Source organism: Hemitrygon akajei, chromosome 5 (assembly GCF_048418815.1).
Source record: "Hemitrygon akajei chromosome 5, sHemAka1.3, whole genome shotgun sequence".
Taxonomy (NCBI): Eukaryota; Metazoa; Chordata; class Chondrichthyes; order Myliobatiformes; family Dasyatidae; genus Hemitrygon; species Hemitrygon akajei.
Genome location: NC_133128.1, coordinates 74,362,578 through 74,434,666, shown reverse-complemented (window position 1 = coordinate 74,434,666; position 72,089 = coordinate 74,362,578).

The following is a 72,089-nucleotide window of genomic DNA, read 5'->3' as shown; positions in this document are numbered from 1 at the left end:
CCCCCATCTGCATTCCCACATCGAACCTCACCTCCCAATTGGGAGTCCGGAGAAAGAAATCTTCCTCTCACTTTTCTGCCCGGGTGGTGTTTTCCACTCAATTCAGGGAGGAGATGTCTCAAAGACCAACAGAGGGGTAGGAACTTGTCCCTCATAGTGCTCTCTCCTCCCCCACTGAACTTAAAGTCAGGATACTGAAAGGGTTAGTGAACAGATATTTTTCCTTCACCTTTCCACGTTTCCTGTCCTGAAGCTGATGACTCTTAGTCACCTGTTTGTCAGAAGCAGGTACTGTTGCCACTTACTTTCTCCAGGTACCGTGGCAACTCATTATTTGCAAAGGTAGACAGCAAAAGCGTCACCGAGCGTTCTAAGACCATGGCATCCGTCTGAGTTCATCATCACTCAACATGCAAGCATCCTGGAAGATGGGAAATGCACTTCAGAGAATCTGAGGTGAGCTGAGGCTGAGGCAAATCAAACAGCAAGCCTAGTGGGCACACACAGAACTCTGATATGAGGTGTCCACATGTAACTCTATTGGTGGAGATAGGTGTTGGATTGTTCATCAGTTGCTGGGCAAACTAGGTCACATCAGCCAACTTGGCATTGTCTCCAAATGTCAACTCAATTCACTAACATGGTAGCAGGGATAACACTGTTCCACTTTGAAAGCAGGTGACATAGGCTAGGCTTATATTCTTGGAGTTTCTTTAGGAGATACAATTCTGACCTGGGTGGTGTCTCATCAGAATACTTTTGATTATTGAAGGATTTGATAGGTTAGATTAAAAACTATGTTCAGAGCAAGGGCTCATAACATGGAAGTTTGGGACAGAGTGTTTAAGGTTGATGCCAGAGGACACTTCTTCACATACAATGCAGCGGAAGTCTAGACGGTGTTGATGGTAGACCAGAAGAATGATTGTTGGCAGTGTTGTTAGGAGGACTATTGGAGGGCTGTAGCTAAGCATCCAGAGAATTAATTAAATGTTAGATTCTGAATCAGAAGCTGCTGGCAGTGTTACAGCCAGACTTATTACAGCCAGTTGTTGCAGCTGCCGTTGTCCAAAGCTGAATAGTTGACAAGCAAATCATCAGGTGGTGAGGCAGCTGCCATTAGAATCACATTGTCTGGGCACCACAAAGTTCAAAGTAAATTTATTACCAAAGTACATATATGTCACTATATACAACTGTGAGATTCATTTTCTTGCAGGGATTCACAGTAAATCCAAGAAACACAATGGAGTTATTGGAAAACAGCACCCTACAGGACGGACAAAGAAACAATTTGCAAAAGACAACTGAACGCACAAATACAAAAGTAAAACAAAGCAATGAATACTGAGAAGATGAGGTGACGAGTCTTTGCAAGTGAGTCCATTGGTTGTGGGAACAGTTCAGTGATGGGGTGAGTGACATTGAGTGAAGTTATCCCCTCTGGTTCAAGAGCCTGATGGCTGAGGGGTAATAACTGTTCCTGAACTTGGTGATATGAGTCCTGAGGCTCCTGAAAAGAGAGCACAGCCTAGGTGGTGGAGGTCCTTGATGATGACTGCTGCTTTCCTGTGACAGCGCTCTGAGAAGATGTGCTCAGTTGTCACGGTGTATGCCAGCAATGTTGGAACCCAAGCGCAGAGGAAAGACAGACTCGAAGTAAAGATGACAAGAGAGTTTATTCATAAGAATTCTAACAGAACATTGGCGGCTCCGTAGAATGACATCACAAGACGTAATGTTCTCAGAACTAGGACCATACAATTAGTGCTAATCAGGCAGCTGCTTAAATAATACAAGAAGCATGGAATTCCTGAGGCTGTCAAAACAAACTTAACAAGTTTAAACCGAAAGCATCAGGAGACCCCATTACAAAGAACAAGTTGTTCAAGAAAAAATCACAAGGAACTCTAAATGATTAACAACTTTCGCAAAACAACAATTAGCCAATTCAGATGCTCTAAAAGCCTCAGAGCCCAACACTGTCTCATTCCCCACAGAAGCCTGAAGGGCTCATTATACTCAATGCTGATGGACTGGACAGTATCCAATACTTTTTGATGGATTTTCTGTTCAAAGGCGGTGGTGTCTCCAAACCAGTCATGATGCAACCATTCAATATACTCTCCACCATACATCTGTAGTGGTTTGTCAAAGATTAAGATGACATTTTAAATCTTCACTAACTTGTAGGGACATAGAGGTACTGTTGTGCTTTCTTCATAATTGGATTTAAGTGCTGGTCCCAGGACACATCCTCTGAAATAATTACACTGAAGAATTTAATGTTGCTGGCTCTCTCCACCGCTGATCCCCCGATGAGCACTGGCTCATGGACCTCTGGGTTCCTCCTTCTGAAGGCAATAATCAGCTCCTCAATCCTGCTGACACTGAGTGAGAGGTTAGTGTTGTGGCGCCACTCAGCCAGATTTTCATTCTCCCTTCTGTATGCTGATTCATCATCACCTTTGATTTGGCCTACCACAGTGGTGTCGACAGCAAATTTAAATATGACCTTAGAGCTGTGCTTAAGCATGCAGTCATAACTGTAAAGCAAGTAAAGCAGAGGGCCAAGCACACAGCTTTGAGGTGCACCTTTGCTGATGGAGATTGCAGAGGAGATGTTGTTTTCAATCTGAACTGACTCAGGCCTGCAGATGAGGAAATTAAGGACCCAGCTGCACAAGCTCCCCTTCCTTTGCTGTATCAGTGTGACCCAACTCCACTCCACTCACCCAGCTGTACCCCACTCCCCAACCTTTCATCTATTGTACTGTTTTGCAGGACCCAGGCACCAAGGATGTAGTTGAGACTTACTAGATACCTGTGAGCAGCAGACAATCTTTTAACCCTTCAGTCTGACACACATTAAAATAAAAGTGGTTTTGTCATCTGGTGTTAAAGAGGCCAGTCACTAGGGCTAGTGCGTGACATTATGCCAATGTATAGATATAATGTAACCTTATTATGATTCATATACATATCATGTATATCATGCCATTTATAGCATCCTTCAACTATTTTTGAAGTGTGTTTGATGCCTTATTTCCAATAGTTCTTGAAATATAAGGACATAAAGATTCATATTTAAGTCTTTATATTTACAGATTGTTGTAAACATGAAAACATAAGAGAACCATATGAAAGTTGACAAATTGACTTCTCTGATTTTTTTCTCAAATGAATTATCAAAAAAATTAGAGTAGATGAAATTAATGATCTAACCTGGCAAAGGGATGTGAGTATATTCACACACAGTATATCCAATTTGCCAACTAGGTACCTGTATCTCTGTTCAGAACAATTTTTACATTAACAAGAAGAGAGCACTGTAAATCCATACTGTTGTGACTTTGAATGAAGTCACCAGAGAGACTCTGAATACAATGATACAGGATCATCACAACAAGCAGACGTTCTCATGGAGATGCCCTCTGTAGAGGTTTGCACACCCAGAAGTACATCATATTTTCATATTACTTCAATATTTTGAGTTGACAATGCTTCCTTTGAATTATGTATCTACAGTGGGAGACAATTCTGAATGTTCAAACACCTCTGTTACAAAGTTATTCACACAAATTGCCTAAAATCTTCTGAAGACAGAGAGCCAGATACCCAACATTATTCAGGGCTATTTCTGAGTAGACAAAAACTATTGTGACCATCTTTGATATGCGAAGTGACAACACCTGTCTAGTCTGACAGTTTACACTCCAGTCACAACTGTGCAAATAAATTAGCCCAAGTTGCCTGCTTTCATGCAGGCCATTTAACACAACCCCATTGTCTTAGTGTTCAGTTGATGCATATACAATTTCTTAGTTTGTGGGCCAGCCTACTCATTTGCAAAGGTGCACGTTTAACTTCAATTTAGAGCTTGCAATTTAAAATTCACATTAAGAACTGAGGACCGGTTCTTGTTTGAATTAATATCTGCTATAATCACATAACTCCAAAGTACTTCCTAACGTAAACATATACACAGGTCAAGAGGCTGGAGTGTACACTTCAAACACTCCCCTCAACCACCTAATCAAGTAGCCTCCAACATGTTAAATCTTATTCTCACTTAAGTTTCAGCATTCATCTTAGTGTCTGCACTCTGTAGTCTCTGATAATTTAGATATTATGCATTTTTTAAGTTTGTTTCCAAACCGACGATACACATTTGTCCACATAATGTTACATTTTCCAGATTGCAGTTCACTCACTAAGCCTATCTAACTCTGTTTATAACATCCTTCTATCCTTCTCATAAATTACTTCTCACCCACAGCAAAAGTGGGAACGTGGAATTCGAATTACAAAACAGAACAACCACAACCTAACTAAATGTGGGAGGAAGCTTGAGGGGCTGAATGACCCATGCATACTCTTATACATGTGTGTTCATGAAATTGCTAAGACTTCTCACCACTTGCATACCATCTATTCACTAAAATATTTATCTCCAGTTGTGAAATAATTGGATCAGCTGCAAGAGAATTGCTTCTCCAAGATGCAAATTGTTGTGAAATATTTGTGTGTGAGTGTGTGTTTGTGTATGTGTATGTGTATGTGTGTGTGTGAATACACCCATGTGTGCACACCTACTCACCAATGATTTGTTTGAGGTGGCTGCACTATTATTACCAGTGTACGTTCAATGTAATCAGAAGACTCCTCCATCACGAGGGATGCAAACAAATGCGACATACAACAATGTTCTTTATTTATAACCTTTCACACCAAAGGAGAAATTTTCAATTCTGTCACAGCTACACATTGTACTATCATGGCATGAGACTGTATTTTTGATTAATGAAGATACAGATTAAATATAAAAATATGATTTTTCAGAAATATAAAAACTTCTTGTCATGGAAACAAGAAATGAGTATTTTTTACTGCCAACTGGAGCCAAAAATATGGCACTGATGGCACATCTTCCATGTTGCTCCTTCACCACTCTGGTTGTACACGGGGCTATCGTGAAATTTGCCCAGATATGAAGTGGTTTAGATAAATCAGTGTCTGAAAAGTGGGGTCGTCCATAACCCGAAAGACACGTAGCATGGTATGGCACAGGAAAATGCCTTTCAGATCGCAATGTCTGTGCTGAACATGATGCAGAATTAAACTTCATGACTGTGTGGCTAGGCATAGCTCAAACACCATCTACAAACTTGCTCACGATACAACCATTGTTGGTAGAATCTTAGGTGGTGACAAGAGGGCGTACAGGAGTGAGATCAGCCAACCAGTGGAATGGTGCCACAGCAACAACCTGGCACTCAATGTCAGTAAGACAAAAGAGTTGATTGTGGACTTCAGGAAGGGTAAGACGAAGGAACACGTATCAATCCTCACAGAGGGATCAGAAGTAGAGAGAGTGAGCAGATTCAACTTCCTGGATGTCAATTCTCTGAGGATCTAACCTGGTCCCAACATACTGATTTTTTTCTCTCTCTCTGCTAGATTATGTATTTCATTGAACCACTGCTGCTAAGTTAACAAATTTCACATCACATGCCAATGATAATAAACCAGATTTTGATTCTGATTCTGATTCTGATAAAAACTACCCCTTACTGTCAATAAAAGTGTATCAGAACTCCAGTTACTAGTGCAATGTACAACCATAGCAGCCAGCTGTGCAGAACAGGGACTCACAGACAGCACCGAGATAATAGAAATATAGAAACATAGAAAACCTACAGCACAATACAGGCGCTTTGGCCCACAAAGCTGTGTCGAACATGTCCTTACCTGAGAAATTACCTCGGGTTACCCATAGCCCTCTATTTTTCTGAGTTCCATGTACCTGTTCAGGAGTCTCTTAAAAGACCCTATCGTATCCATCTCCACCACTGTTGCCGGCAGCCCATACCATGCACCCACCACTCTCTGCGTATAAAACTTACCCCTGATATCTCCTCTGTACCTACTTCCAAGCACCTTAAAACTGCGCCTCTCATGCTAGTCATTTCAGCCCTGGGAAAAAGCCTTTGACTTTCCACACGATCAATGCCTCTCATCATCTTATACACCTCTATCAGGTCACTTCTCATCCTCCACCACTCCAAGGAGAAAAGGATGAGTTCACTCAATCTATTCTTATAAGGCATGCTCCCCAATCCAGGCAACATCCTTGTAAATCTCCTCTGCGCCCTTTCTATGGTTTCCACATCCTTCCTGTAGTGAGGCGACCAGAATTGAGCACAGTACTCTAAGTGGGGTTTGACCAGGGTCCTATATAGAGCAACATTACCCCTCGGCTCTTAAACTCAATCCCATGATTGGTGAAGGCCAATGCACCGTATGCCTTCTTAACCACAAAGTCAACCTGCGCAGCAGCTTTGAGCGTCTTACAGACTCGGACCCCAAGATCCTTCCGATCCTCCACACTGCCAGAAGTCTTACCATCAAATCTATATCCTGCCATAATATTTGACCTACCAAAATGAACCACCTCATACTTATCTAGGTTGAACTCCATTTGCCATTTCTCAGCCCAGTTTTGCATCCTATCAATGTTCCTCTGTAACCTCTAACAGCCCTCCACACTGTACACAACACCTCCAACCTTTGTGTCATCAGCAAATTTACTAACCCATCTCTCCACTTTCTCATCCAGGTCATTTATAAAAATCACAAAAGGTAGGGGATCCCAGAACAGATCCCTGAGGCACACCACTGGTCACCAGCCTCCATGCAGAATATGACCCATCTACAACCACTCTTTCCCTTCTGTGAACAAGCCAGTTCTGGATCCACAAAGCAATGTCCCCTTGGATCCCATGCCTCTTTATTTTCTCAATAAGCCTTGCATGGGGTACCTTATCAAATGCCTTGCTAAAATCCATATACACTACATCTATGGCTCTACCTTTATCAATGTGCTTGGAAACATCCTCAAAAAATTCAGTTAGGCTCGTAAGGCACGACCTGCCTTTGACAAAGCCATGCTGACTATTCCTAATCATATTATGTCTCTCCAAATGTTCACTAATCCTGCCTCTCAGGATCTTTTCCATCAACTTACCAACCACTGAAGTAAGACTCACTGGCCTATAATTTCCTGGGGTATCCTTACTCCCTTTCTTGAATTAGGTAACAACATCCGCAACACTCCAATTCTCCAGAACCTCTTCCATCCTCATTGATGATGCAAAGATCATTGCCAGAGGCTCAGCAATCCCCTCCCTTGCTTCCCACAGTAGCCTGGGGTATATCTCATTTGGCCCCGGTGACTTATCCAACTTGATGCTTTCCAAAAGCTCCAGCACATTCTCTTTCTTAATATCTACATTCTCAAGCTTTTCAGTCCACTGCAAGTCATCCCGACAATCGCCAAGATCCTTTTCCATAGTGAACTCTGAAGCAAAGTATTCTTTAAGTACCTCCTCTGTTTCCTCCGGTTCCATACACACTTTTCATTGTCACACTTGATTTACTTGGTTTACAACAGCCTTTGTGTACCACGGATCTTGTACCCTACCATCCTTTCCATGTCTCAGTGGAACGTACCTACTCAGAACCCCACGCAAATATCCCATGAACATTTGCCACATTTCTTCTATACTTTTCCCTGAGAACATCTGTTTTCAATTTATGCTTCCAAGTTCCTGCCTGATAGCCTCATAGTTCCCCTTACTCCGGTTAAATGTTTCCCTAACTTGTCTGTTCCTGTCCCTCTCCAATGCTATGGTAAAAGAGATAGAATTGTGATCTCTCTCTCTAAGATGCTCTCCCACTGAGAGACTTGTCACCTAACCAGGTTCATTTCCCAATACCAGATCAAGTACAGCCTCTCCTCTTGTAGGCTTATCTACATATTCTGTCACAAAACCTGCCTGAACACACCTAACAAACTCTACCCCATCTAAACCCCTCACTCTAGGGAGATGCCAATCAATATTTAGGAAATTAAAAATTGCCACCAAAATAGCCCTGTTATTATTACTCCTTTCCAGAATCTGTTTCCCTATCTGCTCCTCAATGTCCCTGTCACTATTGGATGGTCTATCAAAAACACCCAGTAGAGGTATTGACCCCTTCCTATTCTTAACTTCCACCCACAGAGACTCCGTAGACAACCCCTCCATGGCTTCCTCCTTTTCTGCAGCCGTGACACTATCTTCAACATTACCTCTTGGCTCCTAAACTCATTCCCATGATTGATGAAGGCCAATGTACCATATGCCTTCTTAACCACAGAATCAACCTGCACCGCAGCTTTGAGTGTCCTATGGACTCGAACCCCAAGGTCCCTCTGATCTTCCACACTGCCAAGAGTCTTAACATTAATACTATATTCTGTCATCATATTTGACCTACCAAAGTGAACCAACTCACACTTATCTGGGTTGAACTCCATCTGCCACTTCTCAGCCCAGTTTTGCATCCTATCAATGTCCCGCTGTAACCTCTGACAGCCCTCCACACCATCCACAACACCTCCAACCTTTGTGTCATCAGAAAATTTACTAACCCATCCCTCCACTTCTTCATCCAGGTCATTTATAAAAATCACAAAAGGTAGGGGGTCCCAGAACAGATCCCTGAGGCACACCACTGGTCACCAGCCTCCATGCAGAATATGACCCGTCTACAACCATTCTTTGCCTTCTGTGGGCAAGCCAGTTCTGGATCCACAAAGCAATTTCCCCTTGAATCCTACACCTCCTTACTTTCTCAATAAGCTTTGCATGGGGTACCTTGTCAAATGCCTTGCTGAAATCCATGTACACTACATCTACTGCTCTACCATCATCAATGTGTTTCATCGCATCCTCAAAAAATTCAATCAGGCTTGTAAGGCACGACCTGCCTTTGACCAAAGACATGCTGACTATTCCTAATCATTTTATGTCTCTCCAAATGTTCATAAATCCTCCCTCTCAGGATCTTCTCCATCAGTTTACCAACCACTGCAGTAAGACATACTGGTCTATAATTTCCTGGGCTATCTCTACTCCTTTTCTTGAATAATGGAACAATATCCGCAACCCTTAAATCCTCCGGACCTCTCCCCTCCCCATTGATGATGCAAAGTTCATCGCCAGAGGATCCGTAATCTCCTCCCTCATCTTCCACAGTATTCTGGGATACATCTCATTCGGCCCCAGTGACTTATCCAAATTGATGTTTTCCAAAAGCTCCTGCACATCCTCTTTGTTAATATCTACATGCTCTAGCTTTTCAATCCGACTTACTGACTTACTTATAATGACTTACTTTCATGATTTGGTTGAGGAGTAAGTATTGGCGAAGTCAAGTTCCACAGGTCGTTGAAATAGTTGCCTTTATGCATCCCTTCCAGAAAGCAGTCAGCTCAAGACAGTATTAATTATTTCTACAGGAGACAACACCTTCATCAGTGCAGCGTTCACCCAGTACTGCAGTGGACATGAGACCTGACGTCATGAATGGTACGATATCCTGCTGCTTTATGACAGAGGGTGAATTATTGGGTGGAATAATTCACATCTAATACCTCTGCTTAGCATTATGGAGTTCTAGTTTGATAATAGTTCTGAAAGAGCTTTACTGATAAAAATTATTACTGAATATGTGGGTAAGCCTATACAGAGTGGACTTCTGTGGGGATCTCCTACTTATCTACAATGAGCTCAGTGGGAAGTCACAAACATTCTGGAAACCTACAGAAGTAGTGATATTATTGTCTTGTCTAGACTGAAAGTGGAAGAGTCCCTGTGGAAATTTATATGCATTCTGATGAGAAGTAAGTCTTAAATTTGTTCAAAAACATTGCTTTCCGTTCCATACAGACTGTTACGTTTATTAGAAAGCACATAAGAACCTGGTTGGCCAATCAGCACGTCGGACATCTGGTGGCATTGCGGACAAGTCTGAAGATAATTGGAGGGACAGGGAGGATCATGGAGGCAGGGAGTCTAGAACAAGTCTCACACAGTCTGGGAGCGTGGGCAAAGAATACCACAGGACGAAGTGTGGAGTAGGTAGGAAGAAGAAAGGTATCGATGGTTTTCTAAAAGGGACAGAATTTGGAAATAAGAGGTGAAAGAAGACTTCAGGGTCCAAGTGCAGGGTTTCCTAAGATTGACTTGCATAATGAGTTGGTAGTAAGGAATCCAAATGCAGTGTTAGCATTCATTTCAAGTGGACAGCACCCAAAGCCAGGACTGAACCCAGGACACTGGAACTGTAAGGCAGCAGCTCTACTCAAATCTAATCAATAAGCTCCAAGACCTGGACCTCAGTACCTCCCTGTACAACTGGATCCTTGACTCACAGCACCCAGTCAGTACGGACTGGCAACAACACTAGAACTAGGGAAGATTCAGGGGAGTAGATTTAGGAAGGAGATGAGGAGGAACGGCTTTTCCCAAAGGGTGGTGAATCTGTGGAATTCCCTGCCCAATGAAGCAGTGGAGGATACCTCAGTAACTATATTTATGACAAGGTCGAATAGATTTCTGCATAGTAGGGGAATTAAGGGATATGGGGAAAAGGCAGATGGATGACTCCTGCTCCTATTTCTTATGTTCTATGTGAATGTTCTAACATCTCCTCCACAATCACTATTAGCACAGGTACACCACAAGGCTGTATGCTTAGACCCCTGAACTACTTGATTTATACCCATGATTGTATAACTACTATAGGTACAGCTCCAATTCCATATTTAAGTTTGTTGATAACACCACTGTTGTCAGCTGAATCAAAGGTGGTGGCGAATCGGCATAGAGAAGGGAGGTAGAAAATCTGGTTGAATGGTGCCACAACACCAACCTTTCACTCTGCTTCAGCAAAAACAACTAGCTGATTATTGACTACAGGATTGAGAAGCTGGAGGTCCGCGAGCCAGTCCTCATTAGGGGATCAATAACATGTCAAAAGGTCCGATCTTGACCTCACATAAGTGCCATCACAGAGTCTTAGCATTGTAGAAAACTACAGCATAGAAACAGGCCCTTTGACCCATCTAGTCCATTCAAACCATTCCAACTGCCTAGTCCTTTCGACCTTCATCCAGACCATTGCCCTTCAAACCCCTCCCATCCATGTAACTATCCAAACTTCTGTTAAACATTGAAATCGGAATTGCATCCACCACTTGTGCAGGTAGCTCATTCTACACTCTCACCACCCTCTGAGTGAAGAAGTTTCCCCTTATGGTCCCCTTAAACAGTTCACCTTTCACCCTTAACCCATGACTTCTAGCTGTAGTCTCACCCAACCACCGTAGAAAAAGCTTACTTGCATTTATCCTATTTAGACCCCCTCATAATTTTGTATACCTCTATCAAATCTCCCCTCAATTGTCTATGTTCTAGAGAATAAAGTTCTAACCTATTCAGTCTTTCCTTGTGACTCATGTCCTCCAGTCCTGGCGACATCCTTATTAAATTTCTGTTCTCTTTCAACCTTATTTCCATCCTTCTCTAGTTGGGTGACCAGAACTGCACACAATACTCCAAATTAAGCCCTACCAACAATTTCAACATAACTTCCCAACTTCTGTACTCAATACCTTGATTATGAAGGCCAATGTGCCAAAAACATTCTTAATGACCCTATCTACCTATGACACCACTTTCAATGAATTATGGGTCTGTATTTCCAATCGCTTTGTTCTACCACACCCCTCAGTGACCCACCGCTCTCTGTGTAAGACCTAACCTGTCTGGTCCTCCCAAAGTGCAACACCTCACACTTGCCTTCATTAAAATCTATTTGCCATTTCTCAGCCCATTCTTCCATCTGGTCCAGATCCCACTGCACACTTTGATAATCTTCCTCACGGTCCACTACACCACCAATCTTGGTATCATCCACAAATTTGCTTTCTGAAGGCACTTAGAAGTTTGCGTAAATTCAGCATGTCACCTAAAAACATTGACAAACTTCTATAGATGCCCATTGGAGAGTGTCCTGACTGGTTGCATCTTGACCTGGAATGGAAATGTTTACAGAAGTGGTGGGCATAGCTCAATCCGTCACAGGTAAAACCCTTCCCATCATTGAGCACAGCTACATGGAGTGCAACCACAAGAAAGCAGTGTCCATCATCAAGGACCCCACCATCCAGGCCATACTCTTCTCTCGCTGCTACCATCGGGCAGAAGGTACAAGAGCCTAAGGTCTCACACTGCCAGGTTCAGGAACAGTTATCACCCTTCAACCATCGGCTCTTGAACCATTGCAGATAACTTCATCTCTACAACTCTGAAATCATTCCACAATCTACAGACTCACTTTCAAGGACTCTACAACTGATGTTCTCAGTATTACTTATTTTTTATTTTACTATTTGTCTTATTTTTGCATATTGGTTGTTTGTCATTCTTTGTTTAAGTATAGTTTGTTTTCATAAATTCTGATGTATTTCTTTATTTTTCTGTAAATGCCTGCAAGAACCAAATCTCAACATAGTATAAGATGCACATACTATACATACTTTGATAATAAATTTACTTTGATTTTAACTTTGACTTTCACTGCTAGCTGCACCACTCCGTTGCTCAGTGTTTAGGTTGTCTCATATTCAAAATTAACGTGGCTGAGTATGAATCATAACTGAATATCAGTCTAACTGCTACTGTAATTGTGGAGATAGAAAAAGAACTGCAATATGAAATGTAGTGAAGGAATGTACTTTTTAACTTTATTCTTTCAAGGAGTCAGGGTATTGCTGGCTACTTCAGCATCACTGCCCATCTCTTCCTCTGAGCAGGATGGTTTACTCTGCTATTTGAAAGGAATGCAATTTTATCAAACGGGTAAACTCCCATCCCTGAAAGACAAATGGTGTAACAGCCCTGTATTTATCAGAGTGCAGTAAGGTTACACAGGATACACAGTGATGTTTGTCCAGCTTCCTCTTGAATGCACTTACTCATATCAAGCCCTCCTTGTGATACGAGTTCCACATCTGCCCCACTCTTGGGACAAAACTTTCCCTATCAGTCGTCATTGCGGACCAAGTTTCAGAATTTCAGTAGCAGGAAGTTAAAATCCCCTGGACACACTGTTCGATTTGAACTCAAGTATTCATATCAAGTTTCCATACCCTTGAATACAACAGCACAGGCAACCTGGGTTCAATTCCCACCGCTGCCTGTAAGGAGTTTGTATGTTCTCTCCGTGACTGCGTGGGTTTCCTCTGGGTGCTCCGGTTTCCTCCCACAGTCCAAAGATTGGTAGGTTAATTGGTCATTGTAAATTATCCAATGATAAGGCTAGGGTTAAATTGGGGGATTGCTGGAAGGACCTATTCTGTGCTGTATCTCAATAAATAAATTTAATCACAATGCCACTGTACCCTCATTAAAGGACTAAAGTGCAGTAAGCAGCATATAAACTCCGAATCCTGAATGTGCACTTGTTTCTTTTAGGAAGCCTCCTTGTGTTTCAGTATCTTTTACTTTACACCATGAACTCTCACCACTGCTGAAAAGTAGGAACACACTGCCCATTTAAGCCAGTTCATTATCCTTTATGTTTCAGAGAGTAATTGTGCCCCGAGGGAAGCAATCATCAGCAGAGTAATTAGAACCACTGAGAATGAAGGAAAAGGAGCTTCTCAGTTCATAGTGAACAAACTCTGACCCCAGCGCGCACGGGGAGGGGGGGATGGTGGGGGTTGGGATGGAGGAAGAGTGTGACTCATACCACTTGCCTCTAACATTGCTGGGATGGGAACAAACGTGGACTAAAGGCCAGCTGGCCTGCATCAACAATTAGTGGAACTTATCCAGATCTAGAGTAAGCCGACGGAAGTATAATTAGATGAGCAAATTCAAGCCAGTTGTTTTCTGGGGAAAGAATCTATCACTTGATTTACACATTGCCTTCCTATTTACACCTCTCCCTCAGACATGCCTTTTATATTTGTTTATCTCCTTCTGAAATAAGGACAGAAAGTGCAGCAGGTCAGGCAGTACATGTGGAAAGAAAAAGAGAATGAATACCTCAGATTGGAGACTTGGATTGTCAAGGCATAGAAGACTGCACCCCATCCCTGGATTACTAACACATAACTTGCGGACACTCTTATATACCAATGAACTCCCAGGATATTATTAAATTTATCTACAATGTAGATACATATGAACAGCAGAAATAGTTTCCTCTCTCCATCCATATTTAGTAACTGTAATTTCTTAGTCTGACATACTTCTGATGCTATTCATTATTGTACTGTAGTCATCACACATAATTTAGGAGGAGACAATGGCGCTTAATGACGACTCCTTTGCTTGCATCTTTGGAAACAGCTCTATTTCCATCTTTAATATCTCTATTTTTCCCTTTCAGGGTTCTTCTGAAGACCTTGACCTGGAGTTACACGCTGACTATGGTTCTTTGTGGGAATGGGACCAGCTCTCAGGGTTTCACGACTGGCCATTATTTGATATGCCAAGGACGTAGCCTAAGAGATTAGCTCACCTTTGGAGATCGGGATCTCGTGGTTTTGGAAACGGGCAGACCGAAGGTCGGTGTCCCAGCAGGAAATCGGTGTGTTGTGGGAGATGGGAGATCTAAGGCTGCCTGCCCAGAGACCCAAGATCTTTGGGCACAGAGCTTGGAAAAAGCGAAGCAACGGACTTTTCACATCGTAAATCAGCGAATCGTTTGTTATGTCTCCCCCTCCCTCTGTGAAATGGAGTCACCTCTTTCTCCCTTATTAGGGAGAGAGGAAGAGCCTGTGGTATGTTGAATACCGGGTGAACGAGTAGTCTTTGGGTTACTGCAAGTCTGTGTCTTTGCTGTTGCTTTGCTCAAGCTTGAGTGCTTGGTAGCGGGTGCCAATGCTCTTTTTTTTGCTGGTGGAGGGAGTGGGGGGATTGTTGCTTTGCTGCTGTTTACGTGTGGGAGGGGGAAGCTGGGGGGGCTGTGGGGTTCTGACAGTTAACTGTCATTCATTCTTTGGGGGCACTCCTCCGTTTTCATGGAGGGTTGTGAAGAAAAAGCATTTCAGGATGTATGTTGTATACATTTCTCTGACATTAAATGTACCTTTGAAACCTTTGGGGTGAATTTTGTGTGGTTTTTGATTTATGGACAAAATTGACTTCTGGATATTCTGTAAAAATGGAACAAGCCTGTCTGCACCAAGTACTGGCTAATGGGATTAATGAATGCGATGGTCATCATGAACGTAGTTGACTGAAGGGCATGGTCAAAGTTCAAAGTACACATATGTCACCAATCATTTTCTTGTGTGCATACTCAGTAAATCCAAGAATCATAATAGAATCCATGAAAGACTACACCCACCCAACAGGGTGGACAAACTATTGTTCCTGAACCCCTTGGTGTGGGTCCTAACGCTCCTGCACCTTCTTCCTGATGGCAGTAGGAAGAAGAGAGCATATCCTGAGTGGTGAGGGACCCTGATGATGGATGCTGCTTTCCTGTAACAGCGTTTCATGTAGATGTGCTCAGTGGAGAGGAAGGCTTTACCCATGATAACTGGGCCACTTCCACTACTTTTTGTAGGATTTTCCATTCAAGGGCGTTGGTGTTTCCATACCAAACTGTGATGCAGTCAGTCAATTTACTCTGCATCACACATCTATAGAAGTTTGTCAAAGTATTAGAGGTCATACTGAATCTTCATGCAAACTTTTAAGCAAGTAGAGGCACTGTGTTGCTTTCTTAGTGATTGTACTTACTTGCTGGACCCAGGACAGGTCCTCTGAAATGCTAACACTGAGGAATTTATACTTCCTGACCCTCTCCACCTTTCATCTCCTGATGTAGACTGGCTCATGGACATCTAGACCTTGGTCTTGCTGACATTGAGTGAGAGGTTTTTGTTGTGGCACCACTCAGCCAGATTTTCCATCCCCCACCTATGTGCTGATTTGTCACTACCTTTGATTTGGCCAACAACAGTTGACAGACTTAAATATGGCATCGGAGCTGTGCTTAGCCTCACAGTCATGAGTGTAATGTGAGTAGAGCAGGGGGCTAAGCACACAGCCCTGTGGTGCAACTGTGCTGAAGGAGATTGTGGAGAAGCTGTTGTTGCCAATCAAAACTGACTGGGGTCTGCAAGTGAGGAAATTGAGGATTGAATTGTACAAGGGGGTATCGAGGCCAGGGTCTTGAAGCTCACTGACTGATCTTGAAGCTTTTGAACTGTATGAAACTATGACTCCATGTCCATTTCACAGAATGTCAGATCATTCTCGGATGGCGCCACCACCACTTGTGTGATACAGTTTCTCCTTCTTGCTATCCTCTCACAAGCATTCATATTTGCTCTCTCTGCTCCTCTCCATTTCCCCGGAAAACTGCACTATTGTATTGCCGACTTCTGATGGAAATCTACCATCAACTGGATTTCTCTTTCTATAGACATGGTCTGAGTTGCTGAGTGATTTCACATTTTCTATTTTATTTAACTTCTCATATTGTCAGCCTTGGATGACAAACAAAAACAAATCTAGAGTAGAGAGCATACTTTAAAAAAACAAGTGGTTTATTTGAGTCTTTGATAATCACTGATCTAAGTCACTGGAGACACTGTAGCTGGTAATATAGAAATCTCTATTCATCACAAGTGGGCATTCTCCCAGAGACCCTCTCAATCGAGTTTCCAAACTCCAAGTGCATCACATTTTATATCCTTAAGTTCAAAGTTAGGTGATTCAATACAATTTCAATAGTTATAATGATATTGTTTAATCTAGAATTGCTGGGGATTGGGAACCGAACTGAAGTGACGGAGAAAAGGGAGATTGGCTCACAAATAGAGAAAGCTTGAAGACACTCCGAAAGGGAGGATAGGCAGATGATGGAGAAGCTATGCATTCAGACCGATTGTTTGAGATGTGTCTATTTTAATGCGAGGAGTATTATGAATAAAGTGGATGAGCTTAGAGCGTGGATCAGCACTTGGAGCTATGATGTTGTGGCCATTACAGACACTTGGATGGTGCAGGGGCAGGAATGGCTACTTCAAGTGCCTGGCTTTAGATGTTTCAGAAAGGACAGGGAGGGAGGCAAAAGAGGTGGGGGGGGGGTGTGTGGCACTATTGATGAGGGATAGTGTCATGGCTGCAATAAAGGAGGAAGTCATGGAGGGGTTGATAAGGAGTCTCTGTGAGTGGAAGTTCGGAACAGGAAGGGGTCAATAACTCTACTGGGTCTTTTTCATAGACCACCCAATAATAACAGGGACATTGAGGAGCAGTTAGGGAGACAGATTCTGGAAAGGAGTAATAATAACAGGGTTGTTGTGGTGGGAGGTTTTAATTTCCCAAATATTGATTGGCATCTCCCTAGAGTGAGGGGTTTAGTTGGGGAGGAGTTTGTTAGGTGTGTTCAGGAAGGTTTCTTGACACAATATGTAGATAAGCCTACAAAAGGAGAGGCTGTATTTGCTCTGGTATTGGGAAATTAACCTAGTCAGGTGTCAGATCTCTCAGTGGGAGAGCATTTTGGAGATAGTGCTCACAATTCTATCTCCTTTACCATAGCATTGGAGAGGGATAGGAACAGACAATTTAGGGAAACATTTAATTGGAGTAAGGGGAAATATGAGGCTATCAGGCAGGAGCTTGGAAGCATAAATTGGGAACAGATGTTCTCAGGGAAATTTACGGCAGAAATGTGGCAAATGTTCAGCGGATATTTGTGTGGGGTTCTACATAGGTACTTTCCATTGAGACAGGGAAGAATGGTAGGGTACAGGAACTGTGGTGTACAACGGCTGTTGTAAATCTAGTGAAGAAGAAAAGAACTTACAAAAGGTTCAAAAAATTTGGTAATGATAAAGATCATAAAATTAAGGCTAGCAGGAAGGAGCTTAAGTGTGAAATTAGGAGAGCCAGAAGGGGCCATGTGAAGGCCTTGGCAGACAGAATTAAGGAAAACCCCAAGGCATTCTACAAGTATGTGAAGAGCAAGAGGATAAGATGTGAGAGAATAGGACCAATCAAGTGTGACAGTGGGAAACTGTGCATGGAACCGGAAGAGATAGTAGAGGTACTTAATTAATACTTTGCTTCAGTATTCACTATGGAAAAGTATCTTGGCGATTGTAGGGATGACTTGCAGCAGACTGATAAGCTAGAGCATGTAGATATTAAGGAAGAGGATGTGCTGGAGCTTTTGGAAAGCATCAAGGTGGATAAGTCACCGGGGCCAAATGAAATGTACCCCAGGCTACAGTGGGAGGTGAGGGAGCAGATTGCTGAGCCTCTGGCAATGATCCTTGCATCATCAATGGGGACAGGAGAGGTTCCAGAGGATTGGAGGGTTGCAGATATTGTTCCCTTATTCAAGAAAGGGAGTAGAGATAACCCAGGAAATTATAGACCAGTGAGCCTTACTTCAGTGGTTGGTAAGCTGATGGAGAAGATCCTGAGAGGCATAATATGATTAGGAATAGTCAGCATGGCTTTGTCAAAGGCAGATTTTATGAGCCTGATTGTATTTTTTGAGGATTGACTAAACACATTGATGAAGGTACAGCCATAGATGTAGTGTATATGGGTTTTAGCAAGGCATTTGACAAGGTACCCATGCAAGGCTTATTGAGAAAGTAAGGAGGCAAGGGATCCAAGGGGACATTGCTTTGTGGATCCAAAACTGGCTTGCCCACAGAAAGCAAAGAGTGGTTGTAGACGGGTCATATTCTGCATGGGGGTTGGTGACCAGTGGTATGCCTCAGGGATCTGTTCTAGGACCCCTATTCTTCATGATTTTTATAAATGACCTGGATGAGGAAGTGGAGGGATGGGTTAGTAAATTTGCTGATGACACAAAGGTTGGGGGTGTTGTGGATAGTGTGGAGGACTGTCAGAGGTTACAACAGGACATTGATAGGATGCAAAACTGGGCTGAGAAATGGCAAATGGAGTTCAACCCAGATAAGTGTGAGGTGGTTCATTTTGGTAGGTAAAATATGACGGCAGAATATAGTATTAATGGTAAGACTCTTGACAGTGTGGAGGATCAGAGGGATCTTGGGATCCGAGTCTGTAGGACATTCAAAGCTGCTACGCACATTGATTCTGTGGTTAAGAAGGCCTATGGTGGGATTGAGTTTAAGAGCCGAGAGGTAATGTTGCAGCTATATAGGACCCTGGTCAGACCCCACTTGGAGTACTGTGCTCAGTTCTGGTTGCCTCACTACAGGAAGGATGTGGAAACCATAGAAAGGACGCAGAGGAGAATTACAAGGATGTTGCCTGGATTGGGGAGCATGCCATATGAGAATAGGTTGAGTGAACTCAGCCTTTTCTCCTTGGAGTGATGGAGTATGAGAGATAACTTAATAGAGTTGTATAAGATGATGAGAGGCATTGATTGTGTGGGTAGTCAGAGGCTTTTTCCCACGGCTGTAATGGCTAGCATGAGAGGGCACAGTTTTAAGGTGCTTGGAAGCAGGTACAGAGGAGATGTCAGGGGTAAGTTTTTTACACAGAGAGTGGTGAGTGTGTGGAATAGGCTGCTGGTGGCAGTTGTGGAGGTAGAAACAATAGGGTCTTTTAAGAGACTTTTGGATAGGTACATGGAGATTAGAAAAATAGAGGGTTATGGGTAAGCCTAGGTAGTTCTAAGGTAAGGACATGTTTGGCACAACTTTGTGGGCCGAAGGGCCTGTATTGTGCTGTGGGTTTTCTATGTTTCTATGTTTCAATATTTTAGGTCAATAATATTTCCTTTGAATTAAATATCTGCAGTGGGAGACACCTCTGAATGTTCAAACACCTTTGCTGGGACAAAGTAATTCACACAGGTGCCCTAAAGGCTTTTGGGGACAGAGCGGCTGGCTCCGAGTACACAAATATTTGATTGATTAATGATACCTATGTCCATATTTGATATGCTAAGTGATAACATCAGTCTTGTCTGCCAATTTGAACTCATTTACAATGATGCAAATATCTCAGCCATGTTTCCTGGTTGAACCACATTGTCTTATGTTTGTCAGATGTAGATCAAAACGTCTCATGGTCAATTCACTTTGTAAACCATATCTCTATCAGCCAACACACAAAAAATGCTGGTGGAACGCAGCAGGCCAGGCAGCATCCATAGGGAGAAGCGCTGTCAACGTTTCGTGCCAAGACCCTTCATCAGGACTGACTCTATCAGCCAGTCCCCTACTGTTGGCCAGCAGCCTGTATTCTATAGGCTGTGCTGTTTGTTTGCAAAGCTGTACTTTGAACTTCAGACGGTTTATTGCTTGCAATTTACAATTTACAATAAAAACTAAAGACTGGTTCTTGCATGAATTAATATCTGCAATATTCACATAACTACAGATCAATCCCAAACATTCACATACGCCTGTTATTTTGAAGACTAGCGGATAGCTTTGATGGGAAACATTACATCTAATGGTTTGGGTCACACAGTTGTGCAACAGGTACAACCACAACTTCACAGATCTGGTAACCCAGAGAAAGATCTGACTTCCCTGTGCTGTGGAACAGTAATTGGCCATTACAAATTTCCCCTGATGATAAAACAAGGGAGGGAAATGATGGGAATGTTGATGAAATAAAAATGCCATTTGTGTAGATGTGTACTTGTCTGTTTGGGCCTGATGAACTAAATGACCTGTTTCCTTGCTGTATGGCTTTATGATTCCACTTGTAGTTTGGTTATGTAGGATCGAACGGAAGATGTGATGGCAGTTTAGTTATCACTGTAGTCTTCAAGACTAGCTCCACAGCGTGCCTAGTTTCAGATCAAGTTTGCTGCTTGTAGAGTGCGATATGCGGTATAAAATGGCGCAGTGGTTTAGACCAGCTGACCTGTCCAGTGGAGAATGTAGCATCAAAAACAAATTTCTTAAGTGTTTTTTCAATCGAGATCTCTGGTGCTTTTGTTTACCTTTCTGGTAGATGCATAGGTTGTTGGATCTTACAGCCTGTATTCCCCGACAGCTTTGAGGGAAGAGAATTGAGGGCATTTCAGTAGAGTTTTAAAATACTTGGTTAAAAGGAGAAAGATGAGAAATGCTTTTACTCAGCAAATGGTTAGGAGCTGGAACACATTGGCTGAAAGCTGGTTCAGCAGTAGCTTTCAAATAGGAACTGTAGATCTATCTAAAAAGAACAAAAAACTAACTGTGGGTTCAGTATGGGGAAATAGAACATTGATAGCTGCTGCAGACATCCGAAGCAATGGCAGCGGACTGAATGACCTCTTTTGGTTCTCTGATTCTTTGAAATGCAGGGGAACTGTCTCAGAAGTTTGTCCCTTGTGATACCAAGCATGGAAGTGTGAAACCTTTCTGGATATGCAGGGCAGGTGAAATGAGATAGAGAGCGGTATTCTCACTGCAGTTTTTATTTTAAGATTAACTTTTATTTTATTTAAGATCCAAAAGCACACAATCTTCCACTGCAAAATGCAACAAGGTTACAGGGCTAGAGAAACAAACTGAAATAGCTTCATTGAAATATTGGGAAATATTGAAGGAAAAGTCAATGCTTTTCCTAGAATTGTAGTAAATTACATTTCCAGGTAATAGCTCATTGCAGTCCTTCCGACGTTCTCACTTCAACAATGTTCTGTATGCTATCAATTATGTGCCTCGATTATTTCTCCAGATTTTGTATATTCACTCATAGCTTTGCCAACAGCATCCCCCTTAATGTCTCTCTGCAGAGTCTGATCCAAGCCTTCTCTGGAATGTTGTTAACTATCAACAATTTATTTGCTGATTATGAGCCTGAATCCATACATTACCCTGTCTGCCTGTTTGTTTCTCCGTAACGACCTTCTATAAACCTGGTCTCATGGAAGATCCTGCTGATCTCTCAATTCACACCAAGCTCTAGTATTCTCATCGTCCCTTATCTCTGTAATCTGCTTCTGTAATCACTCGCACACACCCTACTGTGGCATATGGTAGGTGAAAGGATAGTGCAGGCACTTCCCTCAGTAAAGGTAGCATGTTGTTTTAATTTTATTTGAGGTTACAATTAACATCCGAGGTTCCTGGGAAGCTGAAAGGTCTGAAGGTAGATAAGTCACCAGGACCAGATGGAATACACCCCAGGGTTACGAAGGAGGTAGCTGAAGAGATCGTGGAGGCATCAGTAATGTTCTTTTACAAATCACTAGACTCTGGAATGGTTCTGGAGGATTAGAAAATTGCAAGTGTCACTCCACTATTTAAGAAGAGAAGGAGGCAGAAGAAAGGAAATTATCAGCCAGTTAGCCTGACTTTGGTGATTGGGAAGATGTTGGCATTCATTATTAAGGATACGTTTTTGGGGTACTTGGAGGCACATGAAAAAATAGGCCAAAGTCAGCATGGATTCACTAGGGGAAATCTTGTTTGAAAATTCTGTTGAAATTCACTGAGGGAATATCAGGCAAGATAGACAAAGAAGAGTCAGTGGATGTTGTTCACTTGGCTTTTCAGAAGGCCTTTGACAGGGTTCCACACATGAGGCTGCTGAACCCATGGCATTACAGGAATGATATTGGCATGGATAGAAGAATGGCTGACTGGTAGGAGTCAAAGAGTGGGAATAAAAGAGGGCCTTTCCTGGTTGGCTACCAGTGACCAGTGGTGTTCCACAGGGGTCAGTGTTGGGAACCACTTCTTTTCACGTTACATGTCAATGATTTGGATAGCGTCGTGGCCAAGCTGGCTGATGATACAAGGTTAGATGGAGAAGCAAGTACTGTTGAGGAAGCAAGGAGTCTGCAGATCGGGAGAATGAGCAAAAAGAAGAGGCAGATGGACTACAACGTGGTGAAGTGCAGGGTCATGCACTTTGCTGGGAGGAACAAAGGCATTGAATATTTTGTTAATGGGGAGAAAATTCAAAAATTGAGGTGCAAAGGTACTTGTGAGTCCTTGTGCAGTATTCCCTAAAGGTTAACCTGCGGGATGAGTTAGTAGTAAGGAAGCCAAATGTAATTTTAGCATTCATTTTAAGAAGACAAGAATATAAGAGCAAGGATGTAATGCTGAGGCTTTATAAGGCAGTGGTCAGACTCCTCTTGGAAGCAATATGAGCAGTTTTGAGACTCTCATTTAAGAAAAGAAGTGCTGGCATTGGAGGTGTCCAGAGGAGGCTTATAAGATTGATTCCAGGAATGAAAGGAACATACTAGGGAGTGTTTGATAGCTCTGGGCCTGTATTTGGTGGAGTTTAGAAGAAGTGGAGGAATCTCACCAAAACCAATCCAATGTTGAAATGTCTGGATAGAGTGGATGTGGGGAGGATGCTTCTGATAAAGGATTAGTCTAGGACCAGAGGGCACAGCCTCAAACTGGAGCGACATCCATTTAGAAGAGGGAAGAGGAGGAATTTCTTTAGCCAGGGTGTAGTAAATCTGTGGGATTTATTGCCACAGGCAGGTGTGGAGGGAATGTCATTGAGTATATTTGAAATGGAGGCTGATAGGTTCTTGATTAGTCAGGATGTCAAAGGTTACGGGAAGAAGGTAGGTGAATGAGGTTCAGAGGGCTAATAAACCAGCCATGATGGAATGGCGGAGCAGTCTTGATGGGTTGAATGGCCTAATTCTGTTCCTATGTCTTATGGCCTATGGTCTTATATCACCTCTTCTCCTCTCCCCGCCTTTTAGACTGACTTCTTCCCACTTCCTTTCCAGCCCTGGCAAAGTTGACAGTTCATCTGCATAGTCGCTGCCTGACCTGCTGAGTTCCTCCAGCATTTTGCTTGTTCCTCTGGATGTCTGGCATTGCTTAATCTCTTGTGCTTAAACAGTATATCACTCCTTCACCATTTTTAGAAAACATCTCAGTGAGTTTTGCATTGGGAATTGGGATGGCACACAAAGAAAAGAGCAACCGGAAGATCTGACTCAAAACTCAAGCGGTTGTTTTGTTAGAATTTTAAAGCTGGGAATGTGTGGCAGTTTAAGGAAGGAATTTCAGGTGACTCCATACTTAATCAAATAAATATGTACAGGATTTTTAAAGATGAGAATTGTAACAAAGGCGTATGGAATAAATTTCAATGATTCAGATTTACGGAATTAATCAATAGAATGAAGGAGGGAGGGGTTGTTGATCTAAATACAAGGAATGAAGTTTAGCACAGCAGTTCTCAAATGAGCATGTTGTGGTCATAGAACTAATGTAAAGGTAATAAGTAGATTTTATTTTTGACTTGGTGCTACGAAGTCTGTCTTGTATTAAAAACAGGATGGATTCCAGATTCAGGCTCTGGTATGAATCCATGATGGTTTTGTTATTTCTGCAAAATGATCTGAGCTGTGATTAAAGAGGCAGAATCTTCACAAAGACCTGTTTGTGTAACCTCTTACAAATTGCATTGACATGACCTAGCCAAATTCATAAAACTTAGATGTGATTTCATTGAGCCAAAAAATAATGTGTGCCCCGTTTTTTTCTTATTTTGTTTCCAAGAAATGAACTGCAAAGGAATTTTCATTAACTTTAGATATATAGTCATTTGATTTAGGGATGTTCAACTGTTACATGTACTGAAAATAAAAAAAGTACTTTATTCACCCACCTTTAATATCCATCATCTCAACAGGTCTAAAGATTACCTGGCAAAAATGGCAGCTCAGTGCTTAGCTATTGGCGGAATAGGTTAACAGCTGACCCATTGTGACACTGAATGTTCAGTAAAGCAGCTCTGATCAGTTTACTCAGGAGTCGGTACTGTGTGACCTCATGTCACCCTGCAAAGCATCTGGGTGATACATATGTTAGTCTGGAGAAACTAGAGAATTGCACCTCGAGCTGTGTACAAGCTGACTGACTAACTAGGATCTCATGAAGACTACTTCACTATTCCTTTTATTTTACACTGTTCATTCATTTTTGCAATTTATAGATTTTTATGTCTTTTCACTGTATTACTAGTGCAAAGCAACAAATTTCACGACTCATGTCAATGATCATAAATCTGATTCTGATGCTGGACAAGAATGCATGCATTTATGTTGAAGTCCAATCGGGAAAGAATTAACGTCAACCAGAGACACAAAAGATCACAAATGCCGGAATCTGCAGCCACAAGCAGTCTGTTGGAGGAACTCAGCAGGACCTGTGGGGGGAAAGAAAGTTTTGTTGTTTTGGGTTGAAGCCCTACATCAGGTCTGAGAGTGGGGGTTCACCCCAAAACGCTGACTGTTCCTTTCATTCACAGACACTACTTAACCTGCCAGGTCCCTCGAGCACATTGGTTCTTGCCCAGAATTAAAGGCAGCAATGAATCTTACACCCTTCCCACATGCAACACCCCCTGATTTCCCCTACCCAGGAGACGGAAAATATTTGCTTACAACTGTAGCATTTTACAAAATTGAGAGCCAACATATACAAAGTGCATGTGATCCTGATGGCTAGGCTTCCATAACCTGAAACAGATTTTTTGTTTCCCTTTGTTCGACTTGAGCTTTTACGTGCTTTATCGCCATCCCTGGGGACTACAAACCTGAAAACTGAGCTGTGGTACTTCAGTGAGTGATGAACCTGCTGGTCTTTCTCTGCATATGTTCAAAACCATCACCCCACACTATTGGCCGAGGTGTCTAATATATTTTCAGCTATTTGCTCTGAGTTCCTCGAAACTCTGCTTTCATAAGCAATTAAGATATAACTATATACATGAAGCCCATTTAAAAATGGGCCATGGTAGAGAATACTATGTTAGCCACAGTCTTTGTAAATAAATGTTTGCATACTTCATGTCTCACATCCAAGAACACTGTCGCCTTGGTATCATTTTATAAATTTAACCCCAACAGATGTCATGCCCTTGGGAATAGATAAAGGAAAACTGCAAGCCCAAATGTAACATAAGCCACCACAGCTGAAAGAGAATAGCTTTTTTTCTACACAATGTCACTCACTTTGTGTGGATTGTGGAAAAATGAGGCCACTTAATGTGTTTCCATTCAAAATAAAATCAACAACCATATCCTAGCAGTAGAGACATTGCCCTATAGAAAATGCAGCTCTATAATTCTGTTGCTGGCAGAGGCAGAGAGCCAGAATCTGAGCATTGATAATATCAAACAAAGCAGGAACTTCAGTCTATTGTGTCTGTGCTATTTTTTGAACAAGTTTTTCTATGGAAGTCCCATTCTTATTCCAATGCCTTGCAAATATTTCCTTCTCAAGTATTCATCAATTTTTCTTCTGAAACTTCAGCTCATTAACAGGTATTTCATATGAGCTTGCAGAATTAAAATAAATAGAACCCTCATGTCCCCTTTGGCCCTTTTGCTGATTATATTGTATCTGTGTTGTTCATTGACCAGAGTTTCTGCAAATGAAAACAGCTTCTCCGGCAATCTGAACTAAACAAATATCAAAAGGTAAAATATATTCAAAGTTTAAAGATCAAAGTAAACTTATTATAATAGTACTAATTATTACCATATACCTCCTTGAAATTAATTATTTTTTGCAAGTAATTACAGCAACAATAAATACAATAGAGTAATTGAAAAATTATACATAAACAAAAAGTGACGAACAACCAAGGTGCAAAAGAAGGTAAAGTGTGCAAAGAAAACCTCTGAGGAAATGTGTTGTAAAAGAGTCCTTGAAAGCAAATCTGTAGGTTGAGGAATCAGTTCAGATCTGTGGTCAATGAAGTTATCGACAGCAGTTCGGGAGCCTGATGGTTGCTGGGTGATAACTTTTCCTCTTTTCCTTAACTTGCCTGATGGTAGAAGCGAGAAGGGAGAATGGTGGGGGTCTTTGATGTTGGATGCTGCTTTCTTGTGGCAGTATTCCATGTAAACTCAACGGTTTCAATAGGTCCATTTAATGTCAGGGAAATGTATACAATATACATCCTGAAATTTTTTTTCTTCACTGACATCCAGGAAAACAGAGGAGTGCCCCAAAGAATGAATGACAGTTAAATGTTAGCACTCCAAAGCCACCCCCCAGCTCGCCCCTCCCACGCACAAACAACAGCAAGGCAACAACACACCCCCACCCCCACCAGCAAAAAAAACATTGGCGCCTTCCACCAAGGACTCAAGCACGCAGCAAGCCTCAATAAAGACAGAGACTTGCAGTACCCCAAAGATTACTCGTTCACCCAGTAATTTGACATAACACAGGCTCTTTCTCTCTCCATAATGAGGGAAAAAGAGGTGTCCCCATTTCACAGCGAGAGGGGAGACATGGTGTGGAGTACTTGCCTGTGATAGACTGGGCTGTGTCCACCATTTCCTGTAGACTTTTCCATTCCTTTGCATTGGTGTTTCCGTACCAAGCCATGATGAAGCCAGTTCCTGTCTCATGTTCCAAGATGCCACCGAGCATCCTCATACCCCCTATGGCTCTTTTGCTGATTATATTGTACCTGTACTGTCCATTGACCAAAGACTCCGCAAGTGAAAACAACCTCTCCTGCAGTCTGAACTCATATCCATTGAGACGTTCAGATTTAGATGGTTCTAAATTGCTTAATTCTTTCATTGTTTTTTTTTAGATTTGCAAGGATGTCCTTGGGGACTGAGGGACTCAGGGTTCTAGATTATATAGTTTCTTGCTTGACTGTATTTCACAGCTATCTTTTAGGTGGCCTCTGTACCTTGTGCTGTGTTCCGCACCTTGTCCCAGGAGTAATGCTGTTTTGTTTGGCTGTATTTATGGGTATTCATGTTTGGTTTAATAACAGTTAAACTTGAACTTGAATTGAGTTGCAGTCAGGAAGGACAGTGATCATGAACAAAATTGCAATGTCTAAATAGAAACCTACCTGGCCGAACAAATCGTGTTGCTGTTGTGGCAGGGGCTCACATACACCAGAACAATCCAGATTAAAAGGTGAAACCTGCAGAAAATGTAACGAAGTAGGACACACACAAAGAGCATGATGGACAGACAAAAATAAAAGGACTGTGTAGGGAAACAAAGATGAAAAGTCAAGTTGCAGTTTCAAAAAGAGCACTAATCTGCATGCTGTTGATGAAAAATCTGTTAATGAGGAGAGTAACATAGGACTGGTTAGCCTTAAGATTTACAATGTGAAAGCTAAAAGGAGACAAGCAATATGCCTTACACCAGAAGTAAATGGCAAATTAATTAAATTGGAATTAAGCACTGGTTCCTCTGTTACAGTCATTTCACAAAATGACATTGAAAGGCGTTTCACAGATACTGAACTGTAGCCTGCATATAGACTATAAGACCATAAGACATAGGAGCAGAATTAAGCCATTCAGCCCATTGAGTCCATTCTGTCATTTCATCATGGCAGATCCCAGATCCTATTCAACCCCATACACCTGTCCTCTCTCCACATCCCTTGATGCCCCCACCAATCAGGAACCTATCAACTTCTGCTTTGACTATGCCCACAGACCTCGCCTCTACTATAGTCTGTGTCAGTGCATTCCGCAGATTCACCACTCCTTGGCTAACAACATTCCTCCTTACTTCTGTTCTAAAAGGTCGCCCCTCAATTTTGAGGCAGTGCTCTCTAGCTCTGATACCCCTACCAGAGGAAATATCCTCTCCAAATCCACCTTATCTAGTCCTTCCAACATTCAGTAGATTTCAATGAGATCTTCATGCATTCTTCTAAAATACATCCAACTAAGAACTTATCCTGGAGAAAAGACAACTCCTGTGGGAATGACATATGTAAGAATGAAATACATCCTTCAAATAAGCCACATTGGCCTTGTACAGTATATGGTAAAAAAAAGGAAGACCTGCAAATTAGGGCTGTGATTGGTTGATACACCTAAAACTTGTTGGAGATCCATCCCAATTTGCATGCCACATCCCCTGCAATAGAACAAACTGAAAACAAATTAAGAAAGGTACTGGATAATGTCACAACAATGTTCATAATGGCTTTGGAAAGCTCAGACATATCAAGGGTAGGATAGTGTTAAATGAAAATGCCATACCCAAGTTTTACAAAGTCCGTCTGATTCCTGATACCAATTGTGATAAATTAGCCAGTGAACTGGGTCGCATGAAGGAATTGTTTCCAAGGTTGTCTAAAGCCCAGAGGTCTCGGTGGCCAGGAAGGATGGGTCTGTCAGGATCCGTGGTGATTTTAAGGTCACCATCAACCCAGTATTGAAAGTTGATCAGTACCCCCTTCCCAGGATAGTGGGTATCTTTACAAACCTTTCTAGAGGGAAACATTTCAGCAAGTCAACTTAGACCTACCTACAGATGAAGATGGAAGAGGAATCAGAAGTGTTTCTCACCATAAATATGAACAAAGGGTCTTATCGCTATAATAGGCTTATTTTTGGAGTAGCATCTGCACCTGCACTCTGGCAGAAAGCTATGGACCAGGGGCTGCAAAGCTGCCCAAGTGCTCAGTGTTACCTTGATGGCATCATTTTTACCAGTGAGGACGACAAGGAACATCTCTGAAATCTCAAGAGAGCATTAAAATGATTAGAATTTTATGGGCTCAGAGCACAACACAACAAGTGTGAATTCCTTAAGCAAACATCACTTACTATGGTCACACCATTGATGCACAAGAATTACACAAGTGTGCTGAGAAAATTCAAGCAGAGGTGGATGCCCCAAAGGGATGTGTTACAGATTCAGATTCAGATTCAGATTCAGTTTATTGTCATTTAAAAACCACAAATGCAATGCAGTTAAAAAATGAGACAACATTCCTCCAGAATGGTATCAACAAAACACATGACAAAATAGACTACACCAGAAAATCAACATAGCGTTTGGCAATCCCCATCCAGAGTCCGGAGAGGCTGCTGCATATTAATATCATGCTGCCATCTTAGCGCATTCCCCTGGAAAGGAGCTCCAAATCCACCAGACAAAACAAGACCAAAAACTAAAGCTACAAGACCTGCACAAAACCACATAGTTACAACATATAGTTACAACAGTGCAAACAATACCATAATTTGATTTAAAAAAAACAGACCATGGGCATGGTAAAAATAGTCCAAAGATGTTAAAAGACCATAAGTTCGAAAGTAACCACCACACAGTTTCCACAAGACCTCAGGGTCCTGATAGACTCGTCATCCCATGCCGGTGGCAGAAGGGAATACCCCCACTATGGACTTCCATGGTGCCGCCCGACTCAGCCTCGCAGACGCAGCACACAATGAAAGCTCCGTCGAACCCAGCCTCACAGACACAGCACACACTGAAAGCGACCTGACCGCAGCGGACTCCGAGTCCGTCGAACCTCCGAGCCTCTGACCATCCCCTCCGGCACAGCTCCTCCGAGCACCATCCTCTGCCGAGCGTATTAAGACGCCCCCGCCAACGGCCACCAGTAACGTGACCCCAAGGAGTGGGGGCCTGTTCTTCTCAGCAGAGACCTGGACCTCACAGCAGCAGCAGCAATGAAGAGAGCCTTCCTGGAGATTTCCAGATGTTCCTCCGTGCTCCGTGCTCCCACGTCCATTTTTCATTAGATTAGGATTGCGCACGGCACCCCACTTGACAAATAACATATCAGCTCTGGAGTGGCTGCTGCAAGCTGCGTTGCGCCGCCATCTCGATACATTGTGGTCCTTTTTAGGATCTGTCAATTACTATAACAGGTTCCTGCCAAACCTGGCTAACATACACCACTCCTTGAACTCATTGCTACAGAGGTGCGTTCTATATTGAGTTGGAGTTTATAGCTAAGCAGGGAGGAGTATAGTTTATTACATATTTCATTAATATTGTTTGATTGAGCATACTTTGTTTGTTTACATAATTCATTAAGGGTTGTATGTGAGAAGTGCATGAACAGCATATGTCACACGTCACCACGTCTTAGGTGAGCGCCTCACCAGAAGAAAAACTAAGTACATGAGTATCCCCAGCTCACGCGTTTTTTATTTTGATTAGTTCTTGGAGTTACAAAACATAACATCAATAACCAGCTCTTTGGTTTTGCTGGCGTTGAGTAAGAGGTTGGTGTGGGACCATTCAGCCAGATTTTCAATCTCCGTCCGATATACCTACTTGACACCACCTTTGATTTGGCCACCAACAGTTGATGTCATCAACAAACTTAAATACAGCATTAAGGCTGTACTTAGCCGTAGAACCATAGGTATGGAGTGAGTAACCTGGGGAACTAAGCGTGCAGCCTTGTGGTGCACCTGTGCTGGTGGTGAGTGGACACCATTACCAGCTTCAGGATGACTAAAGTGTGAGCAACTCCAACCAAATAATGCTTAACAGTAATGTTGATTAAATCTATGGCTACGTTTTCACCACTTCTGTATATGTGTGAGGAGATGTACTATTAAGAAATAACAGAGGTACATTGAATCTGAGGAATCAGGGGAGTAGCTGTGTCAACTTGCCCTCCACCAGTCAGTGTTCACCTGGTCCCATCACTTTTCCTGCTTGCAGAATGGGTTAATGTCGCTTCAGATGAAACGTTGCCCTCCACCGCACCCTGCACTTAGTTAGACTGGGTTTTCAGCAACAGGTAAACAATCATCTCAAAGAGGCACATTGCATGCTGACTGGTGACATCTACACTTCTCTTACTGAGGAGGCTCAGTTGAAGCAGCAGCTGGAGATCACCAGGGGAGTAAATAGGAACAAAACAGCAGTGCACTAGGGACTGGATAATGTAGCCGTTCCTGCTAGTGGATTGAGATTTGCCAGCTCTCTGGGCTTGGAGCTCAATGCACACACGTCATCCCAAAGATATTCATGGTTCACTGGATCCAATTAATGATTGAACGTACAATCTTTGAAAACTGAGAATGAAACGAGTTAGTTGCAGAAGCTCAAAGCTGTAGGCACTCAAATCAGAGCTATGAAAATAATTCTTGTCACACTTGGAAATGTTTAGTGAATGTACTACATATGTAATTCTTAGATCAAGGCTTTCCTCTCCTCCTCTTGAGCGGGCATTAGTCAGAAGGATTGTCTTCTCTCTGATATGGCCTGATATCAACCTGGATTCCTGGTGGCTGACAGGCTCCTTGGCCAAGGCAGGTTGTTCCCCCAGCACAAGCCAGTCTCCTCAGGGGCCATGCACAACTCCAAACGCTGCTGTAGGCCAGAGTCAACTGTAGCATCTCCGGCTTGGGGAGTAGGGAAGCAGGGTGAATGATGGACATTCTGCAAAAGCAGTGGCCAGAAGATTTCCACAGTGGTCATCCCCCTAACACAGAGCTGGTGGTGGTTACTAGGCTCCATTTTGTTCCTTCTTTTCTAAGAGGCACCGATATTCATGCAGAACATCCACCTTTCAAGGTAGACACCCTTCTGGGCAGAGGCAAATGTAATGAGTAAGTTTTCCTCAGACATAATTGGTCCCTCAACCCCTGGGTTGGCTGCATTGGAGAAGAAGTTCCTTTGTCACTTGGATATTTAAAGGGAAGGCGGATAGGTTTTTGAAAGATTAGGGAATTAAAAAGGTTATAGAGAACCAGCACAGGAGATAAGTTGGTACTACTCTAGCTGTGTAAAGTGGTCTGGAGGTCTCCTGTTCCTCAAGACCATCATCCTGGACCTCCAGGGATAGCCACAATGATGATGATGATGACGACCTATACTCATCTGTTGATGAAGCCATATAGCCATGTGATACTGATTATTCTCCTCCTCACTCACGCTGCCAAACTTCTGGCCTATGGAAAAGCATGGGTAGTGCCCCCTTTTGAAGACATTTTATAAGCTGCTATCTGATCACTCTGAGCTATCTGAATACGCCATTGTGATAAAGACCTGTAAAGGGTCCTGCCATGAATAAATTAAATGAATAAGTGGATAATCTCATCCTGACATTAAATGGTCAAAGTGCAAGTCAGTTTCCAATGTAGCATTGCATGCAGTGATGAAGTTGCCACAAATATTTTTGCAAGGTGAATGGGATCGGCTACAGAACATGGAATGCATTTTCTATAAAAATATTAGGACAATATCACCTTCAGCAGGAATCCAAAAACAATGTTAACTCCCTTTAGGTCAAAGAAGTGTTAGTTACATTGATAAGCATGAGAAAGTCTGCAGATGCCAGAAATCCAAAGCATCATGCACAAAATGCTGGAGGAACTCAGCAGGTCGGTCAGCATCTATGGAAATTAATAAACAGTCTACGTTTTGGGCCAAGACCCTTCCCGAAACATCAACTGTTTATTCATTTCCGTAGGTGCTGCCTGACCTGCTGAGTTCCTCTAGCATTTTGTGTGTGTTACTTTAGTTATATTGATGTGTGTTAGTGCACAGAGTAACTCTTGTTGAGAAGGATGTGAAACCTCACATAAATCAAGGCCCTGCCTCCTTGTGCTTGGCTTTTCATTATTATCTGCCTGCTTCTTGTAGAGATGCAGTGTCTACCTTTAGTGAGCTGACATGTCCCTGATTTTCCATGCCAGAGTTATGTATCTTGTAGCTCTGAGTTAACATTGTTGCACAAGTGGGGGCACAAGAGTGGTTTGTAGTACTCTGGGATGGAAATCCAATCACTCCATGCTTATGTGTTCTGCAGTAACAAATTTAGTTAGAATGCTGATCAAGTTCTTACTGTATGTTTTATGTAGGGCATTATAGTTCCTTTATAGTGGAGACACACCAACTCACAGCAGTGTCTGAAGATGGACAGGATACTAATGGCATTCAATTCCCACTTGGATGTCACTGAAAGGGCCCTGCATGTTACTTCCAAGGTCCTGGTGTTTGAAACCATCTTTAGGTGGCTGCTCTTTGAGTTATGCATTTACATAGCTATTCTCTCCTTCCTTCCTTCAGCTCTGCTTTTCCTTGGGCTCCCCCTTCACAGACCACAGGGCAAATTGCAACCGTGTCTCTACACTTCCCACACATCCACTGGATTCCAACTCTCCCTAATGCTTTTGATCACAACTCTCTCCCCAGCCTTCCACCCCACTTTACACCCTTGACAAATGGTCAGACCCCTTGCCCTTCCTTAATGTGACCCTTGACCTCATGACCAAGTTTGACAAGATTAGCATGCCTTTGCCATTGAGTAGAGTTCTCACAGTTCCTGTGCAACTCAAAATGAACTGGATTTGAGAATGATTTTGGCAGCGATGGATAAATAAGTTGCCACAATTTGTAGCCAAATGGTGTTATCTCTACTTGTGGCACAGTTAATGTTTTGTTTAGTGCACATCATTATAATAGTGCAGAGATTCCAAGTGACATTCTTAAACACATTCATAGTGCCATGGATTTGAATTGCCCGACAATGTACACAGCAGTATCACTATCCTGACTGTGATTAATAAATAGTAAATAGCATTTTAATGAAGAGGGAGCTTTCCTTGAGAAGAGCTTGTGTGCAAAACGAGATACTAAAACTGAACTAAAAGCATAAAAACATAGCATTTACTTATGTCACCAATTTACGAATGTCAGACTGCGTCACTGTCTGGTATGCAGTACTACTGTGCAGGATCGAAGTTGTAAGCTTAGTCAGCTCCATCATGGGCACTAGCCTCCATAGTATCCGGGACATCTTTGAGGAGCGATGTCTCCATTCAACATTAAATACCCCCATCGCCCAGGTCATGCCTTTTCCTCAACTACCTCTCAGCCATCCGATTTCTAAATGGACATTGAACCCATGAACACTACCTCACTACTTCTTCATTTCCATTTTTGCTGTACTTAATTCAAGTATATTATATATATAATGTAATTCATGTTTTTTCTCTCGATTATCATGTATTGCATTGTACTGTTGCTGCAAAGTCAACATTTACCAATGATATTAAACCTGATTCTGATTTGGATATTCTTTGAGTTCAATGACAAAATTTCTTCTTTATAACTGTACTTCTTGATACCACCTTCCTAGCAACTCTCATCTCACAAGCTGCCTGGTTCTGTAATCAGCAGGGAGAGAACTGTTTATTGTCAGGCCATGTATTGAGGGCAGAGAAATGTTTCTGCTGCTCCCCATCTGCAGACTGCTACCAATGTGGACCATGTGATCTGGCACCCTCGCACTTCGGACCACAGTTCTTCTGTTGCTTACGAGAGGTGGGAAGGGTTGAGTCAACTAACTATGACACCATCAAGGTGCTGAAAGGTTACAATTTCACATGACTTCAAGATTCAAAAAGATTTTTAAAAAAACTTTATTGTCATTCTAACCATACATCAGCTCTGCAGGGCAGAATGAGATAGTGTTTCCCAGGAGCAGTGCAATCATAACATAACAAACGCAACACTAAATAATAAACATAACAATAAATAGTAAAACACAACAGCCACATATCAGTTAAAAACTTAAAGGCATGGATAGAATGCTCAGACTTTGAAAGTAAGCACGAATGGGAATTTAGTAATATACGCATCCTTCACCTTCTGTAAGTAGCACCGATACAACTGTACTGAATAAAAAGAAATTTGTGGACATGTGAATTTCTGCACACTGCTAAGTAACATTAGCTTTTTATATATCATGCACACCTACAAGAAATAGAAACATGAAAAGGCTACTTAGCCCCTTGAACCTTTTTTATTCCATAATATTGTGACTGATTTCCCAACCCAAACCTGACTTTCCTTTCATATCCATAGATATACTAACCCCTGCATCGACTGACTCAATGTCCTCCTGGGTATTGAATTTCAATGATACTATGTGTAACAAGAATTATGGAAAGGAAAAATTGTATCACATCCTTCCAAGAAATACAATCAAATCATAACCAGTCATAGTCTAATGAACACTACCAGTGCAATCCCGCCTACCATGGTTTTCCCATTCTACAGAGAGTAAAATTATTTTGAAGTAATTGCATCAGACTATAGTGTTTATTTTCCTCTGTAACTGAACAGTATCTCTGCCAAAACTCTGAGAAGCCAGTAAACAAACTGCCACTGATTGCAGTTCTCTGAATTGCACTCGCTGACATAATTTATTTTAAAAACTGCAAAGGAGTACTTCTTAGAATTTGTATCTCTTCCACAAAAATGCAAATAGAAGTACACAAATTTTGCAGTGTGAGCATTGATTTCATCACTATCTTAAACGAGAGCCCCTAGAAAGAATGTGTAACGTTCTGAATGTGTAAAGTACTAAATCACTGAATATGGATGAAGCAGAATTACTTTTCAGCTATGGTGGTTGTGGGTATATGAGACTACTATCTTCAAGTGTCATCTGTCATTCATTTACATTACATTTCACTTCAGCAATTAATCTACGTCAGTGTGGTGAACTAGATATACCTGTCTGACTGCTCCTGTGGCTCCTCCCACAGACCCTGCTGACTGCTCCTGTGGCTCCTCCCACAGACCCCTGTATAAAGGCGACTGTGGTCTGCTGCTCTCCCTCATTTTCCCAGGATGTAGTGTTGTTCTTCAGTCAATAAAAGCCGATATCTCACTTCCTAAGTCTCAGCATGAGTTATTGATGGTGCATCAGTCAGATCTACTTAGGTGTTGGGTTTTGAATGCACCATATTGTGGTCACCTTCAGGATGGAGGAGCAACACCTTATATTCCATCTGGATACCCTCCAACCTGATGGCATGAATATCAACTTCTCCTACCACTAAACGAAATTCCTCCACCCCTCTATTCCTCACCCTGACCTTTTACTTCTTCTCACCTACCTATTACTTTCCCCCTTAGTTCCCATCCTTGTTCCCTTTCTCCTATTGTCCTCTCTCCTCTCCAATCAGATTCTTTCTTCTCCAGCCCTTGACCCTTTTCTCGCCCACCTGGCTTCACCTATCACTTTCCAGCTAGCCTCTTTCCCCCATCCCCCACCTTTTATCTCCCCCCTTCTATCTCGGTCCTGATGAAAGCTCTCAGACCGAGATGTTGACTGTTTACTCTTTTCCATAGATGCTGCCTGAGCTGCTGATTTCCTCCAGCAATTTTGTGCATGCTATTTGGATTTCCAACATCTGCAGACATTGTCACGTTTGTGCTTTACAGTATGTTGAGTGTTGTTTTGGGGGATTACATGCATGCATTAGATAGTCTGCCCTACAGTGATACTGTTGAGTACGTAGTGTTTGTTTAAATCCGACAGGTTTTACCATTGTGGCCTTCCACAATGTCTTGTGAAAGACATCAGGTTACACTTTGGTGGGGACAGAGGAGAATGCAGATGATGGAATCTTCAGCAGCACATTAAATGCTGAAGGAACACTTTGGTGAAACTCCCCAGTCAGGAAGATGGTCTCCTTGCAGGCTTTGATGCCTGGAGAGCCACATGAATATGCAGGGATTTGAGGGATTTGGATCATGTACGGCCAGAAGGGATTTGATCTAACTTGGGCAGCATTGTTAATGTAGGCCGAAGGGCCTGTTCTTGTGCTGTACTTTTATGTTCTTTGTTAATCTCTTCTTTGGCAAAGAAGTAAGGCTGCCAGGTGTGAATTAGGACTTGGAGTGGCTGTGTTGGTTTTCAGACAATCAATAAAGTTTAATATTCTAGTTGCCAGTCATGTCCACTGCTTACGTGCAGCTCCATTCACCTGTACTCAGTAGGATGCTACCTGGTTTAGACGGCATGTGCTATCAGGAGCAGCGGAACAAGATTGGATTGTTCCCTCTGGCTGAGGGGAGATCTGATAGAGGTTTATAAGATTATGAGAGGCAGATATAGAGTAGACAGGGGCTATCTGTTTCCCAGGGTAGAAATGTCCAGTACCAGAGGCCATGCATTGAAGGTGAGAGGGGTTAGTTAGGTTCAAGGGGGATGTGAGGGTTAAGTTTTTTACTCAGAGAGTGGTGGATGCTTGGACTGTATGGTATGGTGGAGAGGCAAACACATTAGAGGCTTTTAAGAGATGTTTAGATAGGCACATGGATATGAGGAAGATGGAGGGATAATCCCTCTTGCGTAGGTAAGAGGGATTTGATTTTGGGAGGTTTCTAATTTACTTGTTATTTGGTTTGGCACAACACTGTAGGCCGAAAGGCCTGTTTCTGTGCTGTACTGTTCTGTTCTCTATGTTCTATGATTCAAACAGATGGAGTCATTTTGGTGGAGTTGTCCTTGAATGAGGGGGCAGAGTAGTCAATGTGATTAAAGATGTCACAGAAAGTTCACATACAGACCATCAAATTCTTGCAGCAAATTGCATGCAAAATGGTAAATACAGAGAGAAATGCCAGCAAAGGCCAAATAATGTGGATCATTCAAATTTCCCTTCATTTAAACAGAAGCTGAGCTTTGATCACACACTGTATACCCACATTGTTAATTTTCATTCACCTCCTCCGAACAGAGAATCCTTTTTGGCCTATTGGAGAAACCTTCAGGAGGATATATGTAAGATTATCATATTGAATTTGTTGTTCATATGGAGAGGGGAAGGGAGAGGCTTTATTATACTGCTGTGTAACACAGTTGTCTCTTGTAGATGTCTTTGAATGTGGGGGGAGACTGACAAAGTAACTAATGACATAATGCGCAAAAATGTAGGAGGCCAGCTGCATCCTATGCACTGAACCACTCTGATTTTTTTTCTTTTCTTTCTTAACACAAGATGATATATTTTATCATATTGAAAATATTATAGATGAACAGATAGCAAAGACACCAATTCCCTCAGGCACAACATGGGGTCAATCCCAAAAGAGTGAAAGGTAACATCTCCACAGTGCTTAAAAATATGCAATCCCCAATGGGTTGTGCTAGAGGACTTGGGCCTTAGCTATTGTCGAAGATTTCAGTTGAAGGACAATGACGAAGTAGGCATTGGTGTCTGTCCCCATCTAGCTTGCTCCAAAATATCTAGTAAAAGTTATTTAAAATCTGGCATGCATTGTTCTATTACCTGTAAAAATTGTGTGTATAGATTCTGTTTCCAAAAGTGAGTAAAGGAGAAACGCACCATGAACAGAACCCAACACGAACTTCATAATGGAAGGAATCCCTGGAATGTTTACCTTCTGCAACTAAATCCATTCTTCTGTGGTTTTGCAAGTGCTTAAAAAGAAAACAAAAAGCTACTGCAGTGCTCCAACAGCTGTGTAGTTCTAGGGCCCTCAGCTGCTCAAATGGTTCAGAGGTTCGAAGTACAGTTATAATCAAAGTATGTACAGTATCCATCCTCCCACAGGCAGTCATGAAACACCATGGAGCCCATAAAGAGAAAATATCAAATACCCAACACCCAGAAAACAAACAACTTGCGCAAAGATCAAAGAGCGAATAATTAACTCACAGAATACTAAACATCAAACCGTAGATTCCCCAAATGTGGCCCAGGAGCGACAGCCACTGAGTCAGTTTAGGCTGCACACTCACTCTCATCCTTGCCAAACTCCCCAAGAGATGCAAAAGTCACAGTGTGTTCAGTCAGCCCAAAAATACATCACCAAAATGGAAGTTACAGACGGCAATCGATTGCTCGTCAGGAAGCATATTGAAAAGAAGATATAGTAGTATTTTTGTGAACCATCTGCAGGATATCGCTGTTGATCACAGGTCAAATCTCAGAACCCTGACTCCAAAATGGTTCCTTTGGCCGTTTAGAATTGAGCTGAATTGATCCAATATTTTTAAAAGAATTGTGCTTTGCTGGAATCTATTTAATATCCTGATGTGGAAGAATTGAGTTTCTGGATAGTAGTACATGCCAAAGTTTGAGAAGTTACAGCACTGCACAAAAAAATGCTCTCAAAGGAAGTGACGATGGGATTAATGTACTGAAAATCCAAATGGTACAGTTTATGAATCTAATATCTTTCAATTGTAAAATACGTTTGTTTAAAATACACCAAAATGTATCATTTTAGATAAAAATATTTGTCTGAAGAATTCTCTGGGTATCAGGCATGTATGAAGTAGATAGCTTAATTTAGACTCTTAAACAAACTGTCTGACCAGATAATTCTCACCCTCCCCTCATACCCTACACCCTTTTCTCAAATCCGATAAGTCCCAAGAAAGGCAGAAAAATTAGGCAATAAAACAGAGAATACGCTCAAATACTCCAAATTGGCTCAAACCAGCTGAGATTATATGTGCCAAAAGTTATTTCAAAAGTTCATTCCCTTCTACATTATTTAATCTCTGCTCCAGTTGAACTCCTTCCTTGAAGAAATGTAGAGTGAGCACAAACCAAAATATCTGCCAAAGCATTGTAGAAGTCAATGGTTCCAGAAGAATAATGACCACTTTGTATTTGCAATAAATCTACATAAACTTCACCAAGTCAACCCTTTTCCACATGACATCAAAGTCTAATAAACTCAAATCCATTTCCGTTCCAGAGTCACTTCTCAGATGAGTTTTCATTTGTTTGCTGTCTATCATATGTTTCTACCTTCATCAAAAGAGCTTTTCAGAAATTTATCTCTCAAACTGCAGCGAGACTGTCACTTCTCCTCACTCCCTACACCAATATGGATCATGTTCCCACTTATTTGGGTAGGAAATATGTCTGTAGGATAGTTACTGTGATATGATATTTTCACTGCCTATTAAAGTCCTGATACCACGTCTTGGTAAGAACAGAAGAAATAGAAGCAAGGGTAAACCATTTGCCCACCTCCCCCCCGTGCCTGTTCTGCATTCATCTATCTCAGTGCTACTTTCCTGCATGAAGCACATATCCTCTGATTTATTTTACATCTAAAATCCTTCAATTTAGGTCTTGAATAGACTCAGCTACTGAGTTTCCACAACCCTCTTATGTGGAGAACTCTGAAGATCCATTGGATGAAGGAGCTTCTTCTCACCCCAGTGCTAAATATCAGCCCCTTAGTTTGAGAGATTTACCCATGGGTCTAGGGACTCCAGCTCTGGGGAATATCGTCATCACATTTACCTATCAAGCCACTTAAAATAGGTGCATGTGCAATGACAGCATCATTGCCTGGTCAGGGAACAGATTATCCTTTGTCACTGAGCAAGGAGATGTCTCTCCCCATTGAGTAAGACTTAATACTGAACTCAGCAATCCCAGATATTTAGCAATTCCAGATGAGCAACCTTGAAGCTGACCCCTGCTCCTAATCCCTATGTTCTTTCAAAGTTCATGTTTCAGCATATATAAGACCATAATGCCATGAGATATTGGAGCAGAATGAGGCCATTTGGCCCATCGAGTCTGCTCCGCCATTTCATCATGGCTAACCATCTCCCACTCAGACCAATCCCCTGCCTTTTCCCTGTATCCCTTCATGCCCCGACCAATCAAAAGTCTATCAACCACTGCCTTATATATAACCAATGACTTGACCTGCACAGCTGCCCATGCAAGAAATTCCACAGATTCACCACCCTCAGGCTGAAGAATTTCCTCCTCATCTGCATTCTAAATAGATCTCCCTCAACTCTGAGACTTTATCCTCTGGTTTTAGACTCCTCCACTATGGGAAACACCTTCCTTGTATGTATTATATCAAGGCCTTTACAACATTTGATAGATTTCAATGAGATCCCCCTCATTCCTCTGAATTCCAGTGAAGGCAGGCCAAGAGCCATCAAACACATTGGTTGAAAGATTTATTCTTATGGTAATTTATATTACTCAGCTTCTTGTGTTTATACCTTCTCCAGACCTAACTTTTATAATTTCCTAATCTCTTATCAATTTCTGCAATTTATACTATTGCCCATTTGTCTATAAAGCCTCTCCTCTACTCTTCTATTAATCTAATCTTCCTGAGCCCATTCCCCTCCCCTCACCCTCAAACTCAACCCTGCTCTGTACCTGAAAATATGTTTTACCTCTAATATTTCCCACTTCTAATGGAAGGTAATAGACGTGAAATGTCAACTCTTTGTCTCTCTCCACAGCCCCTAACTGCCCTGCTGAACATTTACACTTCACTTAACAGTAGATTGTTTTGACTCTGTCAGCTGGCTAGTTGCCTTTTTTGAATTGCAAGCAGCTAAGTTAAGGTTTTGTATAAAAGGTGAAACAGGTTGCATATTAATAGACTTTCATTAGTATCCTGAAGTTAGAGCCTCAAAGGGCAGTAAATTTCTCTTATGTAGCAATCAATATGGACTGAGCAGTCTGACTTTAGAAACAGCAATGTGCAAATAGGGAACAAATAATGTCCACCAGGCCACTGTGCATTTCTTCTTTGTGATATTGAAATGGGATCTTCTACATCTCTTTGAGAAAGCAGACAAGTCTTTGGAGTTAAAAGGACGCAGATTTCTACAAATCAGAAATGAGTGTAAAGATTCAGCACATCAAACAGCATCTATGGAGAGAACAAGAGAGAATGATTCAATGGCTTTTCATTAGATCTAAAAGCTGAGCAAATAAATATACTTTGAAGATGTAAAGAAAGGGAGGGTCAGAAACTATAATATTAGTTTCGTTCTGTATTTGTCCTTTTAACATTCCTGTTTGTTTCTGTTCCCTCCTTTCAGAACCAAAGATCTCCACCCTATCATAGAATCATAGAGTCAAGGAAAGGCCCATGTAGTCTGTGCCAAACCATTTAAACTGCCTACCCATATTGACCTGCACCGGGACCATAGCCCTCCATACCCCTACAGTCGATGTACCTCTCCAAACTTATCTTAAACATTTAAATCAAGCTTGTATGTTTTACTTATGCTGGCAGCTTGTTCCACACTGAGTGAAGAAGTTTACCCTCATGTTCCCCATAAACTTTTCACCTTTATCCCTTAACCTATGACACCTAGTTGTAGTCCCACCCAACCTCAGTGGAAATCATAGTTTTTCTTTCCACCGCTCCTCCCTATGAGGCTTGAAGCACACGTTTATTATATTTTCCCCAGCTCTGATGAAGAACTTCTCCGCAGATGCCACCCAACGTGCTTCTGACATCTGTTTTTGAGGCTGTTGAGGTTTTGGTATAACTTTCCATGTGAATCAAAGCACCATGACTAGAGCAGTGGTCCCTCAGCATTGCACTGGACTGTCAGCCCAGATATGGGTAAAGCTCTCTGAAGTGGTGCCTGAACATACATCTGATCAACTGGTGAGAGCCATTCTGGCCCTCCGAGATTGTGCCACTGCTGCTGGGAATTAAATAGCTCAGCTTAGATTATATACTGTACTTATGGATCTGTAACTAAAGCCAGTGAACTTTTCAACATGGCCCAGGCAAATTAGAGCCTTATTAGACTAAGGTAGTTATCAACTCTCTGTAACTATTGACAGAGGAGGTTTTAGCTGTCTGTGGTCACTGGGAGGTAGATGTTGATGGGAGAAGTGGGAGCAGGTATCCTCAGGACTTTTCCAGAATAAACTCACTTGTTTCCCCTCAAAACTTTGTTTTTATTTTCAAAGGTCATTGGCATATTGAGGCTTAAGACTCTTGGTGGTAGTTAGTCCATCCATGCATTAAGTTAATTAGCCTAGACTCAGCTCGGGTATCAGGTGACAGTGAGCTGCCCAGAGTGTCCTAATCCAGGTGTTACGACTTCCCCTGGTTCCTCTCATGATGGTGATTTTATTTGATTTAGGTGGAATTTCAGTCTTCACAAGGTCAAGGACCTGTAGACCTCAATAAGGTCCCAAAAGCTTTTGGCTATAGTAATCAACCATAGATTCCCAATAATGAAGAACAGATTTGCTGATGCAGTAAGTGCTCTTTGTAATTATAACCACCTCATTAATGAGCAGTCGGAACCTAATGTTTGATGAATTGCATTTTTTTCTGATGAGCTTCATCACAGTGTGGACATTATTCTCCTTTCCTTCTGGGACTTGGCGGTGAAGGTACTGATCACCTAAGCTTCTGCGTAGATGTTTGTTTCTAATAGAGCTGGGGGTAAGAACTCATGCCAATAGTTGGTGCCATCAAGAGAGTACCCCTTGAATTAAAAGAGGATTTTACTTTGCACAACTGGCACTAGCCACAGGCAACAAATCAGCTCTAGTCAATGTGTGACATTGAACTGGAAGATATATTTCCCGTTTACAAAATTAATATGGCCACTATTGTGCTGAGCTCTCATTAAGGTCCTCAATAGCAACAATTTTGCTGTTTCCTAAGAATATAACATAGAATACAAGAAACATAAGCAGCAGTAAGACATTAAAACTGCTCTAGCACTCAACACAATCAAGGACAATCTTTAGTTTCAGCACCAATTTCCTGCATTACCCCTCTGTCCATTGATTTCACTTGATACATAATCTCTCAAGTGTCTGAGCCTCCTCAACCTCCTTATGTAGATAATTCCAAACATCCACATCCCTCTGGGTGAAGAAATTACTCACAATTTTCATTTCGAATGGTTAACTCCTTGTTTTGAGACTGTGACCCTTGGGTCTAAACACAGCAGCAAAGGAAAAATCAGCTCCATATTGATCCTGTTAAGCCTCTTACAAATTGTGTACGCTTCATCACCTGGTCAGGACTTAATTTGTGCTCGTCTCCTGCCAGTAGACAAGGAATTGATCAGCCTTCTGGAATGAGACAGGGGAAAAGTTATCCCTGTTTCCATCCACTGGCTGTGTCCCAAAGGAATGTTGCATGTTTCAATAAATTTAGTTCAATAGTTCCATTTAATATCTGAGAATGCATACAATATACCTCCTGAAATTCTTGCTTCTCGCAGACATCCACAAAAACAGAAGGGTACCTCAAAGAATGAGTGGCAGTCAAAGCGTTAGAACCCCAAAACCCCCACTCCTCCTTCCCACTCACAAGCAGCTGCAAGCATCAACCCGCCCCCTTCCCCACCCACTACAACAGCAAGCACCAGCACCCTCCACCCACCAGGCAAGCAATAGCAAAGCCCCAAAGACAAAACAGAAGAACAACTCTTTGATTGCGATTTTAAAGTCTGCCACTTTCCTTTTTTCCCAAGTTCTCCGACTCGAGAATCGGCAGCAAACTCTCCCCCGCCATCGAGAGAAAGGGGAGGGGGTCCAAGTAGAGACCTCCAACAGCCAATCCGCTTATCATGCTATTCCGTTTTCCCCCGCGACGCTTCAGTGACCAACACCAGCATAGAATCGCAGAGCCGCAAAGCCGTAGCACACCTCTCATTCCTCTAAGCACAAGACAGGACACGTCCAGCTTGCTTATTCTGTCCTTACACAAAAAAAGCACATCATTCGAGCACTCAATTCCTGCTGTTCTCCTTGAACAGAAACCTTTTATTGACATGTATATGAAATCACAGAAGTTAAACTGACTTGTTGGCTGTTACAAATCAGGCATGTTGTTCATTAAAGACCTCAAAATTGAAACTGCGAATTGCTAACCAGTTGAAGATTAAAACAAAGAATGACAGAAGATGGTACCCTCAAGGTCAACCAGGTCAATCCCAAAGCAATACCTGTGTATCGCCAGTGGTTTAACTTCTCATTCTGGTATTGTGGAGCACCCCCATCACCAAGCAACCACGAGTGACGCAAACCAGAATAACTTGAAACAAGATGCTGTCACCAGCGAATCGATATTTTGTACTGTGTCAGTGAAAGGCTCTTTTTGTGGGTTATAGATGTAGTCACTATTCTTCCTTGTGTGATTTCCCGTTAAGTAAAATACAGCTAGTATTTTCTGTTTAGTTAATAGCAGAAATAATAAACAGCCAGAGTTATTTAGATCTAGATTACAACTGTCTGCTTGTCATACACAACCTGCTATCTCCAAATCTGATAAGATTAGGCCAGCAGTGTGTGAACGTAGGACAGAGAAGAGTACAGCACAGGAAAGAGCACTTCAGCCCATGATGTCATCGAAACTAATTAAACCATTCTAATTAAACTAATCCCTTCTGCCTGCATATAAAACCATAAGATATAGGAGCAGAACTATTCTCTGAATAATCTAAGAGCCTTTTAGAAACCCCTATCATACCTGAACCTTCATCACCCCTTGCAGTATATTCCCGGCATCCGCCATTCTCTGCATAAAACGAAAGCATGCACTGTATGTCTCATTTGAATACTCCCCCACTCTCCTTAAATGCATGCTCTCTAATATTTGACATTATGAATCTGAGAAAAAGATATAAGCTATCTACTCTAGCTATGCCTCTCATATAAAGCTGCTGTCTTTTCACTTTATAAACTTCTGCCAGGTTTCCCTCAGCTTCCGCTGTTTCAGAGAAAACAACTCAAGTTCACCTGACCTCTCCTTAAAGCATGTGCCCTCTAATGCAGGAAATGTCCCAGTAAAGCCTTTGTGTACACTTTCCAAAGCCTCCACATCCTTCCTTCCATGGGGCAACCGGAATTCACTGCAGTACTCTCGATGTGGCCTAACCAGAGTATTGTAAGACTGCAACGTAACTTCCTGACTCCTCAACTCGCTGCTTGGCTCATAAAGTCAAACCCGATATTCACTTTCTTTACAACACTATCAACTCCTGTGGCTACTTTTAGGGAGCTAGAGACTTGGGCCCCAATGTCCCTCTATACATCAACACTGCCTTTAATGTGTACCTTCCCTTTATGTTTGAGATCCCAACATGCAACAGCTCACACTTGCCGGGACTTGTGTGGCTTGACAAATGGAAAAAAGAGACAACACACAGACAAATCATGGAAAGGGGCACCCTAGACAAAAACAGATAAGAGAGAGAGATGCATGCAGAAAGAAGGCATGAAGCTGTGATGAAAGACAGGAATATAGCACAGAGGGCAGGAAGGAGTGTAACAAGGCAGACATGAATTGAAATGACCCCTTTTTTGTCTGTTTGAAATATTACAGGAGAGCTTGTTGATATTCCATTAATTATTAACTATGGTAACTTAATAGGACATTGTTTACCATATAAGATATAACTTGCCAGATGAAGATATGTGGAAAGTTTGTAAAATACAGTTCTTTTAAGGATACAGCTGCATTTATGCCAATATTCACCTCGCGATTTCATTGTGAGATTCTGATCAACTCTCCCATGCCTCGGCAATCTCACAAGTCCAATTGTAGTTCTTGGCATGCCTTTTGGAGCTGTGTCAATAGTTTCAAAAGAGTAGTCTTACTTTAGCTATGAATACTGGGGCAGGCTATCTCCATGGTTACGAAGAAAAGCACTTGGAAATCTCCCATGCGAGCTGTAAAGAGAGAAGCAAGAGAAAGAAAAAAAGTAGCAAGGAGAAAAGAATGCGTAAAAGAACATGAAGAAAAAGATGCAGATAATATTGTAATGCTGCTTAATAAACCTTCCTTGTTTTTCCAGGAACACTTGCAATTCCAGCATAAATGGAATGCTTAGATATGCAGCTTGTGACTGAAAATCTCATAGTTAAGGCCTGACCAACATCAACAGCTTTATTAGCTGCCTGCCATTTAATAAATACGTTTTTCTCCACAGCAGATAGTTGGAGAGTTTTGAAAAAAAGTCCTCAGAACTTTTTCAAAGAGGGGAGAATCTTTGCTTTAGTTCCAGGCTGCTTAACCCTGTTCATTCACTTTCTATGAGCACAGACATACAGAGGAAGGCGAGGAGCTTTGGCAGTGCTTTTATCTTCTCCAGCCCACAGGCCAGGAAGTGAATGCAGTACGCTTTAAAACTGTACGGATCACTATTACAATAAAAACTGCATTTACCTGGTGACTTATGAGTGGAATTTTGATAAGCACAGTGCTTGGCGTATTATTGCAAAGGACAATGTCCTTCCCACATAATATCTCTAGGTCCAAAAATAGCACTTAATATCCTTCATTCCCAGTGCACAGAACAGACTTCATCTTTAAAGTCTTTTAATGTACTTGAGACATAATGGAATTCTCCATTTCAAGCTTTTCCCTTTACTCCATTATGCCTCCCTCGTTGTGAGTGAAAGATGCCTGACATTAGCTAGATGCCAGCCACGACTCAAAGTAATGATTTTACCTCTGAGTCAGAAAGACATTGGTTCAAGTTCCACTTCAGAGACTTGGGTGCATGATTTAGGATGACACCTTGATGTAGTATTGAGAGTATGTGCTGCAATATCAAATATCCCATCCTTCAAATGGGGCATACAGTGTATATGTAAGTCTCCATCTGTTGTCTTATGTGAATGCATAAGATTGCATGACCCCCATTTGAAGAAGCAAAATGGAATTCTTTTTGGTGTCTTGAGCAACAGTTATCAGTCAAGCAATCTTACTAAAAATAAATTACTGGCTCATTGTCACATTGCTGTTTTTGGAAAATTGCTAGGTTTATGTAGTTCTATTTTAAAATAGTGACAGCTCTTCAACAAGTATTAATAAAGGTTGAAGTTGTCCTAAGATCATAAGGCAACCTACATAATTATACTTTCCTAACCAAGCTGTACGGCAAACTTTCTACAGAAATTATTCACTCTCCTCCCCATTCCCACAGAGGGCCACATAACCTTCTGCTCAACCTCGTCAGGAGCCCAATAGAAATTCACCCCCACAACTTAAGTGTTTTAATGTGCAAATAAGCTGTGTGTCTTGGCGCTGAAATTCACTCTACTTTGTGCTGTGAACCTTGGATCTCTGACTGGAAATCTGATTCATTAGTAATAAGGGTGCTACATTTGAGCTGCAGGGAAGACTTTAGTTTTGGTCTCTTCTTGTGCATATTATACAATGAGAATCTGATCTGACAGTTGTAGAACCTATTTGGTTTTCATTGCATCTGTTGCATTGGGATTTGAATTGGATGCATTCTGCAGAAGGTGGGGTGATTCTGGCTGTCTAAAGTCCACTGAGGCAAGGCCACAGGCCTGAAACATTGGCTTTTCTTCTTTCCACAGCTGCTGCCTGATCTGCTGAGTTTTTCTAAAGTTTTCCGTTTTCATTACAAAAGAAATAAATACCTGCTCAGAGTGGCTCCCAGAAAGTATGGGTGCTTGAGTTTTTTTTTAGCAAAATCCATCCAACCCATGGAAGTGTGGGTGTAGACGTCGAGAATTGTGAAACATTTGGGGCTGGTAAGACAATGCAGCAACTTGCTCTTCTGAAAGCAGTTTGAGTGATGAGCTGTTGGAACATCACACAGAATTTTAAAATAGTCCTAATGAATCCCTGAAAGAACGACCACTTGACAGAAAAGATTCAACACTGAGACCATTCCTGTTATGGTAGCGTATCTCCCTGATCTTTCACTTGACATTCTGGAACGGCAACTCATCAGCTTGTTTTTGCAGCTTTGTAATTGCTGCTTAGTTTTGTCATTTGCCAAATCCCTTAGACTGCTCAGCTCATCTGCATCTGAGCGTAACGTATTTAGAAAAAGCATATGATTGGAAAAGACATTTGGTCATGTTTTCAAGTTCCCAAACTATGTGAAATGTTTAATGTCTCCATCACAAACCCCCCTTTCCCCCCAAGCCCATCATAAAGTAGGCAAACCTGAAATACATTAAACTGAAAATAGTTGGACTATGAAAATAAAAAGTAAAGGTCAAGCACATGCTCATAAACTTGGAAGAAATTGCTCTGTATTTTTCTGGGTGAATGTCATGCAGTAAGTTTCTTTTAAAGTAACCATAAATAAAGTTGCTCTGCAAGACTGGAAAATTTGGAAAAACTGGATTAACTCCTGACAGCAGAACATGTTGGGAAATGCAGTTTCTTAGAATTCTGATCATTGATATCAGGAGTCAGTCCAGAAGAAGCCCTGTTGGATCAGGACAAGCATTGAGAGCAGACATTATAAATGTAGGTCACTTGCAGGAACAGAGCTTGCATAAACAGGAAGCTCTGCTCAGAGACAGCACTCGGGAAACTTTTCACATTAGCACAAATGAAAAATACTAAACAGTTACTTGGCCCATGCTGATGGATTGCAATATGTCAATGGAATTTTTTAAAATTAATATTAATTTGGTAAAGCAACAGCCAAATGTTACTAGAGCTCTTAAGTAATTATTGTTACCGTATTAAAAGAAAAATGTCTTTCACAGTGAAAGAAGAAGTCGGTGACCACATACAGGATCATTATTTAGCAATTTATATCAGTTAGACCAGCAAGTTCATCCAATCACAGAGTACATCTTCAAAGAAATACAAAAAAAAGCCTGGCACTTTTTGCTCTGGATGTTATCTATGCATCGTAACCTCTCTCCCCTGATGGAAAAATGATGCATATCTTCTGTGGGAAGAGAAGGCCTGAAATGTCATCATTTCTACCCCTCCCCCAATTAGTAAAATGCCCCTGGCCTTTGAGCCAAGGCAAGATTTAGAGAACATCCTGTTGGGTTTGTATAGTTGCCTTTTATTTCAGTTTTGTTGGATTAATCTGTGCATAATCACATCGTTTGTTAAAACAGATATGCATTATAAGTATACAGTTAAATATGTTCTAAACTGTCCTGAATATTAAAACAAAAGGCTAAAATATATCGTATTTTTATTTCAGTTTCTCCTGCTTTCTGCAATCTCTGATTTTCAATTTCAAATTTGTACTTGGGGATGTTTAGATTTGGGGACAAGGGAAAGGAGGAGAGAGTAAAAAGCACAAGATATTTTAGGAGATAAATGAAGGTATCCATTGCATAGACTGCTCCCTCCAATATACTGTGTATGCTTTGTGCTATAGGATACTCAGCAGCATATTCAAGCTATTGATCAATGATGTGTTTAGACAGTTAGAAGCAGCATTGATTCACATTTTATACAGCTGAGCTGGGTGAATTATTCAATGATTGCATTACACAAACCTCCTGGTATTGGGAATTTAAATATCATTGTTTTTGGATGGGAACACATGTGCCCCCATGATGTTATTGGGGGCGGGTATGTGCATGGACCATTATAGTCTTGCATTACCACAGTGTACTTTGCAGCTGGCTTTTGGAGGGGATGGAGCTGTCCACTGCTTCCGTCCCCTTGGACAGGGTGATGTAGAGTTGTGGACAGTTGGTTTAGCAAGCAGGGTTATATGTTCCCTTCTCCTCCCAATAATCAGCCAAAAAGAATATATGAACACATTTGCCCATAATATTAAGGACTTATACTCATGTCTTACTACAAAAATAATATTGGTAAAATTTAGAAGTTGCTGTTTTGGGAAACATCTGCACAGACTCCAAAGATACTTGCATAATCATGCAGATTGCATTATTCTTGGTTCACTTCCAGGGAAACATTATGTCCTGAGTTTTAATTTCCAGCACCTTGGTTTTTTTATCTGCTGTGTTTTCAGTTGAATCAATCCAAGATAGAAACTCCTTCCAAAGGCTTCTCTGGTCTCCTTCTTTGCTGAGGCTCTAAAGCAACCATTTCCAAACAGTTTCCTATTGCATCCTGCAGTTAAAGGTTACAATTGAACACAATTGTCCTGCAAATTAGGGAAGCCAACACAACAATACATGAGTAGGACTTGATTGGATGAATTCATCAACAACTTTTGAAGGTGCATCTGTTACAATGGGCATGGCAGAGTCATCCTTGGGAATTTAAATTTGACAGCCTTTGGAGGGATATGTGGATATGTCCATAACAGTTCTAAGTGTTTGGTGGGTTACAATGGTAACCTTCGCCTAGTGTTGCACATTTCTACTGGTGATTATATGGGAGGAGCTGTACCTCTGCCTTCAAGCCCTGGGCAGTGAAGGCTAATTAATGTAGGTGGTCACATTTGTAGAAAGGGGGAATTTGGCAAACAGCTTCAAATGCTTCCCCTCTCTCAATATGCAACTGTGAGGAATATTCGTTATGAGGTTATGGGCACATACACCCCATTAAAATTAAATGACGTGCATGGATCCTTCCAAAAGCCCACAAGTTCCTATGCATGTCCTACCTCCAATGGTTGAACTTGTGCCTGGTCACCGTTGTGTATAATGTGGCACAAGTGCACAGTGCTCAATTGAATAATTCTCTGCTACGACATTGAGCATAGGCAGACAGGAGCTTTGGATTGATGGCTGGAGCACAATCCAATGGTGAGATTAATAGGTGTCCACATCCAAACTTCTTGCTGCCTCTTAAATCTGAACCGTCTATGAGAAACCCTAGTTATCTAGTGTGAGTAAATGTGAGGTTTATCTCAATTCACAATTTTGCCTGGTATATTCTACTTTGCACAATTGAAGAGAATACTGTCGATCCTGCACTGAACTGGGTGAAGGACGTTCTTCCATCACAATGAGACTTCTGGTGGGAAGAGCATCTGCTTCTTGCGGGGTGACCCTGTGCTTTGTTTTCCTTTCCATGTTTTTCCTCATTATTTTCCATCGCAGTTGTAAACAAGCATTGTATGGAAACAATTTCTGTCCACACCTCGCAGTGCATGAATAGGAGCAAAAATGATTCAGCATTTGCCAGAGCAATCAATCAGGAGAATGTGAATACTTATGAACATATAGAGACAAAGAAAACACTCGATCAATAAGCAATTGAGCAAGCACTTCTCACTTTTTTCCATCTTAGAAAATATTGGTAAAAAGGATGGTACATTTCGCAATTCCTTCAGTATTTTGTCTACCTTCTCACTCTCTCATCCATTAACCTGAGAATCTTATTTACAGCTTGTACCCATGGTCACCTTGCCTTTACACAATCAGAGACAGCTCCTCCCCAATCCCCTCTGTTGTTTAACAAACTTCTTTTCTCTCCATCCCATTTCTGATGAAGGGTTTTGATCTAACTTATTCACTCTGTTTCTCTTCCCACAGATGTGACCTGGCTTGCTGGCTATTTCCGGAACTTTCTGTTTTTTTGTCTAATTTTATATTTCCAACATCTGTTTTTATTTTATTCTTGTGGCTCGACTAATTCCAATCACTCTCAGTGGGATGTGTATGATAGGAGAGATCAGAGAACGGTTCCCCAACACGAGAACATCCGCTTGTTGGAAATCCAAGCAACACACACAAAATGCTGGAAGAACTCAGCATCTATGGAAAAGAGTGAACAGTTGCTGTTTTGCACTGAGGCCTGAAGGTCATGATGAAGGGTCTCAGCCCAAAACTTTGACTGTTTACTCTTTTCCATAGATGCTGCCTGGCCTGCTGAGCTCCTCCAGCATTTTGAGTGTGTTGCTGGAGAACAGGTCATCATCAACACACACAAAATGCTGGAGGAACTCAGCAGGCCAGACAGCTCCTATATGCGTTCATCAACGTGTGCTAATACATTTCCAGCATCACTGTATTTGAACACGTGAAATTTTTCAGATTACAATGGAAACTACAGCACTTCTATTACAATTTGAAACAACCCACACTGTTACTATTATGCTTCCGTTAAGTGAACAACTGGCATGTAAAATCAGGGGACTCAGCTTACAAACTTTTGTTGATCTTCCCTTTAGGATGCTGAGGCAAAATGGACTAATTCAATTTTCAGTATAATTATGGCTCTGAGGTTTTCAAGAGATACCACCTTGCCTTGGGAATATTGAACTCGCTATCACATGGGGTAGTTTTGGAGATATAGAGTAGATGTCCTTAACGAGTGCAGGAAGCAGAAAGTAACAGATAAATGCACTAATAATGTTTGAGGAAGGAGTGTAGGAGGAGCTGTGTGAAGCATGCACACGAAAGTAGGATAAAATCAAAACAGGAGAGACCTGCACATGTGTGGCGTCTTTCACAATCTCTGGACATGCCGAAGTGCTTTAGAACCAGTAAAGTGTTACTGAGGCATAGTGAGTGTTTGAACGTAGGAAGCTGGCCCAACGATGTACGGATTGTGCCAGGCAGTGCAGCTCCAGCAAAACCCACACTTCAGTGGCACTGCTCAATCACTACAGCTTCACATGCCCTGTCTGTAATACAGACCTCAGCTTCTTTCCTCCATCAATCTCTTTCTGCTCCTCACATACCCAAGTGCATCATCTGATCCTACTCTAGGTCTGAAGCAATCACATTCCAGAAACAGCTCATCACACCACCCCCAACATCCTTCCCCTACTTCATACCTCCTACCTCACCCTGACTTCTCATTTCTGCTCTAATATTGTCTCTAAAGCTTACCCTATTGACTCGTTTGATCCCAATATCTCTTTACGTGACTCACTGCACAAAATATATTGGCGCACTTTCCTACGTCAAAGATGCCATTGATATGCAAGTTCAGTCCTGAAGAAGGCTCTCAGCCCGACATATCAACTGTTTATTCACTTCCACAGATGCTGCCCGACCTGCTGAGTTCTTCCAGCATTTTGTCCGTGTTGCTTCGGAATTGCAGCATCTGCAGACTGTCTTGTGTTTATATGTGTGAGTTATTGTTGTTCCCAAACAATTACTGTATAATTTTAAGTATACCCGTTGGCTAGAATTCAGAGAAAAGGTATTAGCCTTGACACCGGTTGCTTTTCTCAAATCTGCCTGTACACTGTCACTGAACACTTGCCTTTACAGAAGGATTATTCCCCTCTGCAGCCTCAGCCTATCATTTGGTTTTAGTCCCACTTGACCCCATATTCACTCTTCTCCTGTTATACTTACAGAGATTATAACCAGGTCCAACCAGCCCATTAAGGATATAATTTTGCTTCCAGAAGCTTTGCAGCACCTCAACTTCCTCTGAGCCTCAGAAATCTGCCCGATGATCCTAGGCAGTTTTTATAGCTGAATCATAGAAAATATCCTATTCAGATGTATCACAGCTTATTATGGCAAATGCCCTACCTAAGATCACAAAAAATTGCAGAAAGTTGTAAAGATAGCCCAATCTATAATGAAAAACAACCTGTCCTTCACTGATTCTGTCCACACTGGTTGTTGCCTCAGGAAAGCAGCCAACATAATCAAGGACATCTCCCAAACTCAGTCAGTCTCTTAAGAACACGTACCACCAGGACATCTTCAATCCTGCTGTTATAAGACTCTTGAACAGATACTGTGAATGAAAAAGATAAACTTTTGATCTCTCAATCTACCGCTTCATGGCCCTTGCATTTTATTGGTCCACCTGCACTGAAATTTCTCTATAACTGTAACACTTTATTCTGCATTCTGTATTTTTTCCCTTTGTACTACCTCAATGTATAAAACTAATATTTTATCCGCCCGGATGGCATGCCAAGAAAAGATTTTCACTGTATCTCAGTACTTGTGATTATAATAAACTAATACCAAAAATCATATTAACATCTGCCACTAATTGACAGCCTAATCTTAACCACGTTCATCATCAATTGAGCATACAGTAAGAATTATATTTAACCTTACCTGTGTAACAGTCACAATACATTTACACCTTCCATCTATGGGTACAGCCATAATTACATGTAAACCTGATCCACCGTAACTCCAGCTGAGGGTACAATTAGGACCACATTTAGTCCATGTGAAGATATAGTCATTATTACCTTTGCCTGGATCAGAGGATACAGGTAAAATTATTTTTACATGTACCTGAATGTACAGTCTGAATGACACTATTATAGTCGCATATTCCTGTATATGAGGTTCCGATCATAATTACACAATCTAACACCAAAAGGTACATCACAGTCACATTTAACCATACCTGAGGGAACATTTACTCACAATGCTTCTTATCCATTTATCCATTATCTCTCTCGTCTGCTCAATTCAATCTTGAGCAATAGCCAGTTAAGCTCAGAAGTCGGCAAGTCAAAGTGTTTCTCTTGCTCTCTGATGAAGACTTTCTTCCAGGGCTGTGTATTTTGAGACAACAGCCGAGAACAACGTGCTTCCAGCTCATTTATAATGTTGATGTGTGTCTATGTTATCTCCAGATGCACCATGCCTGCAGTTACCAACATTTTGTCTTTTCAGTGCATTTTTCCCAGAATATGATTTTTTGTGTAATGCTTTTGTGGGTAACTTAATATGTACCTGCAAACCAGTTCCAAAATTTGAACCAGTTATAATGAAGTTGACAATCAGGGCAATGGAAGAAGCAGTATATTATGCAAGGCATTCTTAGTTAGGTGGGGAAAATTGTCAGAGGCAATACTACTTCGGACTTTAGTCAGTGACCTGTTCTGAAAATGATGTTGGCTGAAGAGCAGATAACCAGCAGATAGCCTGCTGATGTTGTCAGGCCCACATGTGGATAAGAAACTTAACGAAGGTATTAGAGGATAGCGGCCTCCAACTAGTGTATGAAAGCTGTTGATATTAAGCAATCACTGCTCCTGACAGACCTAACCAGACAAAAAACACAAGCCTATTGGTGTGGAGTGAACCAATGGAGCTGCAAGAAATTGCTTGTCATTATTTGTAAAACATTTGCTTGCTCCTGTGCATAGCACTTATGACTCGGCTCATTTTGTCCTTGAGGGACCAGCCTAAACACAGTAACTAACATTCTTATTATATTAATCAAGTCTCAGTTCTGTTCCATAGCCATAGCTAAACGTCAGCATACAGAATTTGGAGCCATGTATTTAGTAGAATAATGTTTGAAAACTTTTCTAAGGCTCTTATTAATATATTTTTCATCACTCATTGCAAATGTTTCTTTAATTCTTGGTAAATTGGCATCATGAGTATGGGCCGTTTGTAATGTACCATAATTCCTGCAACGTAATAACATAAGTCCAGTCAAGGTGGTGCCTAGCTGCAGATACTGTCGAGGTAATGGCTCAGATTGGGACGGGGAGTGCAGTTAGGAGGCAGGTTATGGTTTAGGGACAGGGAAGCGAAGGAATTAAAGGTCTGGCAGGAGTGTAAGACTCTGTTCTAAGTTCAAAGGTCAGCGACACGGATGTGGTCAGATATTGGGACTATATAGGCCAGCGAAGACAAGGGCTGGAAGCCCTCCCCAGGTCAGCGGGTCATTTGGAGTTCCATGCGGGCAGGAGGCAGGGTTGATGGGGACCCTCTAGATATGTAAAGCAGCGAGACCGGGTTTCAAACCCTAGTGTTTAGGTCTCTCATCGGCAAGTCTGGCATTTGAGGCCTGGAGTTCGGGACCTCCTCCACTGTCCTCATTTGTTATCCTCAGTGAGTTCTGCGTCGATACTGAAGCTTCAAACCTGTTGGTTGAATGTAAGTCCAGTCCAAAGCATAGAGGTTGATCGAAAGTCCAGAATTAAGGTCTGATGGACAGAGCCCCAAGTCTGCAGATCTCTGTGCGTCTGTTGGGGAGAGGACAAAGGCCCAATACCTGTCAATCTGGAGGCTGGAGGAAAAAGGTGACCTCTCCTGGGGTTGGAGGACTGTGTACGTGAATGGGACGGAGGAACAGAGTTTGTTGGACTGTTCTTGCTTGTTGTTTGGTATGTTCTGTTTCATTGTGTTCTCCGTCGTTCTAGCAAGCATTCTACAATGCTATGTTGGAGCCAGAATCTGTGACAACACTTGTGGGCTGCCCCAGAGCACCCTAGGGTGTGTTGTTTGTTCATGCAAATGATGCATTTCACTGCATGTTTTGATGTACATGAAATAAATAAATCTGAATCTGAATCTAATGTTGATAAGGTACTGACAGGCCGCTTCCTTAAAAATGTTGCAGACATTCTATCAGAATTGGGTGCTCCAGTTTGGAGAACTACTTCACTCAATTAATAGCTCAGGTACCTTCTCTAGTGACTGGTTGAACCTTGTAGACCACGGGTTTATCCATGGTCTGTGGTGATTTTGCTAATTGAGCTGATTGAGCTAAGTGATGGGTAGCAGCAATTGATCTCAATGTTTTTTGAGTAAAGAAAAAAGTGTAAGATATTCTTATTATCCATTATTCGACCCCTGTTGGCACAATCAGACCTCTTTTTAATTCAGTTTGATCTGTTGATCATATGCTGCTTGGCCAATAGGCCAACAGGACAACAGGACAGCTTTCTGACTTCCAAAAACTGAATTTCTAGGATCACCGTGTGCAATCGGTAAGGTCACGCATTTTCCTCACAGTATCCTGATTTGGCAGTCTTTTCCACAGCCACTATCACAATGCAACAAATGGTCGATTGTTGACAGCAGCTCAATGTTGCTCTCTCTGAGTGTCTGGGGAGATTTCCCATTCCACTCCTAGCTCTTATCTGACACCAAGCTCTTGACAAAACACTGTACAGCTTACCATGCCCACCCATTGAAAATCCAACCACAGGTATGTGACATTCGGGAAATTATATGGGGGCATCAAAAATTCCTGAGAAAATATATCAAAATTTGGAAATTACAGAAATTCCAAGCTGAGTGCGTATAGTCAGTCATCCATAGTGAATCCACATCACGAAGTCTCAACTCTTAACCCTTCTAATTGCAAAGTTCTGATCTACAGACCTACTATGAAGACTTGAATGAGGTTTGTACCTCCTACAATGTACAAACTTCAAAGGCCCAATTTACTATCACTGTTTATTTCCCTGTCAGGTCAGCAATTATACTTTGACCTTGCTTCTGATTTGCTCCTGTACCTTGGGAACGCGGCAAAAAAGTAGAACTGTAATTGTGAAGTTTGGCAATTTCACAAAGAGACAGCATTCTCAGATCAGGTTACAATCTAATCAAGTCGTAAGATGTCTTGTAATACATTTTAGATGAGGTGAAATTGCTTTCAAAATGAAGTTCCTTGACTATACTTCCATTCTCTTAGCAATTATGTAGCATCAAGTTATCCTGATATTGCTCAAGTCTTTTTTCACTATTTTAAATGCGCCAGTGCCTAGAAATTCATCAGCAGTTTGCAGTGCTAAATAATAAGCACATACAGTATGTGTCCATTGTCTTCAACAACTGTAAATTTCAGAGTTAGAGTAGAATCTGTTGTTCACTGACTGGAGAAAGATCTCTTACATAACTAAAAATGGCTGCTCTTACTGTTTCTCTGACAGTATTTTGGGGGAGATTTTCATTGGCTGCTTGCTGATAAGTCCTTTTGAGCTGTCATTGGCCAAAATACTGGCCAACCTATCTCATACACATTCAGTTCTATAGGCTTCAGTGCAACTGAATGTGTGGAAAGTGTGTCCAACAGGAATCCTGTAATCTCACATATGTTTAGCACTGGTAAACAAAGGTAAATTTCACTTTCAGTAACATACAGAACTTTTCAATCAAAACCAAACTACTAAATTCTCTGTATGTTTTAAGAGCTTGTAGTATGCAATGGTTCCTTAAGGTTGTTATTGTGGGGATAAGCTCCCGCTACCTATTAAATGCTCCAAATGGGGTACATCTCAAATCGCCTCCTGACCTTCATGTGTGGCTTAGCTAGGCCTGAAGGAACTTTCTACTGACAGGACAAAGGGCAAAGGTGGGTACGGGCAACTTAAAACCAGTCGCTAGGGCAGATGGGCCAGGCTTGGGCTCAAGAGGCTTCAGCAAAGAGAGCCTGAAGATAAGCTGAGGTTTTCATCGAGTTTTTATTTCTTCCTCTATTAGGGCTGAGCTAGAATAGTGAGAATGGATCCTTGGTCAGTGGTGCACTCTGCCAATCTCCCTGATTGCTACATCTACGAGAAATGCATTTGGGTGCAAGTCCTGGCAGACTCTGTTAGGGAAAGGTAGGACCCAGAGATCATTCGGGAGAATGAGGAGGTGATACATAAGTACTACATACTACATAAGTCATACCTAAGTCCAGAAAGCAGGTAGCTGGGTGATTGTCAGGAGAGAGAAAGGGAATAGGCAGGTAATGAAGGGTACCCCGCCGCCATTCCCCTTAATGACAAGTTTACTGCTTTAGATAGTGGTTGGGTGGGTACAACCTAGCAGAGAAAAGCCACAGCAGTCAGGACTCTGGCAGGGAGTTTGGCTCTGTGACTCAAAAGGAAAGAGGGGGGAGAAGAGGTGAACAGCAATAATAGGTGACTTATTGGTTAGTGGAACAGACAGGAGCTTCTGTGGACAAGAACAAGATTCCAGATGGTATGTTGCCTCCCAGGTGCCATGGTCAGGGCCATCTTGGATTGAGTCCGTAGCATTCCCAAGTGGGAAGCTGAGAAGCCAGATGTTGTGGTCCACGTTGGCACCAATGACCTGAGTAGGATGGGCGACGAGGTCCTGCAAAGTGAGTTCAGGAAGTTAGGTGCCATGTTAAAGGACAGGACCTCCAGGGTGGTCATCACAGGATTGCTACCTGTGCCGCATGTAGTAAGGACAGAAATAGGAAGATTATACAGTCTAACCTGTTGCTAAGGAGATGGTGCAGGAATCATTGGACTTCTTTTCCAGGGAAGGTGGGACCTGTACAAGTGGGAGAGTTTGCACCATAACTGGAGTGGGATGTTGATCTAGGAAGGTTTGACAGAGCAGCTCTTGGGGAGGGGGGTTTAAATTAGAGTTGCAGTGGGATGGGAACTAGAGTCACAGGGTAGGTAGTGTAATGGTTGTGGGGAATGTAGATGTTAACCCCACATACAAAGCCAGGAACCAAAAGATTGATCAAGACGGGACTAGTGTTTGTGCTGTGTCTATTTTGGTGCAAGGAGTATTATAGGTAAGGCAGGTGAGCTTAGAGCATGGAGTGTAGAATCATATTATTGTAGCCATTAGAGGGACTTGGTTGCTGTAGGGGCAGGACTGGCAGATCAATATATTGGGTTCTCTTGTTGGAGACATTAAAGGGGAGGGATGGTTTTACAAGTCAGGGAAGATGTCACAAGAGACAAGACAGACAGGAGGGTTAATCTACTGGTGGGTGGAAGTGAGGAATAAGAAAGGGGTGGCCATGTTAATAGCTGGTACTATATTATAGGTCTCATGATAGCCAGCTGGATTTAGAGGAATACATTTGAAGGGAGATAGCGGATAGCTGCAAGAAAAATAAGGTTATAATAGTAGATAATTTTAACTTTCCACATACTGACTGGGACTCCCTTACTGTAAGCAGACTGGATGGGATAGAATTTGTCAAATGTGTTCAGGAAAGTTTCCTTAATCAATATATATGGGTCTCAATTAGAGAGAGCAGGATACTGGATCTCCTATTAGGCAACAAACCAGGGCAGATGACAGAAGTGAGCAGAGGAGAATACTTTGGATCTAGTGCCATTAGTTTCAAGACAACTATAGAGAAGGATAGGACTGATTGTTGGGCTGAGATTCTAAACTGGAGAAAGGCCAATTTTGATGGCAACAGATAGGATTTGGCAAATGTGGGTTGGTGTAGATTGTTTCCTGGCAAAGAGTCGCTTGGTACATAGGAGACTTTCAAAAGTTGAAATACTGAGAGTACAGAGTTTGTACATTCCTGTCGGAATAAAAGGCAAGGCTAATACACTTAGGGAGCCTTGGATTTTGACAGACATTGAGGTCCTGGTGAAGAAGAAGGAAGTGCATAGCCAGTACAGGCAACAAATACAAATGAGTTACTTGAGCAGTATAAGAAATGCAAAAGAACACTTCAGAGGGCAATCAGGAGGGCTAAAAGAAGGCATGAGATTGCTCTGGCTGACAAGGTGAAGAAGAATCCCAAAGGCTTCAACAAATACATTAACAGCAAATGGTTAGCAGTGGACAGAATTTGCATAGGTGACCACACTGAAGATCAGTGTGGTCATTTGTGCATGGAGATCAGAGAGACGAGGGAGATCTAAAATAGATTTCTTTGCATTCATATTTACTCATGAAAGTCTATAGTTCTGAGCTAGTAGATGGTAGTAGATAGTAGATAGTAGATGGTAGAGTGGTATTAGATAGTTGCCTCTCTAACTGGAGGTCTGTGACTAGTTGGGTGTTGCAGAGTCTGATGCTAGGTCTGTTTTTGTTTATCATCAAAATTAATGATTTGGATGATTAATGTGGATAACTGGATCATGAAGTTTGTGGATGACACCAAGATTGGGGGCACAGTGGACAGCAAGGAAGGCCATCAAATGTTGCAATAGGATCTGGAGCATCTGGAAAAATGGGCTGAAAAATGGCAGATGGAATTTAATGTTAGACAAGTGTGAAGTGTTACACCTTGGGAGGACAAACTTTTGTTGGACTTACACAGTGAATGGCGGGGCACTGAGGAGTACAATAGAACAAAGGGATCTGGGAATACAGGTCCATAATATCTTGAAAGTGGCATCACATGTGGATAGGGTCATAAAGAAAGGTTTTGATACATTGGCCTTCATAAATCAAACTACTGAGTACAGGAGTTGGGATGTTATGTTGAAGTTGCATAAGACATTGATGAGGCTTAATTTGAAGTACTATGTGCAATTCTGGTCAGCTACTTATAAGGAATATATCAATAAGATTGAAAGAGTACAGACACAACTTACAAGTATGTTGCCAGGACTTGAGGACCTGAGTTACAGAGAAAGATTAAATAGGTTAAGGCTTAGTTTCATTGTGCATTGGAGAATGAAGGAAGATTTAATAAAATTATGAGGGGTATAGATAGGGTAAATGCTGGCAGACTATTTCCACTGAGGTTTGGTGAAAGTGGAATTCGAGATCATAGATTAAGGATGAAAGGTGAAATATTTAGGGTGAACCTGAATGGAAACTTCTTCACTCAGAAGATGGTGGGGTATGAAATAAGCTGCCAATATAAGTGATAGATGCAGGTTAGATTATAAGATTTAAGAGAAATTTGTTTAGATGCATGGATGGGGGGAGTATTGAGGGTTATGGTCCAGGTGTGGGTTGATGGGACTAGGGAGAATAAGAGTTAGGCATTGGCTAGATGGACTGAAAGGCCTTTTTCTATATGGCAGTACTCTATAACTGCGATAGCTGTTTTGTCCCATGTCTCTGCTCTTCCTCTGGGCCAGATCTCCATAGCTCTCAGTTCTCTGATCTTTCTAAAAGGTATCTACTTCCTCCTTAATTTCCAGCCCCCACAACCCTCCAGCGGAGAGAAGTCCAGAGATGCACCAACTTTGGGGAAAAGAGGAAGGAAAAATTTTGTAATAATTTTAAATGCATTGGATGTTATTCTGTATTTAAGGAACATTGTGAAGGCCAGTAGTTGGTGTTGTTAACAAGTGTATGACAGCCAGAAAATAAAAGTTCTGGATCTGCAGATGGCTTGGCTTTCAATCTTCAATGCACAACATGTGCTCACTCTCACACACAGAAACTGACTTCAATGAGCAACCTTCTCACTTCTGCAAGCCCCAGTGCTTCCTCATTCCTACATTCAAATATCACATTGAACTGGTTGGTTTAGGTATGACAACTATTTCACTTTGCAGTGCAGAACTGGCCACATTCTGCTGTCCAAACTTCCCACACGCTGCCTTGTCATTTGCGTTGCTAAATTTACTGCAGCCAAACACTTCCTGTGCGTGCACTCTGCAAAATGTCGCATTTCCCTGGGCTTTTTCAAAAAGCCTCCTAATATTGTAAATATAGGTTTTATTTCTTAAGCATTAGCATTCACATTACAGGCACCGTGCTATGAATCAGAAGTTTAGAGCCTGGATCTCACCCTCTTTCGGTGCTCAAAACTACTACAGTATTTTGCATCGTATCATTACTACGGTAAGATTCAGGCTGAAAAACATGACAGTGGCCAAAGTGGCATTTCCAGTGTTTTCATCCAGAATAATGAGTTATAATCGGATCTACAAAACCTGGTTCCTAGCTGGGTTACATTCAGCTTGGCAATACTGTCAACATCTTGGTATCATCTTTTAAAAGCAGCCACCCCACCCCACCCCCAATCCGCCATGTGCCTTCACCTCGGGCAACAGATAATACATCTGCAGCACATGCCATATTACCAGAGAGAAGACTGCAGAAGTAAGGGAAAGAGCTCCACTATTTAAAGGGATAGATATTTCAGTGTTTTTACAATGGGAGAGGGAGAGGAATGTTTTTACAGGGCTCCATCACAAGGGCCTGCAAGATGTGACTCAAATAGTCTCTTCCTGGATTGAGAATCCTTGGATTGTAAAAACAACCAATTCTTTCCAGCAAGAATGAATAATTGGTTTATTATTTTCACATATACAGGGAAAAGTTTCATTTGCATGTAGTAAGAAGTAGTACAAAAGGAAAAACAATAAGCAAATGGAAAGTACAGTGTTACACTCAAAGAGAAAGTGGAGTGCAGGTGGTCGGAAAAGGTGCCGTTCTTTACCGTTTAAGATGTCTGCTGAGGAGTCTTAAACAGTAAGAAGCTGCTTTTGAGCCTAGTGGTATGTGCTCATAAGCTTTTCTATCTTCCATCCAATGGAAGGGGAGGGAGACAAGAATGAGCAAGTTGGGAGGAGTCAAATTAGTAGGTCATGACTCCTCTGAGAAAGAGATAACAATTTCTCTGCTCCTGTTGGTGAATGGTTTGCTCACACTTGGTAACTTCCTGTTCAGGCAACAGAGCAACCTGCTGGTATGCAGCAGCCTGAAGGCCTTTGAACAGCTCAGCTTGTATCCTTGAAACCTTTGCAACAGCAAACTGATCACAAATTATATCTCATTACTCTATGAGTACAGCAATTCCATTCACCAGAGGCAGGAGTGCCCTATGCTTTGAACTTGCTTTGATTTCTTGAGTCTAAAATGTACCTGGGCAATTTTTCCCAGTTAGTTAGACATTAGTCTCCGAAATGTACTGGACTCTCTCTGGCCAAATTTCTCGGACATTAGTGCTAAATTGTTGCCAAGTCTCATGGCATTTGTTGTGGGAATGGTGGTGAATAGAAGGATTGTGCATGCAATATTGGAAGCATAAGAAGTCAATGTGCAAAAAAGTCAGGAAAGCAAGAGGTGCTTCAGACTTTGAAAGATTTCTTCAAGAGGAGGAAGTCTAGTTAGAATTAATCAAGGCATCATGAGACAGCTCTTGGAAGGTAGTTTTGGCCTCTGTGTCTGAGGATATACTTGCCTGAGAGATGATTCAGCAAAGGTGAATAGTTTGATTACTGAGATGGAGGGGTCATTGAGTGAGAAGAGAAAAAATGTTCAGAATGTAGATTGAGTTCCAATTGTTTCTAGGCCATTCTTCCTATTGATTGCTGGCATAATATTTCATCAAGCTGGCATGACAGATTAGCCAATTATCCTGCATTTCAGTAGGGAAAATGTCAACTACATGAAGTAGTGCAAAATGAGTGATCTCAGAACAGCCATTAGTTCACAACACCCTGCTCTCACTTCACTTAGAATGAAAGTTGAACATAGAGTTAAAATGGATAATTGCAATTACCCATTCTACCCTATTCACATCTTTGTTTTCTAATGAGTTTTTGTCTAATTGTAACTCTGAGCACTACAGTCCTCTTTGATATTTCCACTCTCTGTACCCTGAGGTACAAATTGCAAATAAAACACACTATAGGTCAACAGGTTATCAATTAACTCTGCTTCTCAGCTTTTGGGTTGCTAGATTTTGTAAAACACAGATGAGCACATCACGGAAAGCAGCTTCCCGTCCGTGGACCCTGCATATACGTCACGTTGCATCAGTAAAGCTGTGAACATAATCAATGACTCCAGCCATCCCAGGCATTCTCTCTTTCACCCCTCCCATCGAGCAGAAGATACAAAAGCTTGGAAGCATGTACTACCAGGCTCGAGGACAGCTTCCATCCCACTGTTGTAAGACAATAGATCAGTCTACCAGTAAGATAAGATGGGCTCTCATCCTTACAATCTACCTCATAATGACCTTGCACTTTATTCTCTGCCTGCACTGGATGTTCTCTGTAACTGTAACACATTACTCTACATTCTGTTTTCCATTATACTACCTCAATGCACTGTTGTAATGGAATTATCTGTATGGATATAGACAAAACAAGATTTTTACAGTATTCTGGTATATGTGGCAATAATAAACCAACTTATACAGTAATGCTGCTTAGAATTAAATAAATTGTGGCAAGAATTCTGAATCACATTTGAACGCCATAGGTGGCTTTACTCAATTGGAAATAATTGGGTAGCAGTTCTTTGTTGCAAGCATTGGCTGCAGCTCTGAGACAGGGCCAGCTCAAAATGTAAAGCTACAGAGGATGTGGCACGAAGATGACTCCAGTGGCAGCTTTTGAGAGTGGGGTGAGTTGGAGGACCTCTGTCATATCTCAACACGATCTCAGCTGCCACTTGATCAGTTACTGCAGTTGAAGATATGTTCTTCACTGTCCTAAACTCAGCCCATTATCTACAAATCCTAATAAACTCCAATGAGCTTGTTCAGACTTTCCAATTCTTGCTCAGCAGCCATTGTTGCTTAATAGCAACAGGCGTGCCTCAGAATCATTCCCAAAGAAGATTACTTTGTGATAGAAATTTGCAATGGGTTTCTCTATTTTTTTCCTTCACTGTCTGTCACTGACTAATTTTCAACAAATCCAAAGAAGCCATTGGTGTTACATGGACAGTCCTCCAAAACGGTCTGAGAACTCATCGGAAAAGGAAGGCAGAGTGGAGACTGACAATTGATTGCTGCTATGCTATGCATGGCTCATTAGTTCAATGGAAACAGGCTGGTGGCCAATATTATTTACTCTTTTCTCTTCCCTACACTTCTGCAGCAGCTTGTCCGATTCTCTCTCCTCCACAAAGCACAAAGCTGGCCAACAATTCAATACTCCATCCCAGCATCCATTCTTCATGGGCGAGCCTGGATAATGAGAGCTGGCAGTGTGTTCGACTGTGAAGGGCATCAGAGCTAAGCCTGATCCTGTCCTCATCAGGCAAGGACACATTTTCACTTTCCATCCAGGCTGCTTTTCTCTGTCTTGATACTGGGAAACAGCGGCAAATGCCCTGACCTGCCATTTCATCCATTGCTATGTTGGCTGAGCCTATGGCGTCTTGGTTTGTGTTACCAGTACTATTGTATAAAATGACTAATGTTCTCAGGGAGATAGAGGTTTATTTAAAGTAAACCAAAGGCAAAAAGCCTGATTTTCTAAAGATTATTATAATTTTTGCTAAGACCCCTCTGTTATAAGGTCAAACCAACTTATTGTGTCCCCTTGAACTTACCTTGGAACCGATTGTAACCGCTCTATCCTCAGATTGTATGAAGATCCACACAATCATTTCTGATTTATATGTGTATCTTAGTGTATGTGTGTGTGTGTGTGTGTGTGTGTGTGTGCCTGCGTGTGTGTGTGTGTGTGTATGTGTGTGTGTGTGTGTGTGTGTGTGTGTGTGTATGTGTGTGTGTGTGTGTGTGTGTGTGTGTGCCTGCCTGTGTATGTGTGTGTGTGTGTGCCTGCGTGTGTGTGTGTGTGTGTGTGTGTGTGTGTGTGTGTGTGTCTGTGTGAGTGTGTGTGTGTGGCTGTCTATGTGTGTACGTATCTGTATGTGCCCCTTATCTAAAAAAAAGACGTTCTGGCATCAGAGAAGGTTCACAAGATCAGTCCTGGGAATGAAAGAGTTAATGTATTAGTTGCTACACACAAAAATGCTGGAGGAATTCAGCAGGCTAGGAAGCATCTATGGAAAAGAGCACAGTCGACGTTTTGGGCCGAGACCCTTCGGCAGGACTGGAGGGAAAAAGCTAAGGAGTAGATTTGAAAGGTGGGAGGAGGGGAGAGAGCCACACCAGGAGAGAGGTGAAACCTGGAGGGGGAGGGAAGTAAAGAACTGGCAAGTTGAAGGCCAGGGAAGGAAAAAAATGGTGAGGAGCATAAAAGGGTGGTGATGGGCAAGCAAGGAGATAAGGTGAGAGAGGGAAAAGGGAATGGGGAATAGTGGGGGGGGGGGGGGGTGAGGGTTGGAGGCATTAACGGAAGTTTGAGAAATTGATGTTCATGCCATCAGGTTGGATGCTACCCAGACAGAAGATAAGGTGGTGTTTCTCCATTCTAAGTGTGGCCTCATCATGACAGTGGAGGAGGCCATGGATGGACATATGGGAATGGGAATGGGAAGTGGAATTAAAATGGGTGACCACTGGGAGATGTATAAAGAGCATTGTAATGGCCCTGGGACTATACTGACTAGAGTTTAGAAGGATGAGAAGGGGAGCTCTTTGAAACATATCAAGTACTGAAAGGCCTAGATAGAGTGGATGTAGATTGGATGTTTTGAATAGTGGGGGAATCTGGGACCAGAGGGCACAGCCTCAGAATAGAAGAGCATCCTTTTAGAACAGAGATGAGGTGGAATTTCTTTAGCTAGAGGCTGGTGAATATGTGGAATTCATTGCTATAAACAGCTGTGGTGGCCAAGTTATAGGGTATATCTAGAGCGGAGGTTGATCGGTCAGGACATCAAAGGTTATGGGGAGAAGCCTGGAGAATGGGTTTGAGAGGGATAATAAATCAGCTGTGTTGGAATGATGGAGCAGACTTGATTGGCCAAATGGCCTAATTCTGCACCTATGTCTTGTGGTCTTACGGTTTGTATGGAGAAAACACAAAAAGAGAAGGTGAACAGGGGTAATGTGCAAAGACATCCTTCATGTGTATCACATTGAGTATACAGACACAGCAGACACACCATTGAAAGCCCATTCTTCCACAGATCTTGCCTTTGATGCCTGTCTCATCTTCTCCAGCCCCTGAATCCAGGGAAATGCCTGTGCTTGTTTAAACTGATTGATCTTGTATTTGTCTTAGAAACAATACTCCATTCAAGACCTGCCTCTCACCTCCTCAAACGGTAGTCAGTTTGACAGAGAGGAATGTCAGCAGCAGCTGAAGGCTTTGGGAGTTCCCAGTGTTAGTGTGACGGGATGCTCATATGCTCAAAAGCTATGAATACATCTTCCAAAGGAAATTCCTTTCAGACTTTGCTGATTGACACTGGGTTTTATTCAAGGTCTGTTACCATTCGAGGTGTTTTCTTTTCTTTTCAGCAGAGCAATGCAAATCATAAATCAATCCTTTTTTAAAATCAGATGTCTTGTAATGAACACTCTATGCATGTCACAATTCATAATTTGTTTAATTCTCCATTGGTCAATTCTGAAACTTTCCCCTTCCCCAGGTTTAGTGCCTGATTGAAGATTAAGAGCCCGTTTGGTTGACATTGGGACGACCAGTTGTTCATGTGCAACAGCAAGGCCCTGCCACTCTACAAGAGCCAATGTCATGACATTATTATCAGCCATCCCCATTGCTTCACATGGTCCTCCTCCTCTTTAGACTGGCCTCTTGGGGCCTGAACGAGCCTTCACTCCATCATTGCTGAGGAGGGCACAGTGGGACCTGCTGACTCTGACAGGGGTGAGGAATTGGTGCTTGAAAGGCAGACATGTTGGCACATAAGAATAAGCTGCTGAGAGTTGTGAATTCAGCCAGCTCTGTAATGAGCACTAGCCTCCATAGTATTCTTCCATTGTTATGTATTGCATTATACTGCTGCCGTAAAGTTAACAAATTTCACGACGTACGTCGGCGATATTAAACCTGATTCTGATTCTGAAGAAGACGGAGCAGGACAAGACTGCCTGCTCTGCTCTTCAACACTATCATAGCATCTTTCCTCTAGCTTCAAGTCTTTAGCGCCAGTTCCGTATAGCCTAAAGACCCCTAATCTTAAAGCACCTCTTCTTTAAAAGCCTCAAACATCTGCAACCTGAAAGATAAAGAATTACAAACATTCGCCACACGCTGAGCAGAATTTCCTACACACCTCAATTGGAAGTAACTAACCCCCACCCCCCTCCCTTATCCACGCCCTTAATTTAAATCCCCCCTACCAGTGAAGTCATCTCAATATCTACTCTGTAATGTTGGAGACACAGGAGATTCTGCAGATGCTGGAAATCTTGACCAACACACACAAAATGCTGGAGGAACTCAGCAGGTCAGGCAGCATCTATGGAGGGAAATGAATAGTTACAGTACATTTGGGCTGGGACCCTTCGTCAGGATAGTTACGCCTGCCATTTTGTTGATGACACAAATCAGTCCCTGTTCCAAGCCTAAATTGGTAATGATTCCCCAACATTTTAACAACACACACAAAATGCTGGAGGACCTCAGCATGTCAGGCATCATCTATGGAGGGAATTTAACAGTTCATGACCCTTCATCAGGACCCTTTAATACTGAGGCAGAGTCCTACATTACTGAAACATAACCTCTGTATTTTGAATTTAATTCCCCTTGCAAGGTCCTGCTCACTGCTCCACAATATTTACTTCACTCTGCACTGAGGCTGCGGCCTGCTCTGGCTGATCCAGGCTTTATGTCTGAGAACTCACTTGCAATATAAAACTCCTCACAATGCACCTTATGCCCAATGACTGGACCTGGTTTGGGTCATAATGGGTTAAATCTGCCTCAAAGGTGCTCATCAGTCCACTATCTGCACACTTAAGACCAATGTGTGGGAGAACAGGCACCCAAGTAAGTCAATGGCATATCATTGAACAATGTGCTCTTGTGGGGTACAGCCAGCCCATTTGCAACTACAGCTGCAGAATATTGAACTCTAAATGTTGAACCCTTCACTAACCTCACTGAACAATATTTGGCCATTTGGGGTTGTTATAGTTCGGACCTTCGCTGAATAAATGCTTCTGCCTTCTGCTCAAAATAAACATAGCCTATTCCTTAAAATGACACAAACATTAGTTTGAGTGTGCCTAGGATTACACCTACCTTTAATTGAGCAGCAGACCGGCAGAGACTAGGTAGCAAGTTTATAACAATATTAATAATAATAAAATAACCAATGATTATAATAATAAGTAATAGAGTCATAGAGCACTACAACACAGAAACTTGGCCCATCTAGTCCGTACGAACATGGTCTTCTACCCAGTCCTATCTGTTGCACGCAGACTACAACCATTCAAATACCTCTCATCCATGCAAACTTCCAAATGTATCCAAATGTATTCAAATTTCTCTTCAATGTTACAAAAGTTTGAAAAAAGACAGGAGTTCTGAATGAAACCTGAATGAAACAATGTTTCTGTAAACTTCCTCGATCTTATGATAAGAACCTGGAAGGTCACTTGATTAATGTATATATTTTTAAAAACAAAAAAATGTACAGACAAAGCTAGATAATTGGTTAGGCCACAATCCGATAAGCTGGCTGCTATTGTGGTAACATTGTTACGAGCAGATAAACTTGAAATGAAGATATACATATTTACAAATACTACAGCCGAAATGAGACAGTAAGAAACACTGACAGGATTCATTCGTAATGTGGATGGAAGCGTTTTGGCTGAGGAACTGTGAAGTAAATGTATAGCTGGAGTATTCATCTACTGGTGCAGAGCCTGCCAGAAAAGATTAACCATTTCCCTTCCTGATAAGTTAGAAGATTTATAGAAGCCACATTCTGAAACATGCTCCAAATCCCAGGCATGTTATGAATCTGTTTCAAAGCATGTGTCTTTTGTTGCTTTGTGAGGCCACAAGACCTTAGGGGGCAGATCCATGGCAGGAGCAAATTTCCTTTTGTTTGCCTCTGGCCTGGTCACTTTGTTCAGTTGTTTCTGATCATGGAGATGCTCTGAGGATTAGCTCCAGGGAATTGAACAGATGAGGAGGGAGACATTTCAATATCCAGATGTGCAAGAATTTGGAGTGAATAGCAGTGATGGGGGTGGGGGTGATGTGGGGTTGATCTTCTATCATGTCAGGAACTAACACACTTCCCGTTTGCTAAATTCTGCATTTAACTGCAGTGCACTGGACTGTAAGTGAGCAATCCTCTTGTTTCAATTGTTAATATCTCAATTGTAGCATGACTTAGCGTAGGGCTGCAGACTTCCTGAACTCCCACCGATAAGATCAAACGGATCACAACTGGAGATGTGATACGGACTCCAGGTTGGCCAGTAACAGGTGGAAGTGAGAGTCACCTCTGGGCTAGGATTGCTCCGAATGCATTCCCCCAGGGGCTGACAGTCAGCTATAAGCCAGCTGGTAACCTCCATGCCTTGGTACCAGTTGGTCACTTCAGTCCTGCGCCATGTTTTTGCTGCCAAGACCAAGAGAAAGCTGTTGGGTTTCCGCTCGGTCTTTGCCACACCTCTGAGTCTCCCAGTCGAGGCGGGGGTCAGCCAGGCACTGGTGCATGTCTGAACCTAGGTGGCGTCTCTCTGCCTGTGCAGCGAGCATCCTCCATGACGACGTGGTCTTGTGGTTTATTTCTTCTGCCGTGATTTGCTGCACCCATCGGCAAACACAGCGGCGGCTCGGTTCTGCAGGAGTTGCCTGCCTTCTGGCAGGACCTTCTCGGAGTCTGCGACAGTCAGGGTGCAGGAGTTCCTCGCTGATGGATGAGGGTAACTCCACTACCAATGTGGCATGGAGCAGAGCAGGAAATGAACACCGTGCCACTGGGGCTCACGGGGCAAGGCTCTCGCCATCCCATCACAATCGATGATGAGGTTTGTAAGTGTCAGATGATGCTAATTGCTCATGGGTCCACAGCACAAAAACTGCCTTGAACGCCAGTCCCACCAAACGTGAGCTGTTTCTCGGAAGCACCCTCCACGTCTCTCCACGCCACTTGGAGGCACTTCCCAAAGGGCTGCACCTGCACTATTTTGCTTTCATCTGCTGTGGTGGTAGTACTATGCCATATCTAAGTGGGGAGTGGGTCACAGAAGAGGGTTCTCCATGTGAAAAGCCTCCCCCTTTACGTGGGATTCC